General features: G+C 45.7%; 1 long non-coding RNA gene across 2 annotated transcripts; it reads left to right on the top strand.

Annotated features, from left to right (window-relative positions):
* Nucleotides 1-21,749: 21,749 nt before the first annotated feature.
* Nucleotides 21,750-37,585, top strand: LOC125799032 (uncharacterized). Of its 2 annotated transcripts, none has more exons than XR_007437850.1 (3): nucleotides 21,750-22,020; nucleotides 28,131-28,206; nucleotides 37,478-37,585. It is a non-coding gene; the product is annotated as an uncharacterized LOC125799032 (long non-coding RNA). The 2 variants fall into 2 exon arrangements; XR_007437849.1 differs by lacking the exon at nucleotides 37,478-37,585 and adding an exon at nucleotides 29,490-29,599.
* The last annotated feature ends 32,969 nt before the right edge of the window (nucleotides 37,586-70,554 follow it).

The raw sequence follows: 70,554 nt of genomic DNA, 5'->3' as shown, positions 1-70,554 counted from the left end.
GGTTGCTAAGGTGTTGCTAGGTGGTTGCTAGGTGGTTGCTAAGGTGTTGCTAGGCGGTTGCTAAGGTGTTGCTAGGCGGTTGCTAAGGTGTTGCTATGGTATCTGGGGTGGTTGCTAAGGTGTTGCTAGGTGGTTACTAGGTGGTTGCTAAGGTGTTGCTAGGCGGTTGCTAAGGTGTTGCTAGGCGGTTGCTAAGGTGTTGCTATGGTATCCGGGGTGGTTGCTAAGGTGTTGCTAGGTGGTTGCTAGGTGGTTGCTAGGTGGTAACTAAGGTGTTGCTAGGCGGTTGCTAGGGTGTTGCTAGGCGGTTGCTAAGGTGTTGCTATGGTATCTTGGGTGGTTGCTAAGGTGTTGCTAGGTGGTTGCTAGGTGGTTGCTAGGGTGTTGCTAGGCGGTTGCTAAGGTGTTGCTATGGTATCCGGGGTGGTTGCTAAGGTGTTGCTAGGTGGTTGCTAGGCGGTTGCTAAGGTGTTGCTATGGTATCTTGGGTGGTTGCTAAGGTGTTGCTAGGTGGTTGCTAGGGTGTTGCTAGGCGGTTGCTAAGGTGTTGCTATGGTATCCGGGGTGGTTGCTAAGGTGTTGCTAGGTGGTTGCTAGGTGGTTGCTAGGGTGTTGCTAGGCGGTTGCTAAGGTGTTGCTATGGTATCCGGGGTGGTTGCTAAGGTGTTGCTAGGTGGTTGCTAGGGTGTTGCTAGGCGGTTGCTAAGGTGTTGCTATGGTATCCGGGGTGGTTGCTAAGGTGTTGCTAGGTGGTTGCTAGGTGGTTGCTAAGGTGTTGCTAGGCGGTTGCTAAGGTGTTGCTATGGTATCCGGGGTGGTTGCTAAGGTGTTGCTAGGTGGTTGCTAGGTGGTTGCTAAGGTGTTGCTAGGCGGTTGCTAAGGTGTTGCTATGGTATCCGGGGTGGTTGCTAAGGTGTTGCTAGGTGTTTGCTAGGTGGTTGCTAAGGTGTTGCTAGGCGGTTGCTAAGGTGTTGCTAGGCGGTTGCTAAGGTGTTGCTATGGTATCTGGGGTGGTTGCTAAGGTGTTGCTAGGTGGTTACTAGGTGGTTGCTAAGGTGTTGCTAGGCGGTTGCTAAGGTGTTGCTATGCGGTTGCTAAGGTGTTACTATGGTATTTGGGGTGGTTGCTAAGGTGTTGCTAGGTGGTTGCTAGGTGGTTGCTAGGTGGTTGCTAAGGTGTTGCTAGGCGGTTGCTAAGGTGTTGCTATGGTATCCGGGGTGGTTGCTAAGGTGTTGCTAGGTGGTTGCTAGGGTGTTGCTAGGCGGTTGCTAAGGTGTTGCTATGGTATCTTGGGTGGTTGCTAAGGTGTTGCTAGGTGGTTGCTAGGTGGTTGCTAGGGTGTTGCTAGGCGGTTGCTAAGGTGTTGCTATGGTATCCGGGGTGGTTGCTAAGGTGTTGCTAGGTGGTTGCTAGGGTGTTGCTAGGCGGTTGCTAAGGTGTTGCTATGGTATCCGGGGTGGTTGCTAAGGTGTTGCTAGGTGGTTGCTAGGTTGTTGCTAAGGTGTTGCTAGGCGGTTGCTAAGGTGTTGCTATGGTATCCGGGGTGGTTGCTAAGGTGTTGCTAGGTGGTTGCTAGGTGGTTGCTAAGGTGTTGCTAGGCGGTTGCTAAGGTGTTGCTATGGTATCCGGGGTGGTTGCTAAGGTGTTGCTAGGTGGTTGCTAGGTGGTTGCTAGGTGGTTGCTAGGGTGTTGCTAGGCGGTTGCTAAGGTGTTGCTATGGTATCCGGGGTGGTTGCTAAGGTGTTGCTAGGTGGTTGCTAGGGTGTTGCTAGGCGGTTGCTAAGGTGTTGCTATGGTATCCGGGGTGGTTGCTAAGGTGTTGCTAGGTGGTTGCTAGGTGGTTGCTAGGGTGTTGCTAGGCGGTTGCTAATGTGTTGCTATGGTATCCTGGGTGGTTGCTAAGGTGTTGCTAGGTGGTTGCTAGGTGGTTGCTAGGGTGTTGCTAGGCGGTTGCTAAGGTGTTGCTATGGTATCCGGGGTGGTTGCTAAGGTGTTGCTAGGTGGTTGCTAGGGTGTTGCTAGGCGGTTGCTAAGGTGTTGCTATGGTATCCGGAGTGGTTGCTAAGGTGTTGCTAGGTGGTTGCTAGGGTGTTGCTAGGCGGTTGCTATGGTATCCGGGGAGGTTGCTAAGGTGTTGCTAAGTGGTTGGTAGGTGGTTGCTAAGGTGTTGCTATGGTATCCGGGGTGGTTGCTAAGGTGTTGCTAGGTGGTTGCTAGGTGGTTGCTAGGGTGTTGCTAGGGGGTTGCTAAGGTGTTCCTATGGTATCTGGGGTGGTTGCTAAGGTGTTGCTAGATGGTTGCTAGGTGGTTGCTATGGTGTTGCTAGGCGGTTGCTAAGGTGTTGCTATGGTATCCGGGGTGGTTGCTATGGTGTTTCTAGGTGGTTGCTAGGTGATGTATATGCATAAATTTGATTAAATGGTGTTTGCACGTTGCTACGCAACGTGCAAATACATCAATCAGCTATGCACGCTAGGTTGCTCTGGCCGTTTGGGGGTGTCCAAACTTTTGACCCGTGGCTCCATTACACACAGTACTGGGGGGCCGGGGTGTCCAAACTTTTGACCTGTGGCTCCATTACACACAGTACTGGGGGGCCGGGGTGTCCAAACTTTTGACCTAACGCTGATTTATCCCATAGCTGCTCCATTACACACAGTACTGGAGTTCTAGCTACCTGTCCTTCGATCTAGCTGCCGTCCTCCGATTGGCCCCATTCATTCCAATGGGGCCACTTCGTACGACATTCGTACGAAATCCGTACGTCGTAACTTTTCGTAACGCATATTTTCGGAAAGAGCTCAATAAGTTCTACAGGTCCTCAATTGGTTTCATCTTAGTATTTCAAAAATTGCGACGTCCACGGGCGTGCAAAGTTCTGCCCATTCATTTTCAATGGGCAAAAAAACGCGTACTTACGAAGTTTTTACGAAAAACGTAAGTCCGATCGGAAAGCTGTATACAAGCCCACCATTCCCGATATGGACGCACGTTTTCTCTTTTGAACGAAGTCGATATTTCGAAAACTGCGGCACTAGTTAACCGGACAAAAAACAGGTGGAATAATAATAATAACTAGATTGCAGTTCCTACAGAAACTGCGAGTGTGATTGCAGTGCTGGCTGGTATCTGCTATGGTGTTGCTAAGGTGTTGCTAAGTGGTTGCTAAGGTGTGGCTATGGTATCCGGGGTGGTTGCTAAGGTGTTGCTAAGTGGTTGCTAGGTGGTTGCTAAGGTGTTGCTAGGCGGTTGCTAAGGTGTTGCTATGGTATCTGGGGTGGTTGCTAAGGTGTTGCTAGGTGGTTGCTAAGGTGTTGCTATGGTATCCAGTGGTGGTTGCTAAGGTGTTGCTAGGTGGTTGCTAGGTGGTTGCTAAGGTGTTACTAGGCGGTTGCTAAGGTGTTGCTATGGTATCCGGTGTGGTTGCTAAGGTGTTGCTAGGTGGTTGCTAGGTGGTTGCTAGGGTGTTGCTAGTCGGTTGCTAAGGTGTTGCTATGGTATCCGGGGTGGTTGCTAAGGTGTTGCTAGGTGGTTGCTAAGGTGTTGCTAGGCGGTTGCTAAGGTGTTGCTATGGTATCCGGGGTGGTTGCTAAGGTGTTGCTAGGTGGTTGCTAGGCGGTTGCTAAGGTGTTGCTATGGTATCCGGGGTGGTTGCTAAGGTGTTGCTAAGTGGTTGCTATGCGGTTGCTAAGGTGTTGCTAGGCGGTTGCTAAGGTGTTGCTATGGTATCCGGGGAGGTTGCTAAGGTGTTGCTAGGTGGTTGCTAGGTGGTTGCTAAGGTGTTGCTAGGCAGTTGCTAAGGTGTTGCTATGGTATCTGTGGTGGTTGCTATGGTGTTTCTAGGTGGTTGCTAGGTGATTTATATGCATAAATTAGATTAAATGGTGTTTGCACGTTGCTACGCAACGTGCAAATACATCAATCAGCTATGCACGCTAGGTTGCTCTGGCCGTTCGGGGGTGTCCAAACTTTTGACCCGTGGCTCCATTACACACAGTACTGGGGGGCCGGGGTGTCCAAACTTTTGACCCATGGCTCCATTACACACAGTACTGGGGGGGGGCCGGGGTGTCCAAACTTTTGACCTAACGCTGATTTATCTCATAGCTGCTCCATACACTCACAGTACCGGAGTTCTAGCTACCTGTCCTTCGATCTAGCTGCCGTCCTCCGATTGGCCCCATTCATTCCAATGGGGCCACTTCGTACGACATTCGTACGAAATCCGTACGTCGTAACTTTTCGTAACGCATATTTTCGGAAAGAGCTCAATAAGTTCTACAGGTCCTCAATTGGTTTCATCTTAGTATTTCAAAAATTGCGACGTCCACGGGCGTGCAAAGTTCTGCCCATTCATTTTCAATGGTCAAAAAAACGCGTACTTACGAAGTTTTTACGAAAAACGTAAGTCCGATCGGAAAGCTGTATACAAGCCCACCATTCCCGATATGGACGCACGTTTTCTCTTTTGAACGAAGTCGATATTTCGAAAACTGCGGCACTAGTTAACCGGACAAAAAACAGGTGGAATAATAATAATAATAATAATAATAACTAGATTGCAGTTCCTACAGAAACTGCGAGTGTGATTGCAGAGCTGACCGGCGTACCCGAACTTTTGACCAGTTGCTCCATTACACACAGTACTGGGGCCCTGGGGTGTCCAAACTTTTGACCCGTGGCTCCATTACACAGTACTGGGGCTCTGGGGTGTCCAAACTTTTGACCCGTGGCTCCATTACACACAGTACTGGGGCTCTGGGGTGTCCAAACTTTTGACCCGTGGCTCCATTACACACAGTACTGGGGCTCTGGGGTGTCCAAACTTTTGACCCGTGGCTCCATTACACACAGTACTGTGGCTCTGGGGTGTCCAAACTTTTGACCCGTGGCTCCATTACACACAGTACTGGGGCTCAGGGGTGTCCAAACTTTTGACCCGTGGCTCCATTACACACAGTACTGGGGCTCTGGGGTGTCCAAACTTTTGACCCGAGGCTCCATTACACACAGTGCTTGGGGGCCGGGGTGTCCAAACTTTTGACCCGTGGCTTCATTATACACAGTGCTGGGGGGCTGGGGTGTCCAAACTTTTGACCTAATCCCATAGCTGCTCCATACACTCACAGTACTGGAGTTCTAGCTACCTCTCCTTCGATCTAGCTGCCGTCCTCCGATTTGCCCCATTCATTCCAATGGGGCCACTTCGTACGACAGTCGTACGAAATCCGTACGTCGTAACTTTTCGTAACGCATATTTTTGGAAAGAGCTCAATAAGTTCTACAGGTCCTCAATTGGTTTCATCTTCGTATTTCAAAAATTGCGACGTCCATGGGCGTGCAAAGTTCTGCCCATTCATTTTCAATGGGCAAAAAAACGCGTACTTACGAAGTTTTTACGAAAAACGTAAGTCCGATCGGAAAGCTGTATACAAGCCCACCATTCCCGATATGGACGCACGTTTTCTCTTTTGAACGAAGTCGATATTTCGAAAACTGCGGCACTAGTTAACCGGACAAAAAACAGGTGGAATAATAATAAGAAACAGACTTAAGAAGATCAATACTGTGATTGCATTACTGCAATCACACTAATAATAATAAGAAACAGACTTAAGAAGATCAATAGTGTGATCTGCAATCACACTAATAATAATAAGAAGAAGAAGAATAAGACTTAAGAAGAACAATACTGTGATTGCATTACTGCAATCACACTAATAATAATAAGAAGAAGAAGAATAAGACTTAAGAAGAACAATACTGTGATTGCATTACTGCAATCACACTAATAAGACTTAAGAAGAACAATACTGTGATTGCATTACTGCAATCACACTAATAAGAACTAGATTGCAGTTCCTACAGAAACTGCGAGTGTGATTGCAGAGCTGACCGGCGTACCCGAACTTTTGACCAGTTGCTCCATTACACACAGTACTGGGGCCCTGGGGTGTCCAAACTTTTGACCCGTGGCTCCATTACACAGTACTGGGGCTCTGGGGTGTCCAAACTTTTGACCCGTGGCTCCATTACACACAGTACTGGGGCTCTGGGGTGTCCAAACTTTTGACCCGTGGCTCCATTACACACAGTACTGGGGCTCTGGGGTGTCCAAACTTTTGACCCGTGGCTCCATTACACACAGTACTGTGGCTCTGGGGTGTCCAAACTTTTGACCCGTGGCTCCATTACACACAGTACTGGGGCTCAGGGGTGTCCAAACTTTTGACCCGTGGCTCCATTACACACAGTACTGGGGCTCTGGGGTGTCCAAACTTTTGACCCGAGGCTCCATTACACACAGTGCTTGGGGGCCGGGGTGTCCAAACTTTTGACCCGTGGCTTCATTATACACAGTGCTGGGGGGCTGGGGTGTCCAAACTTTTGACCTAATCCCATAGCTGCTCCATACACTCACAGTACTGGAGTTCTAGCTACCTCTCCTTCGATCTAGCTGCCGTCCTCCGATTTGCCCCATTCATTCCAATGGGGCCACTTCGTACGACAGTCGTACGAAATCCGTACGTCGTAACTTTTCGTAACGCATATTTTTGGAAAGAGCTCAATAAGTTCTACAGGTCCTCAATTGGTTTCATCTTCGTATTTCAAAAATTGCGACGTCCATGGGCGTGCAAAGTTCTGCCCATTCATTTTCAATGGGCAAAAAAACGCGTACTTACGAAGTTTTTACGAAAAACGTAAGTCCGATCGGAAAGCTGTATACAAGCCCACCATTCCCGATATGGACGCACGTTTTCTCTTTTGAACGAAGTCGATATTTCGAAAACTGCGGCACTAGTTAACCGGACAAAAAACAGGTGGAATAATAATAAGAAACAGACTTAAGAAGATCAATACTGTGATTGCATTACTGCAATCACACTAATAATAATAATAATAACTAGATTGCAGTTCCTGCAGAAACTGCGAGTGTGATTGCAGTGCTGGCTGGTATCTGCTAAGGTGTTGCTAAGGTGTTGCTATGGTATCCGGGGTGGTTGCTAAGATGTTGCTAGGTGGTTGCTAAGCTGTTGCTAGGCGGTTGCTAAGGTGTTGCTATGGTATCTGGGGTGGTTGCTAAGGTGTTGCTAGGTGGTTACTAGGTGGTTGCGAAGGTGTTGCTAGGTGGTTGCTAAGGTGTTGCTAGGCGGTTGCTAAGGTGTTGCTATGGTATTTGGGGTGGTTGCTAAGGTGTTGCTAGGTGGTTGCTAGGTGGTTGCTAGGTGGTTGCTAGGTGGTTGCTAAGGTGTTGCTAGGCGGTTGCTAAGGTGTTGCTATGGTATCCGGGGTGGTTGCTAAGGTGTTGCTAGGTGGTTGCTAGGTGGTTGCTAGGGTGTTGCTAGGCGGTTGCTAAGGTGTTGCTATGGTATCCGGGGTGGTTGCTAAGGTGTTGCTAGGTGGTTGCTAGGTGGTTGCTAGGGTGTTGCTAGGCGGTTGCTAAGGTGTTGCTATGGTATCCGGGGTGGTTGCTAAGGTGTTGCTAGTTGGTTGCTAGGTGGTTGCTAAGGTGTTGCTAGGCGGTTGCTAAGGTGTTGCTATGGTATCCGGGGTGGTTGCTAAGGTGTTGCTAGGTGGTTGCTAGGTGGTTGCTAAGGTGTTGCTAGGCGGTTGCTAAGGTGTTGCTATGGTATCCGGGGTGGTTGCTAGGGTGTTGCTAGGTGGTTGCTAGGTGGTTGCTAAGGTGTTGCTACGCGGTTGCTAAGGTGTTGCTATGGTATCCGGGGTGGTTGCTAAGGTGTTGCTAGGTGGTTGCTAGGGTGTTGCTAGGCGGTTGCTAAGGTGTTGCTATGGTATCCGGGGTGGTTGCTAAGGTGTTGCTAGGTGGTTGCTAGGTGGTTGCTAGGGTGTTGCTAGGTGGTTGCTAAGGTGTTGCTATGGTATCCGGGGTGGTTGCTAAGGTGTTGCTAGGTGGTTGCTAGGTGGTTGCTAAGGTGTTGCTAGGCGGTTGCTAAGGTGTTGCTATGGTATCCGGGGTGGTTGCTAAGGTGTTGCTAGGTGGTTGCTAGGTGGTTGCTAAGGTGTTGCTAGGCGGTTGCTAAGGTGTTGCTATGGTATCCAGGGTGGTTGCTAAGGTGTTGCTAGGTGTTTGCTAGGTGGTTGCTAAGGTGTTGCTAGGCGGTTGCTAAGGTGTTGCTATGGTATCCTGGGTGGTTGCTAAGGTGTTGCTAGGTGGTTGCTAAGGTGTTGCTAGGTGGTTGCTAGGTGATGTATATGCATAAATTAGATTAAATGGTGTTTGCACGTTGCTACGCAACGTGCAAATACATCAATCAGCTATGCACGCTAGGTTGCTTTGGCCGTTCGGGGGTGTCCAAACTTTTGACCCGTGGCTCCATTACACACAGTACTGGGGGGGCCGGGGTGTCCAAACTTTTGACCCGTGGCTCCATTACACACAGTACTGGGGGGCCGGGGTGTCCAAACTTTTGACCTAATGCTGTTTTATCCCATAGCTGCTCCATACACTCACAGTACTGGAGTTCTAGCTACCTGTCCTTCGATCTAGCAGCCGTCCTCCGATTGGCCCCATTCATTCCAATGGGGCCACTTCGTACGACAATCGTACGAAATCCGTACGTCGTAACTTTTCGTAACGCATATTTTCGGAAAGAGCTCAATAAGTTCTACAGGTCCTCAATTGGTTTCATCTTCGTATTTCAAAAGTTGCGACGTCCACGGGCGTGCAAAGTTCTGGCCATTCATTTTCAATGGGCAAAAAAACGCGTACTTACGAAGTTTTTACGAAAAACGTAAGTCCGATCGGAAAGCTGTATACAAGCCCACCATTCCCGATAAGGACGCACGTTTTCTCTTTTGGACGAAGTCGATATTTCGAAAACTGCGGCACTAGTTAACCGGACAAAAAACAGGTGGAATAATAATAATAATAATAATAACTAGATTGCAGTTCCTACAGAAACTGCGAGTGTGATTGCAGTGCTGGCTGGTATCTGCTATGGTGTTGCTAAGGTGTTGCTAAGTGGTTGCTAAGATGTGGCTATGGTATCCGGGGTGGTTGCTAAGGTGTTGCTAAGTGGCTGCTAGGTGGTTGCTAAGGTGTTGCTAGGCGGTTGCTAAGGTGTTGCTATGGTATCTGGGGTGGTTGCTAAGGTGTTGCTAGGTGGTTGCTAAGGTGTTGCTAGGCGGTTGCTAAGGTGTTGCTATGGTATCCGGGGTGGTTGCTAAGGTGTTGCTAGGTGGTTGCTAAGGTGTTGCTAGGCGGTTGCTAAGGTGTTGCTATGGTATCCGGGGTGGTTGCTAAGGTGTTGCTAGGTGGTTGCTAGGGTGTTGCTAGGCGGTTGCTAAAGTGTTGATATGGTATCTGGGGTGGTTGCTAAGGTGTTGCTAGGTGGTTGCTAGGTGGTTGCTAGGGTGTTGCTAGGCGGTTGCTAAGGTGTTGCTATGGTATCCGGGGTGGTTGCTAAGGTGTTGCTAGGTGGTTGCTAAGGTGTTGCTAGGCGGTTGCTAAGGTGTTGCTATGGTATCCGGGGTGGTTGCTAAGGTGTTGCTAGGTGGTTGCTAAGGTGTTGCTAGGCGGTTGCTAAGGTGTTGCTATGGTATCCGGGGTGGTTGCTAAGGTGTTCCTAGGTGGTTGCTAGGTGGTTGCTAGGGTGTTGCTAGGCGGTTGCTAAGGTGTTGCTATGGTATCCGGGGTGGTTGCTAAGGTGTTGCTAGGTGGTTGCTAGGGTGTTTCTAGGCGGTTGCTAAGGTGTTGCTATGGTATCCGGGGTGGTTGCTAAGGTGTTGCTAGGTGGTTGCTAGGTGGTTGCTAGGGTGTTGCTAGGCGGTTGCTAAGGTGTTGCTATGGTATCCGGGGTGGTTGCTAAGGTGTTGCTAGGTGGTTGCTAGGTGGTTGCTAAGGTGTTGCTAGGCGGTTGCTAAGGTGTTGCTATGGTATCCGGGGTGGTTGCTAAGGTGTTGCTAGGTGGTTGCTAGGGTGTTGCTAGGCGGTTGCTAAGGTGTTGCTATGGTATCCGGGGTGGTTGCTAAGGTGTTGTTAGGTGGTTGCTAGGTGGTTGCTAGGGTGTTGCTAGGCGGTTGCTAAGGTGTTGCTATGGTATCCGGGGTGGTTGCTAAGGTGTTGCTAGGTGGTTGCTAGGGTGTTGCTAGGCGGTTGCTAGGCGGTTGCTAAGGTGTTGCTATGGTATCCGGGGTGGTTGCTAAGGTGTTGCTAGGTGGTTGCTAGGTGGTTGCTAGGGTGTTGCTAGGCGGTTGCTAAGGTGTTGCTATGGTATCCGGGGTGGTTGCTAAGGTGTTGCTAGATGGTTGCTAGGTGGTTGCTATGGTGTTGCTAGGCAGTTGCTAAGGTGTTGCTATGGTATCCAGGGTGGTTGCTTTGGTGTTGCTAAGTGGTTGGTAGGTCACTACTAAGCAGTTGCTAGGTGGTTGCTAAGGTGTTGCTATGGTATCCAGGGTGGTTGCTATGGTGTTTCTAAGTGGTTGCTAGGTGATGTATATGCATAAATTTGATTAAATGGTGTTTGCACGTTGCTACGCAACGTGCAAATACATCAATCAGCTATGCACGCTAGGTTGCTCTGGCCGTTCGGGGGTGTCCAAACTTTTGACCCGTGGCTCCATTACACACAGTACTGGGGGGCCGGGGTGTCCAAACTTTTGACCCGTGGCTCCATTACACACAGTACTGGGGGGCCGGGGTGTCCAAACTTTTGACCTAATGCTGTTTTATCCCATAGCTGCTCCATAACACAGAGTACTGGAGTTCTAGCTACCTGTCCTTCGATCTAGCTGCCGTCCTCCGATTGGCCCCATTCATTCCAATGGGGCCACTTCGTACGACAATCGTACGAAATCCGTACGACGTAACTTTTCGTAACGCATATTTTCGGAAAGAGCTCAATAAGTTCTACAGGTCCTCAATTGGTTTCATCTTCGTATTTCAAAAATTGCGACGTCCACGGGCGTGCAAAGTTCTGCCCATTCATTTTCAATGGTCAAAAAAACGCGTACTTACGAAGTTTTTACGAAAAACGTAAGTCCGATCGGAAAGCTGTATACAAGCCCACCATTCCCGATATGGACGCACGTTTTCTCTTTTGAACGAAGTCGATATTTCGAAAACTGCGGCACTAGTTAACCGGACAAAAAACAGGTGGAATAATAATAATAACTAGATTGCAGTTCCTGCAGAAACTGCGAGTGTGATTGCAGTGCTGGCTGGTATCTGCTAAGGTGTTGCTAAGGTGTTGCTATGGTATCCGTGGTGGTTGCTAAGATGTTGCTAGGTGGTTGCTAAGGTGTTGCTAGGCGGTTGCTAAGGTGTTGCTATGGTATCTTGGGTGGTTGCTAAGGTGTTGCTAGGTGGTTGCTAGGTGGTTATAAAAGGTGTTGCTAGGCGGTTGCTAAGGTGTTGCTATGGTATCCGGGGTGGTTGCTAAGGTGTTGCTAGGTGGTTGCTATGTGGTTGCTAGGGTGTTGCTAGGCGGTTGCTAAGGTGTTGCTATGGTATCCGGGGTGGTTGCTAAGGTGTTGTTAGGTGGTTGCTAGGTGGTTGCTAGGGTGTTGCTAGGCGGTTGCTAAGGTGTTGCTATGGTATCCGGGGTGGTTGCTAAGGTGTTGCTAGGTGGTTGCTAGGTGGTTGCTAGGGTGTTGCTAGGCGGTTGCTAAGGTGTTGCTATGGTATCCGGGGTGGTTGCTAAGGTGTTGCTAGGTGGTTGCTAGGGTGTTGCTAGGCGGTTGCTAAGGTGTTGCTATGGTATCCGGGGTGGTTGCTAAGGTGTTGCTAGGTGGTTGCTAGGTGGTTGCTAAGGTGTTGCTAGGCGGTTGCTAAGGTGTTGCTATGGTATCCGGGGTGGTTGCTAAGGTGTTGCTAGGTGGTTGCTAAGGTGTTGCTAGGCGGTTGCTAAGGTGTTGCTATGGTATCCGGGGTGGTTGCTAAGGTGTTGCTAGGTGGTTGCTAGGGTGTTGCTAGGCGGTTGCTAAGGTGTTGCTATGGTATCCGGGGTGGTTGCTAAGGTGTTGCTAGGTGGTTGCTAGGTGGTTGCTAGGGTGTTGCTAGGCGGTTGCTAAGGTGTTGCTATGGTATCCGGGGTGGTTGCTAAGGTGTTGCTAGGTGGTTGCTAGGTGGTTGCTAGGGTGTTGCTAGGCGGTTGCTAAGGTGTTGCTATGGTATCCGGGGTGGTTGCTAAGGTGTTGCTAGGTGGTTGCTAGGGTGTTGCTAGGTGGTTGCTATGGTGTTGCTAGACGGTTGCTAAGGTGTTGCTATGGTATCCGGGGTGGTTGCTAAGGTGTTGCTATGGTATCTTGGGTGGTTGCTAAGGTGTTGCTAGGTGGTTGCTAGGTGGTTGCTAAGGTGTTGCTAGGCGGTTGCTAAGGTGTTGCTATGGTATCCGGGGTGGTTGCTAAGGTGTTGCTAGGTGGTTGCTAGGTGGTTGCTAAGGTGTTGCTAGGCGGTTGCTAAGGTGTTGCTATGGTATCCGGGGTGGTTGCTAAGGTGTTGCTAGGTGGTTGCTAAGGTGTTGCTAGGCGGTTGCTAAGGTGTTGCTATGGTATCCGGGGTGGTTGCTAAGGTGTTGCTAGGTGGTTGCTAGGTGGTTGCTAAGGTGTTGCTAGGCGGTTGCTAAGGTGTTGCTATGGTATCTTGGGTGGTTGCTAAGGTGTTGCTAGGTGGTTGCTAGGTGGTTGCTAGGGTGTTGCTAGGCGGTTGCTAAGGTGTTGCTATGGTATCTTGGGTGGTTGCTAAGGTGTTGCTAGGTGGTTGCTAGGTGGTTGCTAGGGTGTTGCTAGGCGGTTGCTAAGGTGTTGTTATGGTATCCGGGGTGGTTGCTAGGTGGTTGCTAGGTGGTTGCTAGGTGGTTGCTAGGGTGTTGCTAGGCGGTTGCTAAGGTGTTGCTATGGTATCCGGGGTGGTTGCTAAGGTGTTGCTAGGTGGTTGCTAGGCGGTTGCTAAGGTGTTGCTATGGTATCCGGGGTGGTTGCTATGGTGTTTCTAGGTGGTTGCTAGGTGATGTATATGCATAAATTTGATTAAATGGTGTTTGCACGTTGCTACGCAACGTGCAAATACATCAATCAGCTATGCACGCTAGGTTGCTCTGGCCGTTCGGGGGTGTCCAAACTTTTGACCCGTGGCTCCATTACACACAGTACTGGGGGGCCGGGGTGTCCAAACTTTTGACCCATGGCTCCATTACACACAGTACTGGGGGGCCGGGGTGTCCAAACTTTTGACCTAACGCTGATTTATCCCATAGCTGCTCCATACACTCACAGTACTGGAGTTCTAGCTACCTGTCCTTCGATCTAGCTGCCGTCCTCCGATTGGCCCCATTCATTCCTATGGGGCCACTTCGTACGACATTCGTACGAAATCCGTACGTCGTAACTTTTCGTAACGCATATTTTCGGAAAGAGCTCAATAAGTCCTACAGGTCCTCAATTGGTTTCATCTTCGTATTTCAAAAATTGCGACGTCCACGGGCGTGCAAAGTTCTGTCCATTCATTTTCAATGGGCAAAAAAACGCGTACTTACGAAGTTTTTACGAAAAACGTAAGTCCGATCGGAAAGCTGTATACAAGCCCACCATTCCCGATATGTACGCACATTTTCTCTTTTGAACGAAGTCGATATTTCGAAAACTGCGGCACTAGTTAACCGGACAAAAAACAGGTGGAATAATAATAAGAAGAAGAAGAATAAGACTTAAGAAGAACAATACTGTGATTGCATTACTGCAATCACACTAACTAGATTGCAGTTCCTACAGAAACTGCGAGTGTGATTGCAGTGCTGGCTGGTATCTGCTATGGTGTTGCTAAGGTGTTGCTATGGTATCCGGGGTGGTTGCTAAGGTGTTGCTAGGTGGTTGCTAGGGTGTTGCTAGGCGGTTGCTAAGGTGTTGCTATGGTATCCGGGGTGGTTGCTAAGGTGTTGCTAGGTGGTTGCTAGGTGGTTGCTAAGGTGTTGCTAGGCGGTTGCTAAGGTGTTGCTATGGTATCCGGGGTGGTTGCTAAGGTGTTGCTAGGTGGTTGCTAGGTGGTTGCTAGGGTGTTGCTAGGCGGTTGCTAAGGTGTTGCTAGGTGGTTGCTAGGTGGTTGCTAGGGTGTTGCTAGGCGGTTGCTAAGGTGTTGCTATGGTATCCGGGGTAGTTGCTAAGCTGTTGCTAGGTGGTTGCTAGGTGGTTGCTAGGGTGTTGCTAGGCGGTTGCTAAGGTGTTGCTATGGTATCCGGGGTGGTTGCTAAGGTGTTGCTAGGTGGTTGCTAGGTGGTTGCTAAGGTGTTGCTAGCCGGTTGCTAAGGTGTTGCTATGGTATCCGGGGTGGTTGCTAAGGTGTTGCTAGGTGGTTGCTAGGGTGTTGCTAGGCGGTTGCTAAGGTGTTGCTATGGTATCCGGGGTGGTTGCTAAGGTGTTGCTAGGTGGTTGCTAGGTGGTTGCTAGGGTGTTGCTAGGCGGTTGCTAAGGTGTTGCTATGGTATCCGGGGTGGTTGCTAAGGTGTTGCTAGGTGGTTGCTAGGTGGTTGCTAGAGTGTTGCTAGGCGGTTGCTAAGGTGTTGCTATGGTATCCAGGGTGGTTGCTAAGGTGTTGCTAGGTGGTTGCTAGGTGGTTGCTAGGGTGTTGCTAGGCGGTTGCTAAGGTGTTGCTACGGTATCCGGGGTGGTTGCTAAGGTGTTGCTAGGTGGTTGCTAAGGTGTTGCTATGGTATCCAGGGTGGTTGCTAAGGTGTTGCTAGGTGGTTGCTAGGTTGTTGCTAGGGTGTTGCTAGGCGGTTGCTAAGGTGTTGCTATGGTATCCGGGGTGGTTGCTAAGGTGTTGCTAGGTGGTTGCTAGGTTGTTGCTAGGGTGTTGCTAGGCGGTTGCTAAGGTGTTGCTATGGTATCCGGGGTGGTTGCTAAGGTGTTGCTAGGTGGTTGCTAGGTGGTTGCTAAGGTGTTGCTAGGCGGTTGCTAAGGTGTTGCTATGGTATCTGTGGTGGTTGCTATGGTGTTTCTAGGTGGTTGCTAGGTGATTTATATGCATAAATTAGATTAAATGGTGTTTGCACGTTGCTACGCAACGTGCAAATACATCAATTAGCTATGCACGCTAGGTTGCTCTGGCCGTTCGGGGGTGTCCAAACTTTTGACCCGTGGCTCCATTACACACAGTACTGGGGGGCCGGGGTGTCCAAACTTTTGACCCATGGCTCCATTACACACAGTACTGGGGGGCCGGGGTGTCCAAACTTTTGACCTAATGCTGTTTTATCCCATAGCTGCTCCATACACTCACAGTACTGGAGTTCTAGCTACCTGTCCTTCGATCTAGCTGCCGTCCTCCGATTGGCCCCATTCATTCCAATGGGGCCACTTCGTACGACATTCGTACGAAATCCGTACGTCGTAACTTTTCGTAACGCATATTTTCGGAAAGAGCTCAATAAGTTCTACAGGTCCTCAATTGGTTTCATCTTCGTATTTCAAAAATTGCGACGTCCACGGGCGTGCAAAGTTCTGCCCATTCATTTTCAATGGGCAAAAAAACGCGTACTTACGAAGTTTTTACGAAAAACGTAAGTCCGATCGGAAAGCTGTATACAAGCCCACCATTCCCGATATGGACGCACGTTTTCTCTTTTGAACGAAGTCGATATTTCGAAAACTGCGGCACTAGTTAACCGGACAAAAAACAGGTGGAATAATAATAATAACTAGATTGCAGTTCCTACAGAAACTGCGAGTGTGATTGCAGAGCTGACCGGGGTACCCAAACTTTTGACCAGTTGCTCCATTACACACAGTACTGGGGCACTGGGGTGTCCAAACTTTTGACCCGTGGCTCCATTACACAGTACTGGGGCTCTGGGGTGTCCAAACTTTTGACCCGTGGCTCCATTACACACAGTGCTGGGGCTCTGGGGTGTCCAAACTTTTGACCCGTGACTCCATTACACACAGTGCTGGGGCTCTGGGGTGTCCAAACTTTTGACCCGCAGCTCCATTACACACAGTGCTGGGGCTCTGGGGTGTCCAAACTTTTGACCCGTGGCTCCATTACACACAGTACTGGGCTCTGGGGTGTCCAAACTTTTGACCCGTGGCTCCATTACACACAGTGCTGGGGCTCTGGGGTGTCCAAACTTTTGACCCGTGGCTCCATTACACACAGTGCTGGGGCTCTGGGGTGTCCAAACTTTTGACCCGTGGCTCCATTACACACAGTACTGGGGGGCCGGGGTGTCCAAACTTTTGACCTAATGCTGTTTTATCCCATAGCTGCTCCATTACACACAGTACTGGAGTTCTAGCTACCTGTCCTTCGATCTAGCTGCCGTCCTCCGATTTGCCCCATTCATTCCAATGGGGCCACTTCGTACGACAATCGTACGAAATCCGTACGACGTAACTTTTCGTAACGCATATTTTCGGAAAGAGCTCAATAAGTTCTACAGGTCCTCAATTGGTTTCATCTTCGTATTTCAAAAATTGCGACGTCCACGGGCGTGCAAAGTTCTGCCCATTCATTTTCAATGGGCAAAAAAACGCGTACTTACGAAGTTTTTACGAAAAACGTAAGTCCGATCGGAAAGCTGTATACAAGCCCACCATTCCCGATATGGACGCACGTTTTCTCTTTTGAACGAAGTCGATATTTCGAAAACTGCGGCACTAGTTAACCGGACAAAAAACAGGTGGAATAATAATAATAACTAGATTGCAGTTCCTACAGAAACTGCGAGTGTGATTGCAGAGCTGACCGGGGTACCCAAACTTTTGACCAGTTGCTCCATTACACACAGTACTGGGGCACTGGGGTGTCCAAACTTTTGACCCGTGGCTCCATTACACAGTACTGGGGCTCTGGGGTGTCCAAACTTTTGACCCGTGGCTCCATTACACACAGTGCTGGGGCTCTGGGGTGTCCAAACTTTTGACCCGTGACTCCATTACACACAGTGCTGGGGCTCTGGGGTGTCCAAACTTTTGACCCGCAGCTCCATTACACACAGTGCTGGGGCTCTGGGGTGTCCAAACTTTTGACCCGTGGCTCCATTACACACAGTACTGGGCTCTGGGGTGTCCAAACTTTTGACCCGTGGCTCCATTACACACAGTGCTGGGGCTCTGGGGTGTCCAAACTTTTGACCCGTGGCTCCATTACACACAGTGCTGGGGCTCTGGGGTGTCCAAACTTTTGACCCGTGGCTCCATTACACACAGTACTGGGGGGCCGGGGTGTCCAAACTTTTGACCTAATGCTGTTTTATCCCATAGCTGCTCCATTACACACAGTACTGGAGTTCTAGCTACCTGTCCTTCGATCTAGCTGCCGTCCTCCGATTTGCCCCATTCATTCCAATGGGGCCACTTCGTACGACAATCGTACGAAATCCGTACGACGTAACTTTTCGTAACGCATATTTTCGGAAAGAGCTCAATAAGTTCTACAGGTCCTCAATTGGTTTCATCTTCGTATTTCAAAAATTGCGACGTCCACGGGCGTGCAAAGTTCTGCCCATTCATTTTCAATGGGCAAAAAAACGCGTACTTACGAAGTTTTTACGAAAAACGTAAGTCCGATCGGAAAGCTGTATACAAGCCCACCATTCCCGATATGGACGCACGTTTTCTCTTTTGAACGAAGTCGATATTTCGAAAACTGCGGCACTAGTTAACCGGACAAAAAACAGGTGGAATAATAATAATAATAATAAGAAGAAGAAGAAGAAGAAGAAGAAGAATAAGACTTAAGAAGATCAATACTGTGATTGCATTACTGCAATCACACTAATAATAAGAAGAAGAAGAAGAAGAAGAAGAATAAGACTTAAGAAGATCAATACTGTGATTGCATTACTGCAATCACACTAACTAGATTGCAGTTCCTACAGAAACTGCGAGTGTGATTGCAGTGCTGGCTGGTATCTGCTATGGTGTTGCTAAGGTGTTGCTATGGTATCCGGGGTGGTTGCTAAGGTGTTGTTAGGTGGTTGCTAAGGTGTTGCTAGGCGGTTGCTAAGGTGTTGCTATGGTATCCGGGTGGTTGCTAAGGTGTTGCTAAGTGGTTGCTAGGTGGTTGCTAAGGTGTTGCTAGGCGGTTGCTAAGGTGTTGCTATGGTATCCGGGTGGTTGCTAAGGTGTTGCTAGGTGGTTGCTAGGTGGTTGCTAAGGTGTTGCTAGGTGGTTGCTAAGGTGTTGCTAGGCGGTTGCTAAGGTGTTGCTAGGCGGTTGCTAAGGTGTTGCTATGGTATTTTGGGTGGTTGCTAAGGTGTTGCTAGGTGGTTGCTAGGTGGTTGCTAAGGTGTTGCTAGGCGGTTGCTAAGGTGTTGCTATGGTATCCGGGGTGGTTGCTAAGGTGTTGCTAGGTGGTTGCTAGGTGGTTGCTAGGGTGTTGCTAGGCGGTTGCTAAGGTGTTGCTATGGTATCTTGGGTGGTTGCTAAGGTGTTGCTAGGTGGTTGCTAGGTGGTTGCTATGGTGTTGCTAGGCGGTTGCTAAGGTGTTGCTAGGCGGTTGCTAAGGTGTTGCTACGGTATCCAGGGTGGTTGCTAAGGTGTTGCTAGGTGGTTGCTAGGTGGTTGCTAGGGTGTTGCTAGGCGGTTGCTAAGGTGTTGCTATGGTATCCGGGGTGGTTGCTAAGGTGTTGCTAGGTGGTTGCTAGGTGGTTGCTAGGGTGTTGCTAGGCGGTTGCTAAGGTGTTGCTATGGTATCCGGGGTGGTTGCTAAGGTGTTGCTAGGTGGTTGCTAGGTGGTTGCTAGGCGGTTGCTAAGGTGTTGCTATGGTATCTTGGGTGGTTGCTAAGGTGTTGCTAGGTGGTTGCTAGGTGGTTGCTAGGGTGTTGCTAGGCGGTTGCTAAGGTGTTGCTATGGTATCCGGGGTGGTTGCTAAGGTGTTGCTAGGTGGTTGCTAGGTGGTTGCTAGGGTGTTGCTAGGCGGTTGCTAAGGTGTTGCTATGGTATCCGGGGTGGTTGCTAAGGTGTTGCTAGGTGGTTGCTAGGTGGTTGCTAGCGTGTTGCTAGGCGGTTGCTAAGGTGTTGCTATGTATCCGGGGTGGTTGCTAAGGTGTTGCTAGGTGGTTGCTAGGTGGTTGCTAAGGTGTTGCTAGGCGGTTGCTAAGGTGTTGCTATGGTATCCGGGGTGGTTGCTAAGGTGTTGCTAGGTGGTTGCTAGGTGGTTGCTAGGGTGTTGCTAGGCGGTTGCTAAGGTGTTGCTATGGTATCTTGGGTGGTTGCTAAGGTGTTGCTAGGTGGTTGCTAGGTGGTTGCTAGGGTGTTGCTAGGCGGTTGCTAAGGTGTTGCTATGGTATCCGGGGTGGTTGCTAAGGTGTTGCTAGGTGGTTGCTAGGTGGTTGCTAGGGTGTTGCTATGGTATCCGGGGTGGTTGCTAAGGAGTTGCTAGGTGGTTGCTAGGTGGTTGCTAGGGTGTTGCTAGGCGGTTGCTAAGGTGTTGCTATGGTATCCGGGATGGTTGCTAAGGTGTTGCTAGGTGGTTGCTAAGGTGTTGCTAGGCGGTTGCTAAGGTGTTGCTATGGTATCCGGGGTGGTTGCTAAGGTGTTGCTAGGCGGTTGCTAAGGTGTTGCTATGGTATCCGGGGTGGTTGCTAAGGTGTTGCTAGGTGGTTGCTAGGTGGTTGCTAGGGTTTTGCTAGGCGGTTGCTAAGGTGTTGCTATGGTATCCGGGGTGTTTGCTAAGGTGTTGCTAGGTGGTTGCTAGGTGGTTGCTAGGGTGTTGCTAGGCGGTTGCTAAGGTGTTGCTATGGTATCCGGGGTGGTTGCTAAGGTGTTGCTAGGTGGTTGCTAGGTGGTTGCTAGGGTGTTGCTAGGGGGTTGCTAAGGTGTTGCTATGGTATCTGGGGTGGCTGCTAAGGTGTTGCTAGGTGGTTGCTAGGTGGTTGCTAAGGTGTTGCTAGGCGGTTGCTAAGGTGTTGCTATGGTATCCGGGGTGGTTGCTAAGGTGTTGCTAGATGGTTGCTAGGTGGTTGCTATGGTGTTGCTAGGCAGTTGCTAAGGTGTTGCTATGGTATCCAGGGTGGTTGCTTTGGTGTTGCTAAGTGGTTGGTAGGTCACTACTAAGCAGTTGCTAGGTGGTTGCTAAGGTGTTGCTATGGTATCCAGGGTGGTTGCTATGGTGTTTCTAAGTGGTTGCTAGGTGATGTATATGCATAAATTTGATTAAATGGTGTTTGCACGTTGCTACGCAACGTGCAAATACATCAATCAGCTATGCACGCTAGGTTGCTCTGGCCGTTCGGGGGTGTCCAAACTTTTGACCCGTGGCTCCATTACACACAGTACTGGGGGGCCGGGGTGTCCAAACTTTTGACCCGTGGCTCCATTACACACAGTACTGGGGGGCCGGGGTGTCCAAACTTTTGACCTAACGCTGATTTATCCCATAGCTGCTCCATTACACACAGTACTGGAGTTCTAGCTACCTGTCCTTCGATCTAGCTGCCGTCCTCCGATTGGCCCCATTCATTCCAATGGGGCCACTTCGTACGACATTCGTACGAAATCCGTACGTCGTAACTTTTCGTAACGCATATTTTCGGAAAGAGCTCAATAAGTTCTACAGGTCCTCAATTGGTTTCATCTTAGTATTTCAAAAATTGCGACGTCCACGGGCGTGCAAAGTTCTGCCCATTCATTTTCAATGGGCAAAAAAACGCGTACTTACGAAGTTTTTACGAAAAACGTAAGTCCGATCGGAAAGCTGTATACAAGCCCACCATTCCCGATATGGACGCACGTTTTCTCTTTTGAACGAAGTCGATATTTCGAAAACTGCGGCACTAGTTAACCGGACAAAAAACAGGTGGAATAATAATAATAACTAGATTGCAGTTCCTACAGAAACTGCGAGTGTGATTGCAGCGCTGGCTGGTATCTGCTAAGGTGTTGCTAGGTGGTTGCTAAGGTGTTGCTAGGTGGTTGCTAAGGTGTTGCTATGGTATCCGGGGTGGTTGCTAAGATGTTGCTAGGTGGTTGCTAGGTGGTTGCTAAGGTATTGCTAGGCGGTTGCTAAGGTGTTGCTATGGTATCCGGGATGGTTGCTAAGGTGTTGCTAGGTGGTTGCTAGGGTGTTGCTAGGCAGTTGCTAAGGTGTTGCTATGGTATCCAGGGTGGTTGCTAAGGTGTTGCTAGGTGGTTGCTAGGTGGTTGCTAGGCGGTTGCTAAGGTGTTGCTATGGTATCCGGGGTGGTTGCTAAGGTGTTGCTAAGTGGTTGCTAGGTGGTTGCTAAGGTGTTGCTAGGCGGTTGCTAAGGTGTTGCTATGGTATCCAGGGTGGTTGCTAAGGTGTTGCTAGGTGGTTGCTAGGCAGTTGCTAAGGTGTTGCTATGGTATCCGGGGTGGTTGCTAAGGTGTTGCTAGGTGGTTGCTAGGTGGTTGCTAGGGTGTTGCTAGGCGGTTGCTAAGGTGTTGCTATGGTATCTGGGGTGGTTGCTAAGGTGTTGCTAAGTGGTTGCTAGGTGGTTGCTAAGGTGTTGCTAGGCGGTTGCTAAGGTGTTGCTATGGTATCCGGGGTGGTTGCTAAGGTGTTGCTAGGTGGTTGCTAGGTGGTTGCTAGAGTGTTGCTAGGCGGTTGCTAAGGTGTTGCTATGGTATCCGGGGTGGTTGCCAAGGTGTTGCTAGGTGGTTGCTAGGTGGTTGCTAGGGTGTTGCTAGGCGGTTGCTAAGGTGTTGCTATGGTATCCGGGGTGGTTGCTAAGGTGTTGCTAGGTGGTTGCTAGGTTGTTGCTAGGGTGTTGCTAGGCGGTTGCTAAGGTGTTGCTATGGTATCCGGGGTGGTTGCTAAGGTGTTGCTAGGTGGTTGCTAGGTGGTTGCTAAGGTGTTACTAGGCGGTTGCTAAGGTGTTGCTATGGTATCCGGGGTGGTTGCTAAGGTGTTGCTAGGTGGTTGCTAGGTGGTTGCTAGGTGTTGCTAGGCGGTTGCTAAGGTGTTGCTATGGTATCCGGGGTGGTTGCTAAGGTGTTGCTAGGTGGTTGCTAAGGTGTTGCTAGGCGGTTGCTAAGGTGTTGCTATGGTATCTGTGGTGGTTGCTAAGGTGTTGCTAGGTGGTTGCTAGGCGGTTGCTAAGGTGTTGCTAGGCGGTTGCTAAGGTGTTGCTATGGTATCCGGGGAGGTTGCTAAGGTGTTGCTAGGTGGTTGCTAGGTGGTTGCTAGGGTGTTGCTAGGCGGTTGCTAAGGTGTTGCTATGGTATCCGGGGTGGTTGCTAAGGTGTTGCTAGGTGGTTGCTAGGGTGTTGCTAGGCGGTTGCTAAGGTGTTGCTATGGTATCCGGGGTGGTTGCCAAGGTGTTGCTAGGTGGTTGCTAGGTGGTTGCTAGGGTGTTGCTAGGCGGTTGCTAAGGTGTTGCTATGGTATCCGGGGTGGTTGCTAAGGTGTTGCTAGGTGGTTGCTAGGTGGTTGCTAGGGTGTTGCTAGGCGGTTGCTAAGGTGTTGCTATGGTATCCGGGGTGGTTGCTAAGGTGTTGCTAGGTGGTTGCTAGGTGGTTGCTAGGGTGTTGCTAGGCGGTTGCTAAGGTGTTGCTATGGTATCCGGGGTGGTTGCTAAGGTGTTGCTAGGTGGTTGCTAGGTGGTTGCTAGGGTGTTGCTAGGCGGTTGCTAAGGTGTTGCTATGGTATCCGGGGTGGTTGCTAAGGTGTTGCTAGGTGGTTGCTAGGTGGTTGCTAGGGTGTTGCTAGGCGGTTGCTAAGGTGTTGCTATGGTATCCGTGGTGGTTGCTAAGGTGTTGCTAGGTGGTTGCTAGGTGGTTGCTAAGGTGTTGCTAGGCGGTTGCTAAGGTGTTGCTATGGTATCCGTGGTGGTTGCTAAGGTGTTGCTAGGTGGTTGCTAGGTGGTTGCTAGGGTGTTGCTAGGGGGTTGCTAAGGTGTTGCTATGGTATCTGGGGTGGTTGCTAAGGTGTTGCTAGATGGTTGCTAGGTGGTTGCTATGGTGTTGCTAGGCGGTTGCTAAGGTGTTGCTATGGTATCCGGGGTGGTTGCTATGGTGTTTCTAGGTGGTTGCTAGGTGATGTATATGCATAAATTTGATTAAATGGTGCAACGTGCAAATACATCAATCAGCTATGCACGCTAGGTTGCTCTGGCCGTTCGGGGGTGTCCAAACTTTTGACCCGTGGCTCCATTACACACAGTACTGGGGGGCCGGGGTGTCCAAACTTTTGACCCGTGGCTCCATTACACACAGTACTGGGGGGCCGGGGTGTCCAAACTTTTGACCTAATGCTGTTTTATCCCATAGCTGCTCCATTACACACAGTACTGGAGTTCTAGCTACCTGTCCTTCGATCTAGCTGCCGTCCTCCGATTGGCCCCATTCATTCCAATGGGGCCACTTCGTACGACATTCGTACGAAATCCGTACGTCGTAACTTTTCGTAACGCATATTTTCGGAAAGAGCTCAATAAGTTCTACAGGTCCTCAATTGGTTTCATCTTCGTATTTCAAAAATTGCGACGTCCACGGGCGTGCAAAGTTCTGCCCATTCATTTTCAATGGGCAAAAAAACGCGTACTTACGAAGTTTTTACGAAAAACGTAAGTCCGATCGGAAAGCTGTATACAAGCCCACCATTCCCGATATGGACGAACGTTTTCTCTTTTGAACGAAGTCGATATTTCGAAAACTGCGGCACTAGTTAACCGGACAAAAAACAGGTGGAACTAGATTGCAGTTCCTGCAGAAACTGCGAGTGTGATTGCAGTGCTGGCTGGTATCTGCTAAGGTGTTGCTAGGTGGTTGCTAAGGTGTTGCTAGGTGGTTGCTAAGGTGTTGCTATGGTATCCGGGGTGGTTGCTAAGATGTTGCTAGGTGGTTGCTAGGTGGTTGCTAAGGTATTGCTAGGCGGTTGCTAAGGTGTTGCTATGGTATCCGGGGTGGTTGCTAAGGTGTTGCTAGGTGGTTGCTAGGTGGTTGCTAGGCGGTTGCTAAGGTGTTGCTATGGTATCCGGGGTGGTTGCTAAGGTGTTGCTAGGTGGTTGCTAGGTGGTTGCTAGGTGGTTGCTAAGGTGTTGCTATGGTATCCGGGGTGGTTGCTAAGGTGTTGCTAAGTGGTTGCTAGGTGGTTGCTATGGTGTTGCTAGGCGGTTGCTAAGGTGTTGCTATGGTATCCAGGGTGGTTGCTAAGGTGTTGCTAGGTGGTTGCTAGGGTGTTGCTAGGCGGTTGCTAAGGTGTTGCTATGGTATCCGGGGTGGTTGCTAAGGTGTTGCTAGGTGGTTGCTAGGGTGTTGCTCGGCGGTTGCTAAGGTGTTGCTATGGTATCCGGGGTGGTTGCTAAGGTGTTGCTAAGTGGTTGCTAGGTGGTTGCTAAGGTGTTGCTAGGCGGTTGCTAAGGTGTTGCTATGGTATCCGGGGTGGTTGCGAACGTGTTGCTAGGTGGTTGCTAGGTGGTTGCTAGGCGGTTGCTATGGTATCCGGGGAGGTTGCTAAGGTGTTGCTAGGTGGTTGCTAGGGTGTTGCTAGGCGGTTGCTAAGGTGTTGCTATGGTATCCGGGGTGGTTGCTAAGGTGTTGCTAGGTGGTTGCTAGGTGGTTGCTAGGGTGTTGCTAGGCGGTTGCTAAGGTGTTGCTATGGTATCCGGGGTGGTTGCTAAGGTGTTGCTAGGTGGTTGCTAGGTGGTTGCTAGGGTGTTGCTAGGCGGTTGCTAAGGTGTTGCTATGGTATCCGGGGTGGTTGCTAAGGTGTTGCTAGGTGGTTGCTAGGTGGTTGCTATGGTGTTGCTAGGCGGTTGCTAAGGTGTTGCTATGGTATCCAGGGTGGTTGCTATGGTGTTGCTAAGTGGTTGGTAGGTCACTACTAAGCAGTTGCTAGGTGGTTGCTAAGGTGTTGCTATGGTATCCGGGGTGGTTGCTATGGTGTTTCTAGGTGGTTGCTAGGTGATGTATATGCATAAATTTGATTAAATGGTGTTTGCACGTTGCTACGCAACGTGCAAATACATCAATCAGCTATGCACGCTAGGTTGCTCTGGCCGTTCGGGGGTGTCCAAACTTTTGACCCGTGGCTCCATTACACACAGTACTGGGGGGCCGGGGTGTCCAAACTTTTGACCCATGGCTCCATTACACACAGTACTGGGGGGGGGCCGGGGTGTCCAAACTTTTGACCTAACGCTGATTTATCCCATAGCTGCTCCATACACTCACAGTACTGGAGTTCTAGCTACCTGCCCTTCGATCTAGCTGCCGTCCTCCGATTGGCCCCATTCATTCCAATGGGGCCACTTCGTACGACATTCGTACGAAATCCGTACGTCGTAACTTTTCGTAACGCATATTTTCGGAAAGAGCTCAATAAGTTCTACAGGTCCTCAATTGGTTTCATCTTCGTATTTCAAAAATTGCGACGTCCACGGGCGTGCAAAGTTCTGCCCATTCATTTTCAATGGTCAAAAAAACGCGTACTTACGAAGTTTTTACGAAAAACGTAAGTCCGATCGGAAAGCTGTATACAAGCCCACCATTCCCGATATGGACGCACGTTTTCTCTTTTGAACGAAGTCGATATTTCGAAAACTGCGGCACTAGTTAACCGGACAAAAAACAGGTGGAATAATAATAATAATAATAATAACTAGATTGCAGTTCCTACAGAAACTGCGAGTGTGATTGCAGTGCTGGCTGGTATCTGCTATGGTGTTGCTAAGGTGTTGCTATGGTATCCGGGGTGGTTGCTAAGGTGTTGCTAGGTGGTTGCTAGGGTGTTGCTAGGCGGTTGCTAAGGTGTTGCTATGGTATCCGGGGTGGTTGCTAAGGTGTTGCTAGGTGGTTGCTAGGTGGTTGCTAAGGTGTTGCTAGGCGGTTGCTAAGGTGTTGCTATGGTATCCGGGGTGGTTGCTAAGGTGTTGCTAGGTGGTTGCTAGGTGGTTGCTAGGGTGTTGCTAGGCGGTTGCTAAGGTGTTGCTAGGTGGTTGCTAGGGTGTTGCTAGGTGGTTGCTAAGGTGTTGCTATGGTATCCGGGGTAGTTGCTAAGCTGTTGCTAGGTGGTTGCTAGGTGGTTGCTAAGGTGTTGCTAGGCGGTTGCTAAGGTGTTGCTATGGTATCCGGGGTGGTTGCTAAGGTGTTGCTAGGTGGTTGCTAGGTGGTTGCTAAGGTGTTGCTAGGTGGTTGCTAGGTGGTTGCTAAGGTGTTGCTAGCCGGTTGCTAAGGTGTTGCTATGGTATCCGGGGTGGTTGCTAAGGTGTTGCTAGGTGGTTGCTAGGGTGTTGCTAGGCGGTTGCTAAGGTGTTGCTATGGTATCTGGGGTGGTTGCTAAGGTGTTGCTAGGTGGTTGCTAGGTGGTTGCTAGGGTGTTGCTAGGCGGTTGCTAAGGTGTTGCTATGGTATCCGGGGTGGTTGCTAGGTGGTTGCTAGGTGGTTGCTAGGGTGTTGCTAGGCGGTTGCTAAGGTGTTGCTATGGTATCCGTGGTGGTTGCTAAGGTGTTGCTAAGTGGTTGCTAGGTGGTTGCTAAGGTGTTGCTAGGCGGTTGCTAAGGTGTTGCTATGGTATCCGGGGTGGTTGCTAAGGTGTTGCTAGGTGGTTGCTAGGTGGTTGCTAGAGTGTTGCTAGGCGGTTGCTAAGGTGTTGCTATGGTATCCAGGGTGGTTGCTAAGGTGTTGCTAGGTGGTTGCTAGGTGGTTGCTAGGGTGTTGCTAGGCGGTTGCTAAGGTGTTGCTACGGTATCCGGGGTGGTTGCTAAGGTGTTGCTAGGTGGTTGCTAGGTGGTTGCTAGGGTGTTGCTAGGCGGTTGCTAAGGTGTTGCTATGGTATCCAGGGTGGTTGCTAAGGTGTTGCTAGGTGGTTGCTAGGTTGTTGCTAGGGTGTTGCTAGGCGGTTGCTAAGGTGTTGCTATGGTATCCGGGGTGGTTGCTAAGGTGTTGCTAGGTGGTTGCTAGGTGGTTGCTAAGGTGTTGCTAGGCGGTTGCTAAGGTGTTGCTATGGTATCCGGGGTGGTTGCTAAGGTGTTGCTAGGTGGTTGCTAGGTGGTTGCTAGGTGGTTGCTAGGCGGTTGCTAAGGTGTTGCTATGGTATCCGGGGTGGTTGCTAAGGTGTTGCTAAGTGGTTGCTATGCGGTTGCTAAGGTGTTGCTAGGCGGTTGCTAAGGTGTTGCTATGGTATCCGGGGAGGTTGCTAAGGTGTTGCTAGGTGGTTGCTAGGTGGTTGCTAAGGTGTTGCTAGGCGGTTGCTAAGGTGTTGCTATGGTATCTGTGGTGGTTGCTATGGTGTTTCTAGGTGGTTGCTAGGTGATTTATATGCATAAATTAGATTAAATGGTGTTTGCACGTTGCTACGCAACGTGCAAATACATCAATTAGCTATGCACGCTAGGTTGCTCTGGCCGTTCGGGGGTGTCCAAACTTTTGACCCGTGGCTCCATTACACACAGTACTGGGGGGCCGGGGTGTCCAAACTTTTGACCCATGGCTCCATTACACACAGTACTGGGGGGCCGGGGTGTCCAAACTTTTGACCTAATGCTGTTTTATCCCATAGCTGCTCCATACACTCACAGTACTGGAGTTCTAGCTACCTGTCCTTCGATCTAGCTGCCGTCCTCCGATTGGTCCCATTCATTCCAATGGGGCCACTTCGTACGACATTCGTACGAAATCCGTACGTCGTAACTTTTCGTAACGCATATTTTCGGAAAGAGCTCAATAAGTTCTACAGGTCCTCAATTGGTTTCATCTTCGTATTTCAAAAATTGCGACGTCCACGGGCGTGCAAAGTTCTGCCCATTCATTGTCAATGGGCAAAAAAACGCGTACTTACGAAGTTTTTACGAAAAACGTAAGTCCGATCGGAAAGCTGTATACAAGCCCACCATTCCCGATATAGACGCACGTTTTCTCTTTTGAACGAAGTCGATATTTCGAAAACTGCGGCACTAGTTAACCGGACAAAAAACAGGTGGAATAATAATAATAATAATAATAATAATAATAACTAGATTGCAGTTCCTACAGAAACTGCGAGTGTGATTGCAGTGCTGGCTGGTATCTACTATGGTGTTGCTAAGGTGTTGCTAAGTGGTTGCTAAGGTGTGGCTATGGTATCCGGGGTGGTCGCTAAGGTGTTGCTAAGTGGTTGCTAGGCGGTTGCTAAGGTGTTGCTAGGCGGTTGCTAAGGTGTTGCTATGGTATCCGGGGTGGTTGCTAAGGTGTTGCTAGGTGGTTGCTAAGGTGTTGCTAGGCGGTTGCTAAGGTGTTGCTATGGTATCCGGGGTGGTTGCTAAGGTGTTGCTAGGTGGTTGCTACGGTGTTGCTAGGCGGTTGCTAAGGTGTTGCTATGGTATCCAGGGTGGTTGTTAAGGTGTTGCTAGGAGGTTGCTAGGTGGTTGCTAGGTGGTTGCTAAGGTGTTGCTAGGCGGTTGCTAAGGTGTTGCTATGGTATCCGGGGTGGTTGCTAAGGTGTTGCTAGGTGGTTGCTAAGGTGTTGCTAGGTGGTTGCTAAGGTGTTGCTATGGTATCCGGGGTGGTTGCTAAGGTGTTGCTAGGTGGTTGCTAGGTGGTTGCTAAGGTGTTGCTAGGCTGTTGCTAAGGTGTTGCTAGGCGGTTGCTAAGGTGTTGCTATGGTATTTGGGGTGGTTGCTAAGGTGTTGCTAGGTGGTTGCTAGGTGGTTGCTAAGGTGTTGCTAGGCGGTTGCTAAGGTGTTGCTATGGTATCCGGGGTGGTTGCTAAGGTGTTGCTAGGTGGTTGCTAGGTGGTTGCTAGGGTGTTGCTAGGCGGTTGCTAAGGTGTTGCTATGGTATCCGGGGTGGTTGCTAAGGTGTTGCTAGGTGGTTGCTAGGTGGTTGCTAGGGTGTTGCTAGGCGGTTGCTAAGGTGTTGCTATGGTATCCGGGGTGGTTGCTAAGGTGTTGCTAGGTGGTTGCTAGGGTGTTGCTAGGCGGTTGCTAAGGTGTTGCTATGGTATCCGGGGTGGTTGCTAAGGTGTTGCTAGGTGGTTGCTAGGTGGTTGCTAGGGTGTTGCTAGGCGGTTGCTAAGGTGTTGCTATGGTATCCGGGGTGGTTGCTAAGGTGTTGCTAGGTGGTTGCTAGGGTGTTGCTAGGCGGTTGCTAAGGTGTTGCTATGGTATCCGGGGTGGTTGCTAAGGTGTTGCTAGGTGGTTGCTAGGTGGTTGCTAGGGTGTTGCTAGGCGGTTGCTAAGGTGTTGCTATGGTATCCGGGGTGGTTGCTAAGGTGTTGCTAGGTGGTTGCTAGGGTGTTGCTAGGCGGTTGCTAAGGTGTTGCTATGGTATCCGGGGTGGTTGCTAAGGTGTTGCTAGGTGGTTGCTAGGGTGTTGCTAGGCGGTTGCTAAGGTGTTGCTATGGTATCCGGGGTGGTTGCTAAGGTGTTGCTAGGTGGTTGCTAGGTGGTTGCTAGGGTGTTGCTAGGCGGTTGCTAAGGTGTTGCTATGGTATCCGGGGTGGTTGCTAAGGTGTTGCTAGGTGGTTGCTAGGTGGTTGCTAAGGTGTTGCTAGCCGGTTGCTAAGGTGTTGCTATGGTATCTGGGGTGGTTGCTAAGGTGTTGCTAGATGGTTGCTAGGTGCTTGCTATGGTGTTGCTAGGCGGTTGCTAAGGTGTTGCTATGGTATCCAGGGTGGTTGCTAAGGTGTTGCTAGGTGGTTGCTAGGTGGTTGCTAGGGTGTTGCTAGGCGGTTGCTAAGGTGTTGCTATGGTATCCGGGGTGGTTGCTATGGTGTTTCTAGGTGGTTGCTAGGTGATGTATATGCATAAATTTGATTAAATGGTGTTTGCACGTTGCTACGCAACGTGCAAATACATCAATCAGCTATGCACGCTAGGTTGCTCTGGCCGTTCGGGGGTGTCCAAACTTTTGACCCGTGGCTCCATTACACACAGTACTGGGGGGGCCGGGGTGTCCAAACTTTTGACCCGTGGCTCCATTACACACAGTACTGGGGGGCCGGGGTGTCCAAACTTTTGACCTAACGCTGTTTTATCCCATAGCTGCTCCATTACACACAGTACTGGAGTTCTAGCTACCTGTCCTTCGATCTAGCTGCCGTCCTCCGATTGGCCCCATTCATTCCAATGGGGCCACTTCGTACGACAATCGTACGAAATCCGTACGACGTAACTTTTGGTAACGCATATTTTCGGAAAGAGCTCAATAAGTTCTACAGGTCCTCAATTGGTTTCATCTTCGTATTTCAAAAATTGCGACGTCCACGGGCGTGCAAAGTTCTGCCCATTCATTTTCAATGGGCAAAAAAACGCGTACTTACGAAGTTTTTACGAAAAACGTAAGTCCGATCGGAAAGCTGTATACAAGCCCACCATTCCCGATATGGACGCACGTTTTCTCTTTTGAACGAAGTCGATATTTCGAAAACTGCGGCACTAGTTAACCGGACAAAAAACAGGTGGAATAATAATAATAAGAAGAAGAAGAAGAATAAGACTTAAGAAGAACAATACTGTGATTGCATTACTGCAATCACACTAATAATAAGAAGAAGAAGAAGAAGAAGAATAAGACTTAAGAAGATCAATACTGTGATTGCATTACTGCAATCACACTAATAACTAGATTGCAGTTCCTGCAGAAACTGCGAGTGTGATTGCAGTGCTGGCTGGTATCTGCTATGGTGTTGCTAAGGTGTTGCTATGGTATCCGGGGTGGTTGCTAAGGTGTTGCTAGGTGGTTGCTAGGTGGTTGCTAGGGTGTTGCTAGGCGGTTGCTAAGGTGTTGCTATGGTATCTTGGGTGGTTGCTAAGGTGTTGCTAGGTGGTTGCTAAGGTGTTGCTATGGTATCCGGGGTGGTTGCTAAGGTGTTGCTAGGTGGTTGCTAGGGTGTTGCTAGGCGGTTGCTAAGGTGTTGCTATGGTATCCGGGGTGGTTGCTAAGGTGTTGCTAGGTGGTTGCTAGGGTGTTGCTAGGCGGTTGCTAAGGTGTTGCTATGGTATCCGGGGTGGTTGCTAAGGTGTTGCTAAGTGGTTGCTAGGTGGTTGCTAAGGTGTTGCTAGGCGGTTGCTAAGGTGTTGCTATGGTATCCGGGGTGGTTGCTAAGGTGTTGCTAGGTGGTTGCTAGGTGGTTGCTAGAGTGTTGCTAGGCGGTTGCTAAGGTGTTGCTATGGTATCCGGGGTGGTTGCTAAGGTGTTGCTAGGTGGTTGCTAGGTGGTTGCTAGGGTGTTGCTAGGCGGTTGCTAAGGTGTTGCTATGGTATCCGGGGTGGTTGCTAAGGTGTTGCTAGGTGGTTGCTAGGGTGTTGCTAGGCGGTTGCTAAGGTGTTGCTATGGTATCCGGGGTGGTTGCTAAGGTGTTGCTAGGTGGTTGCTAGGTGGTTGCTAGGGTGTTGCTAGGCGGTTGCTAAGGTGTTGCTATGGTATCCGGGGTGGTTGCTAAGGTGTTGCTAGGTGGTTGCTAGGTGGTTGCTAGGGTGTTGCTAGGCGGTTGCTAAGGTGTTGCTATGGTATCCAGGGTGGTTGCTAAGGTGTTGCTAGGTGGTTGCTAGGTGGTTGCTACGGTGTTGCTAGGCGGTTGCTAAGGTGTTGCTATGGTATCCGGGGTGGTTGCTAAGGTGTTGCTAGGCGGTTGCTAAGGTGTTGCTATGGTATCCGGGGTGGTTGCTAAGGTGTTGCTAGGTGGTTGCTAGGTGGTTGCTAGGGTGTTGCTAGGCGGTTGCTAAGGTGTTGCTATGGTATCCGGGGTGGTTGCTAAGGTGTTGCTAGGTGGTTGCTAGGTGATTTATATGCATAAATTTGATTAAATGGTGTTTGCACGTTGCTACGCAACGTGCAAATACATCAATCAGCTATGCACGCTAGGTTGCTCTGGCCGTTCGGGGGTGTCCAAACTTTTGACCCGTGGCTCCATTACACACAGTACTGGGGGGCCGGGGTGTCCAAACTTTTGACCCGTGGCTCCATTACACACAGTACTGGGGGGCCGGGGTGTCCAAACTTTTGACCTAATGCTGTTTTATCCCATAGCTGCTCCATTACACACAGTACTGGAGTTCTAGCTACCTGTCCTTCGATCTAGCTGCCGTCCTCCGATTGGCCCCATTCATTCCAATGGGGCCACTTCGTACGACAATCGTACGAAATTCGTACGACGTAACTTTTCGTAACGCATATTTTCAGAAAGAGCTCAATAAGTTCTACAGGTCCTCAATTGGTTTCATCTTCGTATTTCAAAAATTGCGACGTCCACGGGCGTGCAAAGTTCTGCCCATTCATTTTCAATGGGCAAAAAAACGCGTACTTACGAAGTTTTTACGAAAAACGTAAGTCCGATCGGAAAGCTGTATACAAGCCCACCATTCCCGATATGGACGCACGTTTTCTCTTTTGAACGAAGTCGATATTTCGAAAACTGCGGCACTAGTTAACCGGACAAAAAACAGGTGGAATAATAATAATAATAATAATAATAACTAGATTGCAGTTCCTGCAGAAACTGCGAGTGTGATTGCAGTGCTGGCTGGTATCTGCTGTGGTGTTGCTAAGGTGTTGCTAAGTGGTTGCTAAGGTGTGGCTATGGTATCCGGGGTGGTTGCTAAGGTGTTGCTAAGTGGTTGCTAGGTGGTTGCTAAGGTGTTGCTAGGCGGTTGCTAAGGTGTTGCTATGGTATCTGGGGTGGTTGCTAAGGTGTTGCTAGGTGGTTGCTAAGGTGTTGCTAGGCGGTTGCTAAGGTGTTGCTATGGTATCCGGGGTGGTTGCTAAGGTGTTGCTAGCTGGTTGCTAGGTGGTTGCTAAGGTGTTGCTAGGCGGTTGCTAAGGTGTTGCTATGGTATCCGGGGTGGTTGCTAAGGTGTTGCTAGGTGGTTGCTAGGTGGTTGCTAAGTTGTTGCTAGGCGGTTGCTAAGGTGTTGCTATGGTATCCGGGGTGGTTGCTAAGGTGTTGCTAGGTGGTTGCTAGGGTGTTGCTAGGCGGTTGCTAAGGTGTTGCTATGGTATCCGGGGTGGTTGCTAAGGTGTTGCTAGGTGGTTGCTAGGTGGTTGCTAGGGTGTTGCTAGGCGGTTGCTAAGGTGTTGCTATGGTATCCGGGGTGGTTGCTAAGGTGTTGCTAGGTGGTTGCTAGGTGGTTGCTAGGGTGTTGCTAGGCGGTTGCTAAGGTGTTGCTATGGTATCCAGGGTGGTTGCTAAGGTGTTGCTAGGTGGTTGCTAGGGTGTTGCTAGGCGGTTGCTAAGGTGTTGCTATGGTATCCGGGGTGGTTGCTAAGGTGTTGCTAGGTGGTTGCTAGGTGGTTGCTAGGGTGTTGCTAGGCGGTTGCTAAGGTGTTGCTATGGTATCCGGGGTGGTTGCTAAGGTGTTGCTAGGTGGTTGCTAGGTGGTTGCTAGGGTGTTGCTAGGCGGTTGCTAAGGTGTTGCTATGGTATCCGGGGTGGTTGCTAAGGTGTTGCTAGGTGGTTGCTAGGTGGTTGCTAGGGTGTTGCTAGGCGGTTGCTAAGGTGTTGCTATGGTATCCGGGGTGGTTGCTAAGGTGTTGCTAGGTGGTTGCTAGGGTGTTGCTAGGCGGTTGCTAAGGTGTTGCTATGGTATCCGGGGTGGTTGCTAAGGTGTTGCTAGGTGGTTGCTAGGTGGTTGCTAGGGTGTTGCTAGGCGGTTGCTAAGGTGTTGCTATGGTATCCGGGGTGGTTGCTAAGGTGTTGCTAGGTGGTTGCTAGGTGGTTGCTAGGGTGTTGCTAGGCGGTTGCTAAGGTGTTGCTATGGTATCTGGGGTGGTTGCTATGGTGTTTCTAGGTGGTTGCTAGGTGATGTATATGCATAAATTTGATTAAATGGTGTTTGCACGTTGCTACGCAACGTGCAAATACATCAATCAGCTATGCACGCTAGGTTGCTCTGGCCGTTCGGGGGTGTCCAAACTTTTGACCCGTGGCTCCATTACACACAGTACTGGGGGGCCGGGGTGTCCAAACTTTTGACCCGTGGCTCCATTACACACAGTACTGGGGGGCCGGGGTGTCCAAACTTTTGACCTAATGCTGTTTTATCCCATAGCTGCTCCATACACTCACAGTACTGGAGTTCTAGCTACCTGTCCTTCGATCTAGCTGCCGTCCTCCGATTGGCCCCATTCATTCCAATGGGGCCACTTCGTACGACATTCGTACGAAATCCGTACGTCGTAACTTTTCGTAACGCATATTTTCGGAAAGAGCTCAATAAGTTCTACAGGTCCTCAATTGGTTTCATCTTAGTATTTCAAAAATTGCGACGTCCACGGACGTGCAAAGTTCTGCCCATTCATTTTCTATGGGCAAAAAAACGCGTACTTACGAAGTTTTTACGAAAAACGTAAGTCCGATCGGAAAGCTGTATACAAGCCCACCATTCCCGATATGGACGCACGTTTTCTCTTTTGAACGAAGTCGATATTTCGAAAACTGCGGCACTAGTTAACCGGACAAAAAACAGGTGGAATAATAATAATAATAATAATAATAAGAAGAATAAGACTTAAGAAGAACAATACTGTGATTGCATTACTGCAATCACACTAATAATAATAATAATAATAATAATAAGAATAAGACTTAAGAAGAACAGTACTGTGATTGCATACTGCAATCACACTAACTAGATTGCAGTTCCTACAGAAACTGCGAGTGTGATTGCAGTGCTGGCTGGTATCTGCTATGGTGTTGCTAAGGTGTTGCTATGGTATCCGGGGTGGTTGCTAAGGTGTTGCTAGGTGGTTGCTAGGTGGTTTCTAGGGTGTTGCTAGGCGGTTGCTAAGGTGTTGCTATGGTATCCGGGGTGGTTGCTAAGGTGTTGCTAGGTGGTTGCTAGGTGGTTGCTAGGCGGTTGCTAAGGTGTTGCTATGGTATCCGGGGTGGTTGCTAAGGTGTTGCTAGGTGGTTGCTAGGTGGTTGCTAGGGTGTTGCTAGGCGGTTGCTAAGGTGTTGCTATGGTATCCGGGGTGGTTGCTAAGGTGTTGCTAGGTGGTTGCTAGGTGGTTGCTAAGGTGTTGCTAGGCGGTTGCTAAGGTGTTGCTATGGTATGCGGGGTGGTTGCTAAGGTGTTGCTAGGTGGTTGCTAGGTGGTTGCTAAGGTGTTGCTAGGCGGTTGCTAAGGTGTTGCTATGGTATCTGGGGTGGTTGCTAAGGTGTTGCTAGGTGGTTGCTAGGGTGTTGCTAGGCGGTTGCTAAGGTGTTGCTATGGTATCCGGGGTGGTTGCTAAGGTGTTGCTAGGTGGTTGCTAGGTGGTTGCTAAGGTGTTGCTAGGCGGTTGCTAAGGTGTTGCTATGGTATCCGGGGTGGTTGCTAAGGTGTTGCTAGGTGGTTGCTAGGGTGTTGCTAGGTGGTTGCTAAGGTGTTGCTATGGTATCCGGGGTGGTTGCTAAGGTGTTGCTAGGTGGTTGCTAGGTGGTTGCTAAGGTGTTGCTAGGCGGTTGCTAAGGTGTTGCTATGGTATCCGGGGTGGTTGCTAAGGTGTTGCTAGGTGGTTGCTAGGTGGTTGCTAAGGTGTTGCTAGGTGGTTGCTAAGGTGTTGCTATGGTATCTTGGGTGGTTGCTAAGGTGTTGCTAGGTGGTTGCTAGGTGGTTGCTAAGGTGTTGCTATGGTATCCGGGATGGTTGCTAAGGTGTTGCTAGGTGGTTGCTAGGTGGTTGCTAGGGTGTTGCTAGGCGGTTGCTAAGGTGTTGCTATGGTATCCGGTGTGGTTGCTAAGGTGTTGCTAGGCGGTTGCTAAGGTGTTGCTATGGTATCCGGGGTAGTTGCTATGGTGTTGCTAAGTGGTTGGTAGGTCACTCCTTAGCAGTTGCTAGGTGGTTGCTAAGGTGTTGCTATGGTATCTGTGGTGGTTGCTATGGTGTTTCTAGGTGGTTGCTAGGTGATTTATATGCATAAATTAGATTAAATGGTGTTTGCACGTTGCTACGCAACGTGCAAATACATCAATCAGCTATGCACGGTAGGTTGCTCTGGCCGTTCGGGGGTGTCCAAACTTTTGACCCGTGGCTCCATTACACACAGTACTGGGGGGCCGGGGTGTCCAAACTTTTGACCCGTGGCTCCATTACACACAGTACTGGGGGGCCGGGGTGTCCAAACTTTTGACCTAATGCTGTTTTATCCCATAGCTGCTCCATACACTCACAGTACTGGAGTTCTAGCTACCTGTCCTTCGATCTAGCTGCCGTCCTCCGATTGGCCCCATTCATTCCAATGGGGCCACTTCGTACGACATTCGTACGAAATCCGTACGTCGTAACTTTTCGTAACGCATATTTTCGGAAAGAGCTCAATAAGTTCTACAGGTCCTCAATTGGTTTCATCTTAGTATTTCAAAAATTGCGACGTCCACGGGCGTGCAAAGTTCTGCCAATTCATTTTCAATGGTCAAAAAAACGCGTACTTACGAAGTTTTTACGAAAAACGTAAGTCCGATCGGAAAGCTGTATACAAGCCCACCATTCCCGATATGGACGCACGTTTTCTCTTTTGAACGAAGTCGATATTTCGAAAACTGCGGCACTAGTTAACCGGACAAAAAACAGGTGGAACTAGATTGCAGTTCCTACAGAAACTGCGAGTGTGATTGCAGTGCTGGCTGGTATCTGCTGTGGTGTTGCTAAGGTGTTGCTAAGTGGTTGCTAAGGTGTGTCTATGGTATCCGGGGTGGTTGCTAAGGTGTTGCTAAGTGGTTGCTAGGTGGTTGCTAAGGTGTTGCTAGGCGGTTGCTAAGGTGTTGCTATGGTATCTGGGGTGGTTGCTAAGGTGTTGCTAGGTGGTTGCTAAGGTGTTGCTAGGCGGTTGCTAAGGTGTTGCTATGGTATCCGGGGTGGTTGCTAAGGTGTTGCTAGCTGGTTGCTAGGTGGTTGCTAAGGTGTTGCTAGGCGGTTGCTAAGGTGTTGCTATGGTATCCGGGGTGGTTGCTAAGGTGTTGCTAGGTGGTTGCTAGGTGGTTGCTAAGTTGTTGCTAGGCGGTTGCTAAGGTGTTGCTATGGTATCCGGGGTGGTTGCTAAGGTGTTGCTAGGTGGTTGCTAGGGTGTTGCTAGGCGGTTGCTAAGGTGTTGCTATGGTATCCGGGGTGGTTGCTAAGGTGTTGCTAGGTGGTTGCTAGGTGGTTGCTAGGGTGTTGCTAGGTGGTTGCTAAGGTGTTGCTATGGTATCCGGGGTGGTTGCTAAGGTGTTGCTAGGTGGTTGCTAGGTGGTTGCTAGGGTGTTGCTAGGCGGTTGCTAAGGTGTTGCTATGGTATCCAGGGTGGTTGCTAAGGTGTTGCTAGGTGGTTGCTAGGGTGTTGCTAGGCGGTTGCTAAGGTGTTGCTATGGTATCCGGGGTGGTTGCTAAGGTGTTGCTAGGTGGTTGCTAGGTGGTTGCTAGGGTGTTGCTAGGCGGTTGCTAAGGTGTTGCTATGGTATCCGGGGTGGTTGCTAAGGTGTTGCTAGGTGGTTGCTAGGTGGTTGCTAGGGTGTTGCTAGGCGGTTGCTAAGGTGTTGCTATGGTATCCGGGGTGGTTGCTAAGGTGTTGCTAGGTGGTTGCTAGGGTGTTGCTAGGCGGTTGCTAAGGTGTTGCTATGGTATCCGGGGTGGTTGCTAAGGTGTTGCTAGGTGGTTGCTAGGGTGTTGCTAGGCGGTTGCTAAGGTGTTGCTATGGTATCCAGGGTGGTTGCTAAGGTGTTGCTAGGTGGTTGCTAGGTGGTTGCTAGGGTGTTGCTAGGCGGTTGCTAAGGTGTTGCTATGGTATCCGGGGTGGTTGCTAAGGTGTTGCTAGGTGGTTGCTAGGTGGTTGCTAGGGTGTTGCTAGGCGGTTGCTAAGGTGTTGCTATGGTATCTGGGGTGGTTGCTAAGGTGTTGCTAGATGGTTGCTAGGTGGTTGCTATGGTGTTGCTAGGCGGTTGCTAAGGTGTTGCTATGGTATCCAGGGTGGTTGCTATGGTGTTTCTAGGTGGTTGCTAGGTGATGTATATGCATAAATTTGATTAAATGGTGTTTGCACGTTGCTACGCAACGTGCAAATACATCAATCAGCTATGCACGCTAGGTTGCTCTGGCCGTTCGGGGGTGTCCAAACTTTTGACCCGTGGCTCCATTACACACAGTACTGGGGGGCCGGGGTGTCCAAATTTTGACCCGTGGCTCCATTACACACAGTACTGGGGGGCCGGGGTGTCCAAACTTTTGACCTAATGCTGTTTTATCCCATAGCTGCTCCATACACTCACAGTACTGGAGTTCTAGCTACCTGTCCTTCGATCTAGCTGCCGTCCTCCGATTGGCCCCATTCATTCCTATGGGGCCACTTCGTACGACATTCGTACGAAATCCGTACGTCGTAACTTTTCGTAACGCATATTTTCGGAAAGAGCTCAATAAGTTCTACAGGTCCTCAATTGGTTTCATCTTAGTATTTCAAAAATTGCGACGTCCACGGACGTGCAAAGTTCTGCCCATTCATTTTCTATGGGCAAAAAAACGCGTACTTACGAAGTTTTTACGAAAAACGTAAGTCCGATCGGAAAGCTGTATACAAGCCCACCATTCCCGATATGGACGCACGTTTTCTCTTTTGAACGAAGTCGATATTTCGAAAACTGCGGCACTAGTTAACCGGACAAAAAACAGGTGGAATAATAATAATAACTAGATTGCAGTTCCTACAGAAACTGCGAGTGTGATTGCAGTGCTGGCTGGTATCTGCTATGGTGTTGCTAGGTGGTTGCTAAGGTGTTGCTAGGTGGTTGCTAAGGTGTTGCTATGGTATCCGGGGTGGTTGCTAAGGTGTTGCTAGGTGGTTGCTAGGTGGTTGCTAGGCGGTTGCTAAGGTGTTGCTATGGTATCCGGGGTGGTTGCTAAGGTGTTGCTAGGTGGTTGCTAGGTGGTTGCTAAGGTGTTGCTAGGCGGTTGCTAAGGTGTTGCTAGGCGGTTGCTAAGGTGTTGCTATGGTATTTGGGGTGGTTGCTAAGGTGTTGTTAGGTGGTTGCTAGGTGGTTGCTAAGGTGTTGCTAGGCGGTTGCTAAGGTGTTGCTATGGTATCCGGGGTGGTTGCTAAGGTGTTGCTATGGTATCCGGGGTGGTTGCTAAGGTGTTGCTAGGTGGTTGCTAGGTGGTTGCTAGGGTGTTGCTAGGCGGTTGCTAAGGTGTTGCTATGGTATCTTGGGTGGTTGCTAAGGTGTTGCTAGGTGGTTGCTAGGTGGTTGCTAGGGTGTTGCTAGGCGGTTGCTAAGGTGTTGCTATGGTATCTGTGGTGGTTGCTAAGGTGTTGCTAGGTGGTTGCTAGGTGGTTGCTAGGGTGTTGCTAGGCGGTTGCTAAGGTGTTGCTATGGTATCCGGGATGGTTGCTAAGGTGTTGCTAGGTGGTTGCTAGGTGGTTGCTAGGTGGTTGCTAGGTGGTTGCTAAGGTGTTGCTAGGCGGTTGCTAAGGTGTTGCTATGGTATCCGGGGTGGTTGCTAAGGTGTTGCTATGGTATCCGGGGTGGTTGCTAAGGTGTTGCTAGGTGGTTGCTAGGTGGTTGCTAGGGTGTTGCTAGGCGGTTGCTAAGGTGTTGCTATGGTATCTTGGGTGGTTGCTAAGGTGTTGCTAGGTGGTTGCTAGGTGGTTGCTAGGGTGTTGCTAGGCGGTTGCTAAGGTGTTGCTATGGTATCTGGGGTGGTTGCTAAGGTGTTGCTAGGTGGTTGCTAGGTGGTTGCTAGGGTGTTGCTAGGCGGTTGCTAAGGTGTTGCTATGGTATCCGGGATGGTTGCTAAGGTGTTGCTAGGTGGTTGCTAGGTGGTTGCTAGGGTGTTGCTAGGCGGTTGCTAAGGTGTTGCCATGGTATCCGGGGTGGTTGCTAAGGTGTTGCTAGGTGGTTGCTAGGTGGTTGCTAGGGTGTTGCTAGGTGGTTGCTAGGTGGTTGCTAGGGTGTTGCTAGGCGGTTGCTAAGGTGTTGCTATGGTATCCGGGGTGGTTGCTAACGTGTTGCTAGGTGGTTGCTAAGGTGTTGCTAGGCGGTTGCTAAGGTGTTGCTATGGTATCCGGGGTGGTTGCTAAGGTGTTGCTAGGTGGTTGCTAGGTGGTTGCTAGGGTGTTGCTAGGCGGTTGCTAAGGTGTTGCTATGGTATCCGGGGTGGTTGCTAAGGTGTTGCTAGGCGGTTGCTAAGGTGTTGCTATGGTATCCGGGGTGGTTGCTAAGGTGTTGCTAGGTGGTTGCTAGGTGGTTGCTAGGCGGTTGCTAAGGTGTTGCTATGGTATCCGTGGTGGTTGCTAAGGTGTTGCTAGGTGGTTGCTAGGTGGTTGCTAAGGTGTTGCTAGGCGGTTGCTAAGGTGTTGCTAGGCGGTTGCTAAGGTGTTGCTATGGTATCTGGGGTGGTTGCTAAGGTGTTGCTAGGTGGTTACTAGGTGGTTGCTAAGGTGTTGCTAGGCGGTTGCTAAGGTGTTGCTAGGCGGTTGCTAAGGTGTTGCTATGGTATCCGGGGTGGTTGCTAAGGTGTTGCTAGGTGGTTGCTAGGTGGTTGCTAGGTGGTAACTAAGGTGTTGCTAGGCGGTTGCTAGGGTGTTGCTAGGCGGTTGCTAAGGTGTTGCTATGGTATCTTGGGTGGTTGCTAAGGTGTTGCTAGGTGGTTGCTAGGTGGTTGCTAGGGTGTTGCTAGGCGGTTGCTAAGGTGTTGCTATGGTATCCGGGGTGGTTGCTAAGGTGTTGCTAGGTGGTTGCTAGGCGGTTGCTAAGGTGTTGCTATGGTATCTTGGGTGGTTGCTAAGGTGTTGCTAGGTGGTTGCTAGGGTGTTGCTAGGCGGTTGCTAAGGTGTTGCTATGGTATCCGGGGTGGTTGCTAAGGTGTTGCTAGGTGGTTGCTAGGTGGTTGCTAGGGTGTTGCTAGGCGGTTGCTAAGGTGTTGCTATGGTATCCGGGGTGGTTGCTAAGGTGTTGCTAGGTGGTTGCTAGGGTGTTGCTAGGCGGTTGCTAAGGTGTTGCTATGGTATCCGGGGTGGTTGCTAAGGTGTTGCTAGGTGGTTGCTAGGTGGTTGCTAAGGTGTTGCTAGGCGGTTGCTAAGGTGTTGCTATGGTATCCGGGGTGGTTGCTAAGGTGTTGCTAGGTGGTTGCTAGGTGGTTGCTAAGGTGTTGCTAGGCGGTTGCTAAGGTGTTGCTATGGTATCCGGGGTGGTTGCTAAGGTGTTGCTAGGTGTTTGCTAGGTGGTTGCTAAGGTGTTGCTAGGCGGTTGCTAAGGTGTTGCTAGGCGGTTGCTAAGGTGTTGCTATGGTATCTGGGGTGGTTGCTAAGGTGTTGCTAGGTGGTTACTAGGTGGTTGCTAAGGTGTTGCTAGGCGGTTGCTAAGGTGTTGCTAGGCGGTTGCTAAGGTGTTGCTATGGTATCCGGGGTGGTTGCTAAGGTGTTGCTAGGTGGTTGCTAGGTGGTTGCTAGGTGGTAACTAAGGTGTTGCTAGGCGGTTGCTAGGGTGTTGCTAGGCGGTTGCTAAGGTGTTGCTATGGTATCTTGGGTGGTTGCTAAGGTGTTGCTAGGTGGTTGCTAGGTGGTTGCTAGGGTGTTGCTAGGCGGTTGCTAAGGTGTTGCTATGGTATCCGGGGTGGTTGCTAAGGTGTTGCTAGGTGGTTGCTAGGCGGTTGCTAAGGTGTTGCTATGGTATCTTGGGTGGTTGCTAAGGTGTTGCTAGGTGGTTGCTAGGGTGTTGCTAGGCGGTTGCTAAGGTGTTGCTATGGTATCCGGGGTGGTTGCTAAGGTGTTGCTAGGTGGTTGCTAGGTGGTTGCTAGGGTGTTGCTAGGCGGTTGCTAAGGTGTTGCTATGGTATCCGGGGTGGTTGCTAAGGTGTTGCTAGGTGGTTGCTAGGGTGTTGCTAGGCGGTTGCTAAGGTGTTGCTATGGTATCCGGGGTGGTTGCTAAGGTGTTGCTAGGTGGTTGCTAGGTGGTTGCTAAGTTGTTGCTAGGCGGTTGCTAAGGTGTTGCTATGGTATCCGGGGTGGTTGCTAAGGTGTTGCTAGGCGGTTGCTAAGGTGTTGCTATGGTATCCGGGGTGGTTGCTAAGGTGTTGCTAGGTGGTTGCTAAGGTGTTGCTAGGCGGTTGCTAAGGTGTTGCTATGGTATCCGGGGTGGTTGCTAAGGTGTTGCTAGGTGGTTGCTAGGGTGTTGCTAGGCGGTTGCTAAGGTGTTGCTATGGTATCCGGGGTGGTTGCTAAGGTGTTGCTAGGTGGTTGCTAGGGTGTTGCTAGGCGGTTGCTAAGGTGTTGCTATGGTATCCGGGGTGGTTGCTAAGGTGTTGCTAGGTGGTTGCTAGGGTGTTGCTAGGCGGTTGCTAAGGTGTTGCTATGGTATCCGGGGTGGTTGCTAAGGTGTTGCTAGGTGGTTGCTAGGTGGTTGCTAGGGTGTTGCTAGGCGGTTGCTAAGGTGTTGCTATGGTATCCGGGGTGGTTGCTAAGGTGTTGCTAGGTGGTTGCTAGGTGGTTGCTAGGGTGTTGCTAGGTGGTTGCTAAGGTGTTGCTATGGTATCCGGGGTGGTTGCTAAGGTGTTGCTAGGTGGTTGCTAGGGTGTTGCTAGGCGGTTGCTAAGGTGTTGCTATGGTATCCGGGGTGTTTGCTAAGGTGTTGCTAGGTGGTTGCTAGGTGGTTGCTAGGCGGTTGCTAAGGTGTTGCTATGGTATCCGGGGTGGTTGCTAAGGTGTTGCTAGGTGGTTGCTAGGGTGTTGCTAGGGGGTTGCTAAGGTGTTGCTATGGTATCTGGGGTGGTTGCTAAGGTGTTGCTAGATGGTTGCTAGGTGGTTGCTATGGTGTTGCTAGGCGGTTGCTAAGGTGTTGCTATGGTATCCGGGGTGGTTGCTATGGTGTTTCTAGGTGGTTGCTAGGTGATGTATATGCATAAATTTGCATAAGTTTGCTACGCAACGTGCAAATACATCAATCAGCTATGCACGCTAGGTTGCTCTGGCCGTTCGGGGGTGTCCAAACTTTTGACCCGTGGCTCCATTACACACAGTACTGGGGGGCCGGGGTGTCCAAACTTTTGACCCGTGGCTCCATTACACACAGTACTGGGGGGCCGGGGTGTCCAAACTTTTGACCCGTGGCTCCATTACACACAGTACTGGGGGGCCGGGGTGTCCAAACTTTTGACCTAACGCTGATTTATCCCATAGCTGCTCCATTACACACAGTACTGGAGTTCTAGCTACCTGTCCTTCGATCTAGCTGCCGTCCTCCGATTGGCCCCATTCATTCCAATGGGGCCACTTCGTACGACATTCGTACGAAATCCGTACGTCGTAACTTTTCGTAACGCATATTTTCGGAAAGAGCTCAATAAGTTCTACAGGTCCTCAATTGGTTTCATCTTAGTATTTCAAAAATTGCGACGTCCACGGGCGTGCAAAGTTCTGCCCATTCATTTTCAATGGGCAAAAAAACGCGTACTTACGAAGTTTTTACGAAAAACGTAAGTCCGATCGGAAAGCTGTATACAAGCCCACCATTCCCGATATGGACGCACGTTTTCTCTTTTGAACGAAGTCGATATTTCGAAAACTGCGGCACTAGTTAACCGGACAAAAAACAGGTGGAATAATAATAATAAGAAGAAGAAGAATAAGACTTAAGAAGAACAATACTGTGATTGCATTACTGCAATCACACTAATAATAAGAAGAACTAGATTGCAGTTCCTACAGAAACTGCGAGTGTGATTGCAGAGCTGACCGGGGTACCCAAACTTTTGACCAGTTGCTCCATTACACACAGTACTGGGGCACTGGGGTGTCCAAACTTTTGACCCGTGGCTCCATTACACAGTACTGGGGCTCTGGGGTGTCCAAACTTTTGACCCGTGGCTCCATTACACACAGTGCTGGGGCTCTGGGGTGTCCAAACTTTTGACCCGTGACTCCATTACACACAGTGCTGGGGCTCTGGGGTGTCCAAACTTTTGACCCGCAGCTCCATTACACACAGTGCTGGGGCTCTGGGGTGTCCAAACTTTTGACCCGTGGCTCCATTACACACAGTACTGGGCTCTGGGGTGTCCAAACTTTTGACCCGTGGCTCCATTACACACAGTGCTGGGGCTCTGGGGTGTCCAAACTTTTGACCCGTGGCTCCATTACACACAGTGCTGGGGCTTGGGGTGTCCAAACTTTTGACCCGTGGCTCCATTACACACAGTACTGGGGGGCCGGGGTGTCCAAACTTTTGACCTAATGCTGTTTTATCCCATAGCTGCTCCATTACACACAGTACTGGAGTTCTAGCTACCTGTCCTTCGATCTAGCTGCCGTCCTCCGATTTGCCCCATTCATTCCAATGGGGCCACTTCGTACGACAATCGTACGAAATCCGTACGACGTAACTTTTCGTAACGCATATTTTCGGAAAGAGCTCAATAAGTTCTACAGGTCCTCAATTGGTTTCATCTTCGTATTTCAAAAATTGCGACGTCCACGGGCGTGCAAAGTTCTGCCCATTCATTTTCAATGGGCAAAAAAACGCGTACTTACGAAGTTTTTACGAAAAACGTAAGTCCGATCGGAAAGCTGTATACAAGCCCACCATTCCCGATATGGACGCACGTTTTCTCTTTTGAACGAAGTCGATATTTCGAAAACTGCGGCACTAGTTAACCGGACAAAAAACAGGTGGAATAATAATAATAACTAGATTGCAGTTCCTACAGAAACTGCGAGTGTGATTGCAGTGCTGGCTGGTATCTGCTATGGTGTTGCTAAGGTGTTGCTATGGTATCCGGGGTGGTTGCTAAGGTGTTGCTAGGTGGTTGCTAGGGTGTTGCTAGGCGGTTGCTAAGGTGTTGCTATGGTATCCGGGGTGGTTGCTAAGGTGTTGCTAGGTGGTTGCTAGGTGGTTGCTAAGGTGTTGCTAGGCGGTTGCTAAGGTGTTGCTATGGTATCCGGGGTGGTTGCTAAGGTGTTGCTAGGTGGTTGCTAGGTGGTTGCTAGGGTGTTGCTAGGCGGTTGCTAAGGTGTTGCTAGGTGGTTGCTAGGTGGTTGCTAGGGTGTTGCTAGGCGGTTGCTAAGGTGTTGCTATGGTATCCGGGGTAGTTGCTAAGCTGTTGCTAGGTTGTTGCTAGGTGGTTGCTAAGGTGTTGCTAGGCGGTTGCTAAGGTGTTGCTATGGTATCCGGGGTGGTTGCTAAGGTGTTGCTAGGTGGTTGCTAGGTGGTTGCTAAGGTGTTGCTAGCCGGTTGCTAAGGTGTTGCTATGGTATCCGGGGTGGTTGCTAAGGTGTTGCTAGGTGGTTGCTAGGGTGTTGCTAGGCGGTTGCTAAGGTGTTGCTATGGTATCTGGGGTGGTTGCTAAGGTGTTGCTAGGTGGTTGCTAGGTGGTTGCTAGGGTGTTGCTAGGCGGTTGCTAAGGTGTTGCTATGGTATCCGGGGTGGTTGCTAAGGTGTTGCTAGGTGGTTGCTAGGTGGTTGCTAGGGTGTTGCTAGGCGGTTGCTAAGGTGTTGCTATGGTATCCGTGGTGGTTGCTAAGGTGTTGCTAAGTGGTTGCTAGGTGGTTGCTAAGGTGTTGCTAGGCGGTTGCTAAGGTGTTGCTATGGTATCCGGGGTGGTTGCTAAGGTGTTGCTAGGTGGTTGCTAGAGTGTTGCTAGGCGGTTGCTAAGGTGTTGCTATGGTATCCAGGGTGGTTGCTAAGGTGTTGCTAGGTGGTTGCTAGGTGGTTGCTAGGGTGTTGCTAGGCGGTTGCTAAGGTGTTGCTACGGTATCCGGGGTGGTTGCTAAGGTGTTGCTAGGTGGTTGCTAGGTGGTTGCTAGGGTGTTGCTAGGCGGTTGCTAAGGTGTTGCTATGGTATCCAGGGTGGTTGCTAAGGTGTTGCTAGGTGGTTGCTAGGTTGTTGCTAGGGTGTTGCTAGGCGGTTGCTAAGGTGTTGCTATGGTATCCGGGATGGTTGCTAAGGTGTTGCTAGGTGGTTGCTAGGTGGTTGCTAAGGTGTTGCTAGGCGGTTGCTAAGGTGTTGCTATGGTATCCGGGGTGGTTGCTAAGGTGTTGCTAGGTGGTTGCTAGGTGGTTGCTAGGTGGTTGCTAGGCGGTTGCTAAGGTGTTGCTATGGTATCCGGGGTGGTTGCTAAGGTGTTGCTAAGTGGTTGCTATGCGGTTGCTAAGGTGTTGCTAGGCGGTTGCTAAGGTGTTGCTATGGTATCCGGGGAGGTTGCTAAGGTGTTGCTAGGTGGTTGCTAGGTGGTTGCTAAGGTGTTGCTAGGCGGTTGCTAAGGTGTTGCTATGGTATCTGTGGTGGTTGCTATGGTGTTTCTAGGTGGTTGCTAGGTGATTTATATGCATAAATTAGATTAAATGGTGTTTGCACGTTGCTACGCAACGTGCAAATACATCAATTAGCTATGCACGCTAGGTTGCTCTGGCCGTTCGGGGGTGTCCAAACTTTTGACCCGTGGCTCCATTACACACAGTACTTGGGGGCCGGGGTGTCCAAACTTTTGACCCATGGCTCCATTACACACAGTACTGGGGGGCCGGGGTGTCCAAACTTTTGACCTAATGCTGTTTTATCCCATAGCTGCTCCATACACTCACAGTACTGGAGTTCTAGCTACCTGTCCTTCGATCTAGCTGCCGTCCTCCGATTGGCCCCATTCATTCCAATGGGGCCACTTCGTACGACATTCGTACGAAATCCGTACGTCGTAACTTTTCGTAACGCATATTTTCGGAAAGAGCTCAATAAGTTCTACAGGTCCTCAATTGGTTTCATCTTCGTATTTCAAAAATTGCGACGTCCACGGGCGTGCAAAGTTCTGCCCATTCATTTTCAATGGGCAAAAAAACGCGTACTTACGAAGTTTTTACGAAAAACGTAAGTCCGATCGGAAAGCTGTATACAAGCCCACCATTCCCGATATGGACGCACGTTTTCTCTTTTGAACGAAGTCGATATTTCGAAAACTGCGGCACTAGTTAACCGGACAAAAAACAGGTGGAATAATAATAATAATAATAATAATAATAATAAGAAGAAGAAGAAGAAGAAGAATAAGACTTAAGAAGATCAATACTGTGATTGCATTACTGCAATCACACTAACTAGATTGCAGTTCCTGCAGAAACTGCGAGTGTGATTGCAGTGCTGGCTGGTATCTGCTAAGGTGTTGCTAGGTGGTTGCTAAGGTGTTGCTAGGTGGTTGCTAAGGTGTTGCTGTGGTATCCGGGGTGGTTGCTAAGATGTTGCTAGGTGGTTGCTAAGGTATTGCTAGGCGGTTGCTAAGGTGTTGCTATGGCATCCAGGATGGTTGCTAAGGTGTTGCTAGGTGGTTGCTAGGGTGTTGCTAGGCGGTTGCTAAGGTGTTGCTATGGTATCCGGGGTGGTTGCTAAGGTGTTTCTAGGTGGTTGCTAGGGTGTTGCTAGGCGGTTGCTAAGGTGTTGCTATGGTATCCGGGGTGGTTGCTAAGGTGTTGCTAGGTGGTTGCTAGGGTGTTGCTAGGCGGTTGCTAAGGTGTTGCTATGGTATCCGGGGTGGTTGCTAAGGTGTTGCTATGGTATCCGGGGTGGTTGCTAAGGTGTTGCTAGGTGGTTGCTAAGGTGTTGCTAGGCGGTTGCTAAGGTGTTGCTATGGTATCTGGGGTGGTTGCTAAGGTGTTGCTAGGTGGTTGCTAGGTGGTTGCTAGGGTGTTGCTAGGCGGTTGCTAAGGTGTTGCTATGGTATCCGGGGTGGTTGCTAAGGTGTTGCTAGGTGGTTGCTAGGTGGTTGCTAGGGTGTTGCTAGGCGGTTACTAAGGTGTTGCTATGGTATCCGGGGTGGTTGCTAAGGTGTTGCTAGGTGGTTGCTAGGTGGTTGCTAGGGTGTTGCTAGGCGGTTGCTAGGTGGTTGCTAAGGTGTTGCTATGGTATCCGGGGTGGTTGCTAAGGTGTTGCTAGGTGGTTGCTAGGTGGTTGCTAGGGTGTTGCTAGGCGGTTGCTAAGGTGTTGCTATGGTATCCGGGGTGGTTGCTAAGGTGTTGCTAAGTGGTTGGTAGGTGGTTGCTAAGGTGTTGCTAGGCGGTTGCTAAGGTGTTGCTATGGTATCTGGGGTGGTTACTAAGGTGTTGCTAGGTGGTTGCTAGGTGGTTGCTAAGGTGTTGCCAGGCGGTTGCTAAGGTGTTGCTATGGTATCTGGGGTGGTTGCTAAGGTGTTGCTAGGTGGTTGCTAGGGTGTTGCTAGGCGGTTGCTAAGGTGTTGCTATGGTATCCGGGATGGTTGCCAAGGTGTTGCTAGGTGGTTGCTAGGTGGTTGCTACGGTGTTGCTAGGCGGTTGCTAAGGTGTTGCTATGGTATCCGGGGTGGTTGCTATGGTGTTTCTAGGTGGTTGCTAGGTGATGTATATGCATCAATTAGATTAAATGGTGTTTGCACGTTGCTACGCAACGTGCAAATACATCAATCAGCTATGCACGCTAGGTTGCTCTGGCCGTTCGGGGGTGTCCAAACTTTTGACCCGTGGCTCCATTACACACAGTACTGGGGGGCCGGGGTGTCCAAACTTTTGACCCATGGCTCCATTACACACAGTACTGGGGGGGGGCCGGGGTGTCCAAACTTTTGACCTAACGCTGATTTATCCCATAGCTGCTCCATACACTCACAGTACTGGAGTTCTAGCTACCTGTCCTTCGATCTAGCTGCCGTCCTCCGATTGGCCCCATTCATTCCAATGGGGCCACTTCGTACGACATTCGTACGAAATCCGTACGTCGTAACTTTTCGTAACGCATATTTTCGGAAAGAGCTCAATAAGTTCTACAGGTCCTCAATTGGTTTCATCTTCGTATTTCAAAAATTGCGACGTCCACGGGCGTGCAAAGTTCTGCCCATTCATTTTCAATGGTCAAAAAAACGCGTACTTACGAAGTTTTTACGAAAAACGTAAGTCCGATCGGAAAGCTGTATACAAGCCCACCATTCCCGATATGGACGCACGTTTTCTCTTTTGAACGAAGTCGATATTTCGAAAACTGCGGCACTAGTTAACCGGACAAAAAACAGGTGGAATAATAATAATAATAATAATAATAATAATAATAATAATAATAATAAGAATAAGACTTAAGAAGAACAATACTGTGATTGCATTACTGCAATCACACTAATAATAAGAAGAAGAAGAAGAAGAAGAAGAAGAATAAGACTTAAGAAGATCAATACTGTGATTGCATTACTGCAATCACACTAATAAGACTTAAGAAGAACAATACTGTGATTGCATTACTGCAATCACACTAATAAGACTTAAGAAGAACAATACTGTGATTGCATACTGCAATCACACTAATAATAATAATAATAAGAATAAGACTTAAGAAGAACAATACTGTGATTGCATTACTGCAATCACACTAATAATAATAATAATAATAATAATAATAATAATAATAAGAATAAGACTTAAGAAGAACAATACTGTGATTGCATTACTGCAATCACACTAATAATAATAATAAGAAGAAGAAGAAGAAGACTTAAGAAGAACAATACTGTGATTGCATTACTGCAATCACACTAATAATAATAATAATAATAATAATAATAAGAAGAATAAGACTTAAGAAGAACAATACTGTGATTGCATTACTGCAATCACACTAATAAGAAGAAGAAGAATAAGACTTAAGAAGAACAATACTGTGATTGCATTACTGCAATCACACTAATAATAATAATAAGAAGAAGAAGAATAAGACTTAAGAAGAACAATACTGTGATTGCATTACTGCAATCACACTAATAATTACACTGTCAACCTGGCAGGGACTGTCTGAGCTGTAGTCTTAGCTCATGGCACTTCAGAAAAATGGCAGCAGACTGAAGATTTGTGTGGAATTCCGTGCCGGCTTTTGCTGTATGTCCCTCTGCTAGTCCCTTCTCATGGCAGTACTAGTGTTTTTTTTTAATTCCCTGGTTGACTCCTAACCTTTTCTGGGCCTTTAATATGCACCGTCTCCAGACGGCTTGGCTGCCTGAATGTCACTTTCAATCTCTCCTGACATTTGTAGTGAAGATGCTCTATTAGGTGACAAAATGCAACACACGCTATGGCACTTTTTAAGCCCCCTGGAGTTGAAGATGGACAGCAACATGGCAGAATAGCATGCGGCCGTTCAGTTTAACATGTTTTTAAACAAGTCAGCAAATCATTTTTTTTTGTTATTAAGCTAAAATGAGCCTTTTTTGCCACCAAAAAATTATTAAATTGAGGTGACTGGAATGTAAAACCTTTGACGCATAGTTTAGTAAGGGCTACAAAGCACACACATACACACACACATACACACACACACACACAAAACATACTTTAATACTTTTATTTTTTCATAAAACTGAGATTAGCTTCAGGATACCATTTACATTTTTTTTTTAAATATAATGTATTCCTAACTTTGTCCTATTTTCTGTGTTTAAAAACCATTTACCCAAGCCCATTTATATAGACTAGCAATGCCCTTAACACTAGGAGGGTGAAGACTAGCACATGCCTTCTCCAATACATGTGAAGCCAGCCACCACCTCTTTTCAAACTGCCACTGATGTGTGCCAAATCCCCAGCTCTAATACATCAGCCAACAGATGCCTGTTCTGGCCAACACTATAATTGGGTAACTTATTTCTCAAATAACATTAGTGAACCTTACCTATTTCAAGAAATTCTAATAATCTAACTCAAGCAATGTTAATAACGTTCTAATTTATAGCACCATATTAACCCATGCATCTTCCCTATTGGTTAACGGGATTATTATTTGCATAACTGTGTAGTTTTAACCACTAGTACTACCTTCCGCTGGGCATTCAGTAATAGTTTAAATAAAGGATGCAATTATGTGCAAGTAAAGGAAACCAAAAAAAAATTACTAACTTTTAGCATTAGGATTACTATGCTATTTAAAATCGGTACAACTCAATTGTACAACTCAACTGTAAAACTAACACACATAATCTACTCAAAACATTTGAAGCATCAATTTGCACTCATTTTGTTTAGGTCCACAAGTTTACGGCCAGAATTAGATTAAACATCACACAATATTTAAAAAATAATAATAACATTTCTTAATAAGTTACTCGAAAGCTATATCCTTATTATTGGTCCCTAAGATTATTATTTTTTTATTTTTTGTATAATGGGAGTCTCTCAGTGTTATAGGCCAGGCAAAAGTGCAAGTTACCATTTCTTTTACTGTAAAGTGTGACCTAATGCTGGCTTAGAACTACAATACAGTAACTTTGCCGTGTGTTTGCTGGCAGTATTTTATTGTTTGTTTATAGTGTATGTATATATATCTAGAATTGTACAGTACTTCATTGGCATTTAAATACTCAAAACACTTAAATGATATATTTTTTTGTAATTGATAATCACAGTATAATAATGCCATACTTTGTAATTAATTTACGATATACATTAATATTATTACTATGCAGTAATATGCTGTAATTGTTCTCCACAGTGAATTACTATACTTTTACAATCCTTTTAAAAGTACTTTTAGTTCAACTTTTAGCCATTAGACAGTGTAGTCTTTTGACTTTATGTGAATATGTGACTTTAAAAAGGCAAGTAATCCAAAAGTAACAGAAGGTAATCAGATTACATTACCTTAATTTATAATGCATACTATAGGGCTGTATAAAACCCTGTCCATTCTAACTAAAAACCTGCTCCATGATAACCAATTAATTAAGTTTGTGCTGTGAATTTTAAAAGCTGTATTTCAGTGGCTGGCTCGGAACAGTTCATTTCATTTAATTAGCATCCAGTCATACAAATGTGAAGAGGTAGTAGGTGGAATATATATGCGCTATTGGCACCAGCCTGATTTCTCTCCTCCGGCTGCGTATTTGTAGAGTTGTTGCCTGAATTGAATCCATTTGCTTACTCCACAGTGTGCGGATGACTGTTTGGTAAGCTATGCCCTTGCTTAATGAGATTTTAAGAAGTCCTCTGCAGCTGTTAAAAATGAGAGATTAACACAATAGGACTGGAAGCAGCAGAGGCACTGCTGTGCCGTTCTGATTTTAAATGATGTGATCAGGTACTTCATCAGCAGGACACCCTTATTTGTTTCGCGCGAGTAAATGAAAATGAAAGGTTTTCTGCTGGATAGCTTTTAACTGAAGATATGCAACCTAGATTTATTCATCATTTACACTCAAGGAACAGACAGTGACACTGGCGCCTAGTGTAGGATCTGAAAATTTTGAATTTAGATGAGAGTCAATTGGATGATTCTGATTATAATATTGTAATGCTTTTGGTTTAGCCATGTTGGCAAGAGCGGTGTGGAATCGGTGTGCTTCTGACACATTTAAATCAAAAGAATTAGGAGCTGTTTTAATCGTTTTATACATTAATTCAATATTATATTATTAGACTTATTAAAACTGTAGCAGCAAACAAAATTTATGATTCAGTTCACACACTACCAGGACTTAACGACTTTGTTTTTTATTAAATAGCGAAGCTGTAAATATGTTGATGATGAAGAAAGTCTCCACTGACAACGTCTTAAGTGGTAAATGCAAGAATTATTACGTAAAAGAACAGCATCAGGGCGCTGAGTGGTCCGGCAGTCTAAAGCGCTGCTACTATGATCGCTGGTTTGAATCCTTGTTATGTAGCTTGCCATCAGCTGCAGGAGCCCTGAAAGAGCACAATTGGCCTTGCTCTCTCTGTGTTGGTAGATGGCTTTGCTCTCTCCCTACATCGCTGACTTCACATGTATCGGAGGAGGCATGTGTTAGTCTTCACCTTCCTGGTGTTGGGGCATCACTAGTGATAGTGGGTCGGGATCCTAATGAGTGGGTTGGGTAATTGACAGTATAAATTGGGGAGAAAATGGGAAAAGTATAGAAAAAAAGGTTATGTTGACTCTTTAGTTATTATTTTAGATATATTACTGTATATATTACTCTACCCAGAGGTTAAGGGACATTAAATAAAAGATTGCAAACACCCCAATTTTGTCAATTACACACCTCTTAATCTCACAGCCAGTAGTTAAAAAAAAAAAAAAAAAAACATCACTCCTTCTATGTTAGTAGACAGTGGACTCTGATTTGCCTTCTGAATCATTATCTCCATAATAGAAAATGACCATTTCTCTTTGCCCACAAGGAGCACATTATCGCCATATTTTGGGTTTAATTGCATTTCCAGCCATTACTGAGATCTCTGTAATTACTCCCAATCCAGTAAGTCATACCTTCCAGGCTTTAAATGTGTTTTACACCCAAACACATGCACTACCCTGGGGCCTCGTGGACCAGTCAGACATCATTCTCATTTTTTTTTTTTGTTGCTGCCACCAGTGTTAGAGAATTTAAACAGACTTTTGTAGTGGGGGGGGGCAGATTTTGCGTTGTATTTTTCAGCTAGGGTCTGTGATTGAGCCCCTGGTCGCAGTAAAAGGGTTCAGGCTTTGGTGTAGACTCAGAAGCGGGAGATAGCAGTCATAAAGGGAAATGTTTGCCCAAAAAGTCAAGTCTGAGTCTCCCCCTGTGGACGGCAAATGCTATGCATGATCTCCCTCCAGCTGCCCGAGGGTTCAGCCGGCTCAGCCCGGCCCATCTGTGTGATCCACTGCCAGATAACTAGGGCTTGGCACGGCTCGATCCCATCCCTCTCCAAGTCGTGCATGCAGAGGGCAGGCCGCAGCGCACGCCGGCGCGACCGCATGCTCCCCTCGCTAACATTCTGCCCCGGTCACATAATAGAAGCACCACACAAATGCTTCTGTCACTTGGCGTGGCCGCTGAAAAAGCTGCAGGTGTGGCTGACACAGGCAGCCTGTTCCCGTTTGACATTTAAATGTCATGCCATTGGTGGACAAAATGGTCAGTTTCAGTTATTATACCCCATTTATGTGTGTCAGACACTTCTCAATCTTGTGTACAAAAAAAATATTTTTGGGTAGAGTGTGATGATTCAGCAGTGCCAACAACCCCTTACTTTGTTTAATCCTTTTAAAACAAAACGAGCATCAGAAATGGTTTGAAGTTACAGTATCTGACAATACAGTATATATCTTACTATAGATGTAAAAAAAATATATATATATATATATATATATATAGAGAGAGTTGGTGAGATACAGTGAATAGTTCTATTTGAGTAATATTCTAATCCAAATTATGACAAAAACAACTCAAATAAGTAAAATATAGAAAACAAGAAAAATTAAGAAAGCCAAATGTGAGAAAAAATGATGGTCAGTCAATCCAAAAAAAAAAAATAAATAAACACAAACTTTGAAAGTATCCTCAAATGCAGTCACAAAGACCATCAAAAGGGTTATGATGAAACTGGCTCTCATCAAGAACGCCCCAGAAAAGGAAGACTAAGAGTTTCCTCTGTTGCACAGGATAGGTTCATCAGAGTTACCAGTCTCAGCAACCTCAAGTTAACAGCTTCCCAGATAAAACCCATCTAAAAGGATTGTTTAACCCTTTTAAGTTACTACATTATGCCTTATATTTACCTTTACAGTCTGGATGAATTCAGTATTCATTTTTTTAATGTAGAATTCTTTATTGTAAGTATTACAATATATTTGTTTTTGCAATACTATTTTAATTATAGGCAGACAATAGTTCATTTTGTGTTATTTGTATTGTGTCTGATCACATTAGCATGACTCCATAGAGAGTTAACTTTATTCTTGTTTTTTTTAAATATGTGTACTCTATTACAGTTTTCCTAAAATTCAGTAAAAGTCAACAATCGCAAAACATTGCCTTGCTTACAATCGCAATATAATGAATCGTTAGCTCTGTATCTTCTTCCTCTATTTGCTGTAAAGTCTTACCAATACACACCCCAAACAGCACAGTTTGGGGACATAAAATCTTGTCATTTTTGGTTCTCTTATACAACCCCAAATCCAAAAAAGAATCCACAGAAAAGAAACCCAATATGCAATTATCTGCAAATCTCATAGACCCATTTTTTTGTATTCACAATAGAACATATCAACCATAGCAGATGCTGAAAGTGGGACGTTTCACCATTTTGTAAAGAACATGAACTCATTTATATGATGATTTATATGATGATTTATGTGATGGCAGTGACAGATTCCAAAAAAGATCAGACAAAAAAAGTCTGGAAAAGTGTGTGGTATTAATATAAAAAAGCAGCTGCAACAATCTGCAACTAAATCACATGACTGGGTGAAAAGAAGAGCATTTTAGAGAGGCAGAGTCTCTTAAAAGCAAAGATAGATGGGGTTCACCAATCTGTAAAAATCTGCATTAACAAATTATGGAATAATCTTAGAAAATGTTCCTCAACATTTCATCTTAAGACTTGGTGGATTTTCTGCCATTAACTGGCCATAATATCATCAAAGGTTTAATAGAATCTGGACAAAATCTCAGAATAATCTTAGTATAAGACTGACAGTGAAGGGTTCCTTAGCTCATGCAGTATTTTTTTTTAGTAGAAATTCATGCTTGTTTTTAAAGCAGTGGCACCTGAGGGCCTGAGGAGTAACAGCATCCTATATTGACCATCTGCCTTGTTACTTATGCACAAGGATTTCTCTAGATTATCTGAAGCATTTGATTATGTTTTGTTGTTGTTTTTATTGTTCTAATCTTTTTCAATATTGTTTTTATTACAGTCATGCCAATTTGTTAAATCCTGAATCTTGAATGCACTGTAGATGATGGGATAATCCAAATTAGACAGACAGACAGACAGACAGACAGACAAAAAGATATGTAACACTACCATTTCAGCAAATCCAGTTTATATTGGGCACCAGTTTAACTAGACATCAGACTATTGGTTTGACTTGATTACAGCCGGCTTGCTTGATTACTAATAAATATCACTTTCACTTCATCTGAACCCTTCCACTCACATGAAGAAGATTTCAACAAGACATGCTTTAAGAGATGAGACAGAAATGGATTGAAATACGATATGTCAGTGTGGAAAGAGTTACAAAGCCATTAGGCTTCTGGATCTCCAGTGAACCACAGCAAGAGCCAATATCTCCAAATGGAGATATGGAGACTGGGAGAATACGGTCTCCAAGACAACGATCCGAAGCACTAGAGCAAGTCCACCTCTGAATTGCTCCAAAGAAACCAAATTATGGCTTTGGAGTGGCCTAGTCAAAGTCCTGAGTGAACTCCTTTGAGGTGCAGTTTGAAAGCCCTCCAGTGTATCTGAATGAAAGTAATTCTGTGTAGAAGAGTGGAGCAGAATTCCTCACAGTGATGCACAAAATTCATCTCCTGTTATAGAAATAGTGTCTGCTTGTGGTAATTGCTGTTAAAGGTGACACAACCAGTTATTAAGTGGTAATTATGTAGTAATTACTTTTTCACACGGGTGCTGTAAGTGTTTGAAAGCTTTTTCCATTAATGAAATAAATAACATGCACATTTAAAACCTGTGTTTTGTGATCGTGTGTGCTTACGCTCTAATTTTTCTATTTATATGTTTATGTTTGAGTAAAATGAACATTGTTGTTTTATTCTATAAACTATGAACCACATTTCTCCCAAATTCCAAATAAAAATATTGTTATTTAGAGCATTTATTTGCAGAACATGAAAAATGGCTGAAAAAAAAAAAACTAAAAAAGAGCCGAGCTTTCAGACCTCAAATAATGCAAAGAAAACAAGTTCATATTCATAAAGTTTTAAGAGTTCAGAAATCAATATTTGGTGGAATAACCCTGGTTTTTAATCACAGTATTCATGTATTTTGGCATGTTCTCCTCCAGCAGTCTTACACACTGCTTTTGGATAACTTTATGCCATTTCTGGAGCAAAAATTCAAGCAGTTCAGTTTGGTTTGATGGTTTGTGATCATTCATCTTCCTCTTGATTACATTTCAGAGGTTTTCAATTTGGTAAAATCAAAGAAACTCATCATTTTTAAGTGGTCTCATTTTTTTTTTTTTTTGCCAGGGTTATATAGTGCAACTTGCACAAGTAAATGTAAAAGTATGACTAAGACTTCTAGCCTTGAAGTAGTTGAAGAGTGCACAGTAGACTGTATTAAACTGGTAAAAGTGAAAGCCTGAAAGACAAAAATATATCTTTTGGAAAGTTTATACATTCTATTGCGCTTCAGTAAAGCTATGGCAAAGTAAAAAATAAAGAAATGCAGAGACGTATCCGCCAGCTGGAACTGAGTCTAGTCTTTAGGGGAAAGCAAGTAGCCACTTTTCCCATGAGGGAATAGTAACGTTGATTCATTCCCAACAGAGAGAGCACAATTCACTTCCGTGCTTTTAAAGACTGATGAACAGTTTCAGTCATGTCTGGCCCAAGTATAGGATTTAAAAAAATTTAACCAATATTGAAAACATGAGAAATCCCACACACAAAGACTTATGTCACAGATTTCTCTGTCTTTAATCATTGCTAGTCGTCAAACTCCTCACACTACACTATCCGCCCTGAACGAAACACCACACACTTTAAGATTACGCACACCCAAATGATGGCGCAGATTATCAATACAAATGTTCCAGCTATACATTTTTGGTTAGTATAATATTTTCTGAATGTAACTATTAATATTCTTAGAACATTCAAACTGTCACATTTTTATTTAACATTTTTAGATGTTCTGGTAATGTTGCCTCAAAGTCACTTGTAAATGTTTTCATTTAGTTTGGAGAACGTTCATTTTACAGATTCCAAAATGTTAGTATTCATCTAGCTGGAAAGGTTATGAGAGAAACATTCTAATAACCGTTATTTTTTTATGTCACAATTTTTTTAGAAAGTTCCAGGAACTTAACTTTACTGGCTAACCTTCTGTAACTTCTTTAAAACTTTGCAAAATGCTCCTTTAACATTCTATTTTTTTGCTGGGATGGTGGATGACAGCTAAACACATTTTTTTTATTGTATATAGTTTACACACATTTTACTACATTTTACAGTTAGTTTTCATAAAATTGTTATATTTATATTTATACATTACCAGAGTACCAAAGTTTAACTGCATCTTCTCATTTATTTGTTTGTTGTGAAGATTGGATGAATAAATGTGTGGAGATCCCACTTCAATGCAGTGTTTTCTTTCTTTTTTTATGGTGAATTGCATTTGAAATTTGGACTAAGATTGGGTGAAGCAGCATTAGCATTATCTGCTAACAGCAGCACTCTCGGGATAGATAGATAGATAGATAGATAGATAGATAGATAGATAGATAGATAGATAGATAGATAGATAGATAGATAGATAGATAGATAGATAGATAGATAGATAGATAGATGAAAACGTAAATGCTGCTCGATAGCACAAGACTGACAAAACCTGAGTGTTCCGATAACCCAGGGTGCTATTAGAATTGCATTGAAAGAGCTAGTGCAGTGGTTAGCTGTTAATGCTAATGCTGCTGCACCCAGCCTTAGTGCTGAAGAGAAACTTCACTAAAAACTCACCCTTATAACACTGTACTTCTGCAGAGTGGCTTCACTGCTCCTTAATAACTGACTGGTAACATTCATACATAAGGTGCATCGATTACAAGCCACACTGTCGATTTTTTGGGAAAATTAAAGGATTTTATGTGTGCCTTGTAATCCTAAAAATATGGTACAATGTAGAAAATCAATTAACATAAAAAAATATGAAAAACAGTGAACGAGAACGTATTTCCAAACTTCTCCATAATGTATTCCACTTATACAGAATGTTTTCCATAAAATCACATGACACATTTCAAAAACTTGGTGACATTTGAAATAATAAATCAGCTCAATTGTCCTGTAGTGTGAACCAGGCGTGACCCAGGCGTCTTCAGTGTTTTAAAAGAGTGCGGTCTGCAGTGTGATTAGCATTTGTGGCTGCTAAAGGAAGCATGTGCACCCTTTGGCCTTCCAGATTGGTGGTACACACAGTTATGTGGACAGACTGGGAAGTGTAGGGGGTGGTACTAAATTTAGCTCATGACCTTTATAAGCAAATAGCATATTATCGCAGTCCAATTGCAGTCCAGTTCTTTGTAAGCTGCCAAACGCCATGCATTATTTTATCAGGGGCATGTAGAAAGCTTGACACATAACCAGTATAGGTGCTGAAGCCTTTTAGACCAGAGTCAAACCTCTGCTCAGAAAAGGCAGACCGGGTAAGTGGTGGAGTCGGACTCATGACAGTCATTATACAGTCAAAATGATGGTGGGGGATGTAGGGAGCACTTATCTCTATAGGAGAGCAGGCACAGAGCCTGCTAAAGCTGCGAGACTCCACTGCTCAAAGCCCTGAGCTCACAGCTTCTGCCCCATGTTGAGAAATAATACATTAATAGTATTTGTGCCAGTATATTTACACATGTATAATTTATGCACTTCAAATAAAATGAGGAGAAATTACTGTTCTGTCGTGCACATGCACCAGCAGCAGCTGGTGGTCAAGATTGTGTATTAAAGCACAATGAGAGGAAAAAAAAAAAAGTGAAGTATGGTGCTTCTAAGTAGTGTTGTCCCCCTGGATATTTTCCCCTTTCATTGCTTTTATGAATGAACCAGCCCTGCAGGCCCGTAACAGTAATGGTCATCATCCTGACGTAAATGTATTGTCATCTGATGTCATGACCAACATTTTACTGAAATGAATGTCTATTGGCTTTGATGGCCAGCTGGAAATGTTCAATATAGTATTTACATTAAGGCAAGACAACGCAAACTCCTGAGAAAGCAGCAGTATGTGGACAAACATTGTCCTGTTGAAATAGTGCAACTACTTAGTTCTATTTAGAAAATGCTTTCAGAAAAGGTAGGGCCTTAAAAGGTTGGGCTGTCAAAATACCAGTAATGATGACCAAAAGTGATCCGGCATCATATAAAATGGCACCCCACCCCATGACACTAGGCCTTTTGGACATTTGTAACACCTAACTGTTCATCTTGGCACTGACCACAGTGCCTCCACCAATGGATTCACTGGTTGTCTTTGTACTCTCCGGGTCGACCTGAGTGGAATGGGTTCCTCTAACTGAGTCTTGGTTCCTCCTAAGATTTCTTCCTCATAGTGTAAGGGAGTTTTTCCTTGCCAATGTTGTTTTTTATTATCACAATAATCGACATCACCGTGGTGCTGCTCATAAGAGGCATGGGCCTGTTTTTTCCCTGTAAAGCTGCTTTGTGACAACTTCTGTTGTAAAAAGCGCTATAGAAATAAAATTGAATTAAAATTGGAATTGAAGTCTCCACCAAGACAAAAGTGGGACTCATTACTGAAGATGATGCCCTGCCGCCATTCTGAGTTTCCATTTCATTCCTGTCTGTTGACTCCTTCTGGGTGCAACAATTGTTTTGATAATGAATATATTTATCATTACATGGGTTCATTTTAATAATAATAATCAAAGCTGGAATAACTACTTAAGCACTGTAACATGAAGGAAACAGATCAGCCACTGGCAGGATTATAAAAGCAGAAACACTGACACAAAAGCAAACAAATCAGTCATGGGTTATGGGATTGAGTTAACAAAGCTACAGTGATAAAAACAGAAAATCTAACTTACCAAGCAACAAAGCCAAAAGGAGAAACTCAAAAGAAATAGTCAGGATCAAATAAAGAGAACAAATAGCCATACACTAAAGGACAGTTGGCAATACTGCGTAAAGTATCAATGCTACAAACAAGGTTTAGTTAGATAGGGTAATAATTAGTCATAGGTGCATTCAATCAGAACTCACGGGAAGCTTAGCAGGAAAAGAGCATGTGACCGGAAACATGTGACAGGAAAGAGTATGGAGCACAGGAGAAGTTAGCTCAGTTAACTCATCAACTGTACACAGTTTAACAGTATGTAAAACCAGTGATTTAACCCATATAAAGCTTTGCTTACCTTTGCTTAGAGCTTCTATTTATTAGTTTTAATATTGAGTTGTGGTCTTCCAAATATGGTACTGTACTGCATGGTATGTCCTGTATATGGTAGTAATGAATACAGTACCTCCAGATGATCAGGAAATCGGATCAGATTGATTGATTAAATATTGTGAATCACTTAAAGTTGGATTTAAAGAACCAACTGTCCAATCAAGCCTTTAAATGTACTGCGACAAATAAATTACCCTACAGAATGGACCTATCCCCACTGAGAACGCACTGAGGTACAGTATGTGCTTAATGCAGTTAATTTTTCAACCACAGAGTGAGCTGATTCAACAACTCTGTATTATGTAAAGCAACCAAGTATAGAGAAAGAGAGGAAACATTATGAATGAGGTAGAACTGTGACTTTATTAATGAAAGGAAGAGCCGCCCCCAGCATACATGCGGGATTAATATATTCAGTGAATCACATATTTAATATAGGCCTACTGTAAATGCTCTGATAGATTCTGAGCTTGAGAAACCATAAACCGGAGCTCATATCTCAGTTTTGTAAAAAAAAAAAAAAAATGTATTTAAAGTGCATTTAAAGTGTGACTCATTTAAAATGAGGGTTGATTTGTTAAGTATTTGAAAAGTCATGCTTGTAGGAAAGATATTTTTTTGACTGTGGAATTAAGCGAACGTTAGCATCTGGATTCTTAGTGCAGCACCTTGTATGTGCAGGAATGTGGTTTATTTTTGTTATTTTTGTCAGCATTTTTTTAAGCTTGACCAGTCTGTGCCTAATTGCATGCACATTTGCTGTAAAGAAGACATTCTAAATTGTGCATTTTGAATTTAAAAGTGTGCCATTTTTAATGGTTTCACTTTGAAAACTGAATTAGAATTAGGAATGAAAGCGCAGCATAAGTTCTACTGTAGATTCCAATGCTACATCATCCAATTAGCTCCTCCCTTCTGCCTTTGAATGCCTTTCAGATGCTGAAGGTTCATTCGCCCCCACCTTCATCCCCATCACCTCCAGGTTGGTCCTGTTCAAATGCCCAGGAGGTTGGCTCTGCCCTGTCTTCCATGTAAGGATCTTCCATGACAGGATCTGCAGTCCAGATGTATGAAGACCTGGGCTGATGATGGGGCTACCCCAAAGACTTTATCTAGAAAAGACTGTTTCTATATAACCTCTTTATAATGTACATATAACATGTATATTATATGTATTTTCTTTTATTTATTTTCTTTTATTAATTTTATTCAACGTCAAATATTTCAACTAACACGTTTGCTTCCAGAGTCATAACAGTGGAACATGCTTTTTATAGCCTTCAGACAGCAGTAGAATTAGTTTTACCGCAAAATACCTCATAGTGTCCTTACATAGTGTCCTTCACTTTAACCCATAAAGTCCTTAAGTGCCACAGACTGAACATCCTGACAGCATCAATGGACAGTGCAGTTTGTAAGTGTGTGATCGTTTGACCTTATTTACATTTATCTATTCTAATGTTTTAATGAAATACTGTAGATTTTCCATGAAACTGGTTCTGACACAAATTCTAGAACAAATGATTATAATAAATGTCATGAAATTGTTGTGTCATTCATGTTTGTTCACTATTTTCACTTTAAAATGTTTAGTCATGTGCCCTCTTTATCACAATAAGAAAAATATATATATGGGCCATTCCACAGAATGGGTGCAATTTCTGTAAAAAAAAAAAAAAAAAAAAAAATCAGTTGTATGGGTTGAAATATTGCAGGACACCCACCATTAGGAACCTCTACAACTCAATAATGAGTCAAGTGTCATGTTATATTACACATATTACACACTACTAATGTACAATACTGTATGTGTATCTCAATAAACATGACCTGACCTAGAGTTGCTCATATCAGTCTAAATCTTTTATGATTTATGATTTTCTTCCTGTAACTTTTAGGAGCGACTATTGTTTTTTTTACGGTGAGTGTACTGTGGTGTATATTGCTCCACTTATGTTGTTCGCCATTATAAATTATTAAAGCGCTTTGCATGTTGTGAATATTTTATAAAGTTCTTAAACAAAAGTGTCGCCAAATAATTAAGTTGGCTTTTATTCTACGCTTTTCATGTCTAAGCAAAGAAGTTGAAGGTTGAAAATTGAATCCCCCCCAGAGACTGGCTTTAAGAACTTAATGTTGTGGTTAGCGTTTTTCCCTGCTGTGCTGTTTTCCGTGAGTTTAGTGACGTGCTGTGTCCTTTTAAAGTGTGTACTGTAGGGAATAGATAAACATTATTAAACAGTTTAGGAAGCACACGTGCACTCAGACGCCTCAGTTTAGAGTAAGAGGTAACAAGTAGACAGAATTTAAAGACTATGTGCTGGGACTGCACATTTTTGACTCTTATGCACTCTCTCATGGGACTACGAATGGTAAGCTGCATGCTGTTTTGGTCACACTAGCTAATTATCTAACCGAGAGCTAAGAGAGGAAAAATAATCTCGTTTCTTTCAGGTTTTTTTTTTGTTGTTGTTCATGTTGTTTGTGTTTAATGTGTTTTTTTTTATGTTGCATTGTAATGACCTCTACGACTAAGGCGACTTGTCCTAACTTAATAGAACATGTTTGATGTCATGTTAGGGGTCTCAGGGCTGGACCTTAATAAGCCAGTTAAGAGGTAATGAGAATGAATATTGTGCAGAAAGGCCAATGAGTCTTTTTAAATGGGCACTGTCAGAGGCTGGATCCCCTGGGAGAAGGAAACTAACTCGATCCCACTCGTGCTTCTCTGTGCGGAGAGGAAAGTCTGTTAATATTCTCGCTGTATAGACCAGTATTAATGCTTCAAGGAAGTAGTATAAAGTAGGCATGCAAAGAAACCAAATTTCCAACCACCGAATGTACAAGAGAGTTTCTGACACCTGGCTATTCATTGTTTTTTACTGAAATCAAGGCTGTTAAAAGAGTTTATCTTGATTTTGTTGGAGTAGTTCTCTCTGTCCAGGAACATACTTGCTGTTTGTCCATGTGTTTGCGTAGACAACTGGCTGCTTTGTGAATATGACTGAGAACATACTAGCCTATGGCTGGCTTCACGTGTATCGGAGGAAGCATGTGCTAGTCTTCACCCTCCTGGTGTGTTGGAGCATCACTAATGATAGGGGGAGTCCTAATGAGTGGGTTGGGTAATTGCCCGAGGAAATTGGGAGAAAATGGGAAAACCTCAGTCTTCACTAAGTAGGTGGAGATACATTACAATAAGTGGGTATTACAATTCTATTGTTCTCGAATGTAGCATCATCTGCTGTCTTATTTTAAAGTATATGGATTAGCAGACACCCCTAATATCCAAATATATAAGAAAACTGGTACAATTTAAAGAACCTCCAAATTGTTTAAAGGAGTTTATACCAATTAAAAGTTTTTTTCCCAAGAACCACACAAGCCAAGAGTCCTTTATGAACTTTTGTTGAGACTTTTAGTAAAGAAATGAAGCTGGAGCCGGAGTTAAATTAACTTCTTAACCTAGCACACATTTCCTGTGGTTGTTTACATAACAGCGCATTTGGTGTCTGGGCAAAATGGAGGATCAGACAGCAGGTGCATCCAAAACAACAGCCAAAGGCAGCCATGATGGATCTCGTTAGCCTATATCCTCCGAAACTAGCGGCCCATGCGGCGCCTCTGCCTCCACCTTCGGAGTGTGCCCTCATATTGTGGCTCAACCTGAGTGTAATTAGCGCATTGCCTCTCCAGCTGAACAGGCTGATAGTGGCTTCCAGCAGTGGGGAAGGTAATTAGAAGAGAACAATCAGGCAAAGGCCCGTGGTGCTGCACTTATTGTCCCTCACACAGCGCAGGCTTCACACAGAACAGACAAAACAATATAATAAACATGATAAGAATTTGTGTTTGGGTTGTGGAATGATTAATAAAATAAGTCAGAATGGTGTAAACTGGTTTACATTTCCATGCAAAACATTCCATTTCTGTGTTTTTAATTAATGACACTAAATTACTGCACTTTTAAAAAACACATAAACTGATGTACTATATCGCTATATATAGTAGCGTTTGTCTGCAAGCTGTGCTAATAAACAAAAAATGCACATTTTTGCGACGCTACTGTGTGCAGTCACATGACATGCCAGAAATCATGGGATAGAAGTATGTAAATTGATCATAAAGCTACCTATGGATGACATGAAAGCAAAAAATGTGGTTGTTGCATAACTCTCTGTCTCATTTTAGTAGAGCGTTAAAACTGAGCTTTTAAAAAAACATTTTCAGGCTGTTTAAATGAGCAAGATTTGTTTAGAATTACATTAATTAACATTGCAACACTATTATTTAAGAACAAATATGTAATAAGAACAGATCTCTGAAAGATTAAAACATGAACAAGGTAAATTAGGCTACAAGAATGATGTCTGAATGACTTCCTTCTATTATAATATAATTTAACATTGTTTAAGAAAAGAAAAGAAATTCTAAACAAACAATTTTCTATGTGCCAGAACACAAAAAACAACAGTAATAAGGCTAAGCACTGCACTGCAGAGCGCTGCAAGTCAAGTGCACAATAAGTGGAGTGTGCTCTGCGCACTTGTGCAACTTTTTTTAAAACACAGTTTGATTGGTTACTTTGCTAAATTCTGATTATCACACCATAGCTTTATATAAAATAAAAATAGCATTAAAAAAACAGATGCCTATGTCACAGACTATTTTCTTGAACCTGACCTGACCCGGCCTTAAGGCAGGATAAGGTAAAGTGTTTGCGACTTTAGAATTTTTCAGATCACACACAATCCTTTTTGGACTACTGGAGGTAATATAAAATATTTGCTTTTTGGACATACTATTTTGGAGTTTTGGAGTATAATTGTGTTTATATAAATGTTTTTTTTTTGTTACAAATGCAGTCACTAGGAAATGGCTTTGGAGTTGAAAGCTGCATAAGTTTACTTTCAAGTAATTAGACCCAATTACATGGAAGGAAATAAATAAAATAAATGATAAAAAAATGAATGGAGTGATGAACAGGTAACAGTGAAGAAACTGGGGCTGTATAATAATTCAGTGATGGAAATGGATCACACGTTTACAGTAAATCTCTTTTGAGCATGGGCTTTAGTGCAGTCATAATAATAATAGACCATATGTACAATATAGCTATAGCTGTGCTCTAACATGCTTCACCTCTTACCTTTGTAAAGATCACAAGCAGCACAACACAAGTGACGCTCTTAAACACATTAACACATGCAAGGTTTCATCTAAGCAAGAGGTGCTACTTTAAAGAATGTAAAATATAAAACATATTCTTGTTTGTTTCATTTTCTTTTTGAATTTCATTTCTAGTTTGGATGACTTTAATAAAAAAAATGTTTCCAGAAATAATTTTGAAATCGGGCATAACTTAAGATAAATGATTGAATGTAAACCTGGCCAGTGACAGTGCATTAGAAATGAATCATGTTTTTCTCCTATTTGCACCATTACGCTAGTGTGACATTGGCTTTAGGCGCTGAGACTTACAGCCTATACCTTGCTTGATCATACACTCTGCTCCATAAACCCGGCCTTTACTGCTGGGCCTACAGTATAAATCCACAGGCTATTTTATGTCATGTTAAATCTACGTGTGTGGCTGAATATTGAGGATTTCTGAAAATGCTGGGAAATTCTTTGCTGAGGGTCATTTGCGATACAAAGCCCGACCGAACCGACATAATGATTTTAATGATGTTATTGTCAAAACACTTGGTTTAAACAGCTTTTCCACTGATGGTGTTCTCTAATGACATGCATGTATGTCATTAGAGAACACTGCAAAGCACATTCGATTATAAAAAGTGCATTCAGTATATTCGAAACATTAAAACCAGAATGAAAAAAAAAAAAAAAAACTCCCACATCAGAGAAACATTTGGAGAAAGGACTACTGAATGTAAAGCTGCAGCTACCTGAGCTGATGTATCAAAATCATGATTGCTGACTGCACAGCCCAGGGCTGGTTTTGTGTCTTTGCTGCGTTCACACACGGTCTGGCTGACCCTTGTCACCTAGTGTCTCTATTGCTGAGCAGTCTGTTCACTCATATGTCACAGTGACTGGCTATTAAGGCAAAGGCTGCGCTGGTGCTTTCCTTTTTTTTCCCTCTTCTTTTTTATCATAGCCACATTATTATTTCTGCCCCTCTGCTACTGATTGATAGCAGAGCCTCCAGCTAGAAAAACAAATAACACGAGTACCCAGCACGTAACCGGTGGGCAAGGTCTGACTCACGGAGCAGATTGCTCGATTCTGCCTGTTTTAAATAAGACTGGGCCAGCTGAGGGATGGCTGAGGGCAAATGATACGACCACAATACGAGTTTTTGATCAATTCATGATTAAGACATCTCAGTGCGAGTTTTGGGTTTGGCAGGAGTGGAAAAGAGAGAGAGATGTATGTGCGCATGCATGCATGCTTTCAGAAACTCTCTTTAGAGTTTCTTTAGAACACAAGCTCCTTTTTTTTTCCTCAATCAATACCAGGTTTTAATGCCATGTGCCTATATTTGTCCATGTAGAGTGAGAGCTCGGCAACCTCAACTGAGCTCCACTGGGCCCGTAGCTTATTTTTCAATTAGCTCAGCCAGTTGGCTGTGCCTTTACTCTTCAAAGTAAAGGTGCAAAGGTTATTCTGGGCAATGACTTACCGCTTAAAATCGCTGCTTATTTCCAGAAATACTCCTATTATTTTCCAGCCTAATCTTTATCTGCTTAATCTGCTGTGTTCCGTTGTTTACCACAGACAACAGCAATCATTTAGATGCTCCTTTGCTTGTAAAGCACAGGTTTACAGCTGTTGACACAAAGTTCGTTTCATCTTATCATAGAAACACATATAAAAGGAATTAATAGGAAGCGTGTTAAAGCCGGTGTGCATCTATTCCTTTCTAATTAAATGCAAAAGCGTCCAAACCTCTGCCTGTGAAATGAAACCATATGCTACAGTTTCGGAATCTAAACTTTAAATAACACCAGACTCTTCATTTAAATATAATTTTAAAACTAACAAAGACTGTTCTTTCTGGTAACCCCTTGTAAAAAAAGGAAAAAAAAGAAAAGTGTATTAAGTATATTTTTTATAAGTTATATTTAAACACAACATAAAAGCATTAAACTGAGCTTTTAAGTGTTTTTTTAAGTGTTTTTAAGTTCTGCAAACTTAAGTAGATTTAACCTTAAGTGTTTTTAAACACTTTTTTTAACACAGTTGAAGTACAGTATATTGTAAATGTAATACTTTGCATATTGATGCACATATTGTGTACATCTTAGTGCTACTGGAAGACAAAGCTACACTAAAGTGCACTTTAAGCCATATTTAATGCTGCTACATATTTTTTTTCTATCAACACAATGTATAATTTAAAGCACATTGTGTAAAAATACATTTACTGTAAAATTACAGTATTGTGCACCAAAGTTATAGGCACCAAACAAAATTACACTAATCCATTTATCTCAGCAATATGAGTGTTTCTACCTAAAAAAAGCACCATATATGATTTGAACAGATGCAAATAAACATACATACAGTAAAATGTAACAAGGAATTCTCATTTTTAACTAAGTATGTTATATCCTGTGAGCCGAGCTGAAGAACAGTGAAGTGTAGTTCCAGATTTACCAATTTACCAAACCAGGTGATATGATATGATGAGAACTAGAAATAACTCTATTAAACTCAGATGAGGAGAGATTAAGAGATGTTTTAAGGAAAACAGTGATGTTAAATCACTGTTTTTTTTTTGTAAAATTGCTGTTTGTATTTATTGTAATGCTGAGATTTTGTGTTTTACTGAGCTAATAAACACTTACTTCACAGATAAAAATTGTGTATTATTCTTTACTTAATTTAAACATACTTTTAATGCTTTTAAATATACTTCCTTTTCACAAGGGTCTATTTGAAGCAGCTCTCTAAGCAACCGTTCACTCTATAGGGGACCAGACACTTTGGGATAATTTGTTTTTTAATGTCAGAAGATATCTTCTCATGCCAGAGGTTTGAAAAACTTTCAAAGTCAGAGAGAAGAAAAAGGGTGAAACACTGACGTCCACGGGCATGTTTCAAACAGAGAGCGGACTCCTCCCGCAAGAATCACTGCAGCAGCATGACATGCATGGTCTATACACTCCTATTCATTAGCCCAATCCCTTCAAATTCACACAGCAGAAACTGTAAATCTACAACCATCCTCTTATATAACGCCACTGAACAACTGAACGTTCTCGCAGGAAAACACCTCAAAACGGTCAATTATCAGCAAACAGACAGAGTAATGATCACTCTGATTAAAGATGGGGGAGAGGGAGGGCCATCATACCCACCCTAAAAAAGACTAAGGTCTTATTGTGCATATTGGGACTCTTGATTTTATTCTGAAGTGACTGAAAAATAATTTTAGATTTTTGTTTTTACCCACCGAACCAACCCACTCAACAGTACTCCTCCTATCACATGCCTCCTCTGATACATATATGTGAAGTTAGCCACCAACTCTTTTCAAACTGTTACCAGTGCAGCATCAGTAGGGTGCCAATGCTCTCAGAGAAGAAAGCTCTGTTACATCAGCCAACAGATGACAGCGCTGATTGACAGCAAGGCCAATTGTACTCGCTGCTGATGTCAATGCCCATGCTAAAGTGTCGTTGTCTTAGTCTGCTGCTTATAAATGTGTTTGTTGTCTTTAGATTGGGTTTCTGTTCAAATAGACTTTTTTCAGTCAGAATATGATGCTAGTTCAGAAGCCGAAACTACAAACCCTTCTTGAAATGTTTTAGTTTGACATTTTTCAAGTATGCATACGTGTAAAAACAGTTCAGGGAACATCCTCACAGTATGTTTCTGTGTAATAGTATGTTTCTATTCACCCTCCAAAGAGCACAAGACAATACATTCACATTTGTTTATCAAAATGATTCATGCTAGATGAAGGAACATGACCATGAGGATACAGCCACAGCCCACCATCTGTGCAACAGTGCTAAGGATCACTTGGAGACATAAGGATCAAAGTCAAGGTAGGAATTTTCAGAATTGTATTTTAACATGAACATTAACAAGAATTTCCCCTCGGGGATCAATAAAGTATCTATCTATCTATCTATCTATCTATCTATCTATCTATCTATCTATCTATCTATCTATCTATCTATCTATCTATCTATCTATCTATCTATCTATCTATCTATCTATGTTTAGTTAGACTGGTAGGAAAATAAAAGTAAGAGCACAGGATCTAGTTTAACTTTATTTGGATGTCTATTAAATTCAACTAAACTCTTAGGAGAATTTAAATAATTATCTATTGAATGTAACCCTACACCTAAACCTAACCAAACTTTGGGTCAGAGGTTTTGGTCAGGGTATGGTTTTATAGTGGATTCATTGTTTAGGTTTAGCTTAGAGTTGTATTTAAGGTTTAGGTTAAGGTTTTGGTCAGGGTTAGGTTTTAGGCTTTGACTCATGGTTGAGGATAGGGTTATGTTTAGGGTTGTATTTAAGATTTAGGTTAAGATTTTTGGTCAGAGTTAGGTCAGGCTTAGGGTTAGAGTTAAGGTTTAGGTTAAGATTTTGGTCAGAGTTAGGTTTTAGGCTTGATTTATAGTTGAGGTTAGGTTTAGGGTTAATTCATGGTTGATGTTAGGCTTAGAGTTGTATTTAAGGTTTAGGTTAAAGTTTTGGTCAGGGTTAGGTTTTAGGGTTGATTTATGGTAGGCTTAGGGTTGTGTTAAACGTTTAGGTTGAGGTTTTGGTTGAGGTAAAAATTTACAGTTGATTCATGGTTGATGTTAGGCTTAGGCTTAGAGTTGTATTTAAGGTTTAGGTTAAAGTTTTGGTCAGGGTTAGGTTTTAGGGTTGATTAATGGTTGAGGTT

Source organism: Astyanax mexicanus, chromosome 2, assembly GCF_023375975.1.
Source record: "Astyanax mexicanus isolate ESR-SI-001 chromosome 2, AstMex3_surface, whole genome shotgun sequence".
In the NCBI taxonomy this organism is placed as follows: domain Eukaryota; kingdom Metazoa; phylum Chordata; class Actinopteri; order Characiformes; family Acestrorhamphidae; genus Astyanax; species Astyanax mexicanus.
The sequence above is the reverse complement of the archived record's forward strand: the minus strand, read 5'-3'. Positions and strand labels throughout refer to the sequence as shown.